Genomic DNA, 71,722 nt, shown 5'->3' with positions numbered 1-71,722 from the left:
TTGGTGAAAAGACGTGCAGTAGTCATCTGGGTGTGGTAGTGAAGGCCTTTAATTCCAGCGCTCTGGAGACAGAGGCAGGTGGGCCCTCATGAGCTCCCAGCTAGCCAGGACTACTTAGAGACACCCTGTCTCAAAACAAACGAAAAACCAAAACCAAATTTAAAACACGTAGCAGTTATTTACTGATGAATAACAAATTGTCTCAAACACATAACACAACAGGGCAAACATTAATTAATGGCACTGTTTCTGTGACTAGAGAATCCAGACATGGTTTAGTCACAGTGCATCGGGCTTGAGTTGTGTAAGGATGAACTCAAGCGCACTCTCATCTGTGGTTAGCGCTTCCTTGAAGGTTCAGTTGGGTGGGGGGTCCACATGACAACACAGATGTTGTCAGGCCTCAGAAAGTCTAAGTCAACCTCAATGTTGACTGGCAGGTTGTTATTCTTGTGATGTGGATCTGTTCACGGGCTTCTTTCTCTCTCACACGCACGCACACACACACACACACACACACACACACCACCACCACCACCACCACCACCACCCCCCCCCCCCACCACACCAGCAGACAGAGAGAGAGAGAGAGAGAGAGAGAGAGAGAGAAGATAGTAGATACAGTCTCTTTTTATAACTTACTCTCGGGAGTGACATCTCGTCATTTTTTTTCTATGTCCCGTTTAATAAAAAGCAAGCCACAGAATCTGCCCCTTTCCTGTATCAAACTCTAGCCACAGCTGTTCACAGTTTTCCATCATTATCCTCTACTGTCCATGAGATCAATAATGATACCTCTCCTTTCATTCCTGATACATGTGATTCTGTTTATTCTCTTATTGAGAGGCTTAGTAGTCTTGAGGATATTTCCGAAGACTCGGGTTTGGACTTGTTTTCTTTGCTGTTTATTTACATTCAATTTCATTGCTTTATGTTCTACTTTTTATTATATATTTTCTTCTGTTTACCTTGGATTTGATTTGTTTTTTTTTTTCCCAACAGTACAGACCTAGGTTTTAGATGTTTCTTACTTTCTAATATGTATATTCAATGCTACAAATTTCCCTCGAAGCTCTGTTTTTGCTGCAACCTATGTATTTTGGTAAATTGTAATCTTTTATTTTCACTTTTCTTAAAATATCTCTTGCAGTGCCGAGGACTCTGCCATTGAGCGACCCCCCCATCCTAGTCTTTTTGTGTTGAGACTTTTTCTTTGACCCCTATGTTATTTAGAAGTTTATTGTTTAATCTCCAAATATTTGGGGATTTTCCAGCTATCATTCTGTTATTGATTGCTAATTTAATTTCACTGTGGTCTGAGAGCATACTTTGTATGATGTCTATTCTTTTAAATTTGTTACGGCATGTTTTATGGCCCAAGATGTGGTCTATCTTGGTGAATGTTCCACATGAGCTTGGAAAGAATGTGTATTCTGTTTTGTTGGATGGAGTAGTCTATAAATGTCAATTAGATACAGTTGATTGATGGTGCTATTCAGTTCAACTATATTCTTACTGATTTTCTGGCTGGATCTGTCAATTGTTGATAGAAAGGCATAAACTATAATAGTGGCTTCATCTATTTCTCCTCTTTGTCCTATAATTTTTTGCCTCATGTATTTTGATGCTGTGTTGTTAGGCAAATATATATGAAGGAGTTTTTTTTTTATCTTCCAGAAGACTGGATCTTTTTATCATTAATTCTCAATTTATCCCCAATAATTTTATTTGTTCTGAAATTTGCTATGCCTTAAATTAACAAAGCTATTCTGGCTGCCTTTTTGATGGGGATTAGCATGGTTCTCTCTTTCTCCATCTATTTACTTTTTAAAATATTTATTTTTATTATTTTTAATTATATATATATATATATATATATATATATATATGTGCGTGTGTGTGTAGGTATGTTCACAGGAGTGTAGGTGCCCATTGAGGCCAGAGCAGTTGGGTTCCCTGGAGCTAGAGTAACAGGCAGTTGTGAGCCCTCTGACACTGGTGCTGGGCATTGAATTCCAGTCCTCTGGAGAGCAGCGCATGCGCTTGACCACTGCTGAGTCATCTCGCCAACTCCTTCCATCTATCTACTTTTAATCTGTTTGTTTATCTTTATAATAGAAATCATTATGGCAATGTATTGTTGGGTCATGTTATTGTTTTTCCGTAGTTGGTTGGTTGGTTTGTTTTGCAAATTAGGGCTTTGCATATGCTAGGCGGGTGTTCTATCTATCACAGGGCTACATCCTCAGCCATGCATGGGTCTTGTGATTCAGTCCATTCTAATAGTCTCTATTAATCTATTAATTGGTGCAATCAGACTCTATTCAAATGATTATTGATGTACTATAGTTACATTAATATCACCATATTTGTGACTATTTATTAATTGCTATTGGTACTTGCTTTCTTTGAGGGGAAAGTGTTTGGTTTTTGTAAAGCCCAGTCTGGCTTTGAACTTGTCATCCTCCTGCCTCATTAGCTCCCTGAGTGCTAGGATTACAAGTGAGTTCTGTGCCACTAGATTTTTGTCCTTTGTTCCATCAGGACAGTTTGCTTTTGCTTTGGAGTCCCACTCTTTGCTGGTCTTCTCTGATTTAATTAAGTGCTTTGTATGATTTCATTTTCTCTCCTCTCTTAGCATATCAGTTATACTTATTTTACTTTCTTCAGAGTTTAGCTTGCAATAAACATTTACTTCCTACTAACTTTCAAATAAAAGCACAGCACTACATGAAGAGTGTAGGCACCTTAGAGGAGAATACTTTCACTTCCTTCCTCCCGTGCCTATCATCTAGTTCTAGAGCATTCAACATTGTTATTACCATTTTTGAATGAACTGTTGTTTCTTATATAAGTTATGAGTAAGAAGAGTAAATAAAATAGTAAATAAAATAGAAAGCTATTTTATTTATACCTTCATCTTCTCCAGTGTTCTCCTTTTCTTTATGTAAATCCAACTTTCTAACTGTATCTCATTTTTCTTCATTCTGAAGAACTTATTTCGCCATCTCTTACAACTCAACTGTTGGAGGTGACACCCTAACACTTGTGTCAGGATCTACTAATTGGAAGGGAGGGCTGGGTCTAGCTTATACTCTAGGGGAGAGGATTACACGAGATAGTAACTTTCAGAATATGCTGATGTGGATGAGGGGCAGAACATAGAGTTGAACAGATATTGCCAATTTCCTTCTCAACATGGTTGTAACAATTTGCATTGCCAGCCGCATTCGTCCACATCGCTCTCCTCACTCCTGTCCCCCAGGACTTACTTGCCGCCTGTCTGGAGAGCATGGGACACTGACTATGCCTCAGATGTTTTCTCGGATGTGTTGACTTGTTAGATACTTTTCTCAATGGTGTGCTCTCATCTTTTATTCATTTCTCTCTTGGTGTCTTTTTTTGTTCTTCTGGATGTCTAAGACTTCTTTGCATATTCAGAACACCAACTATTAGTTATATTGGTACCACAAAAGTATCATCTGCTCAGTGTTTCCTTTAAATGTAAATAGGCACTTAAAATACACCTTAGGTGGGTGTTTCTCATAATCCAGAAGTATACAGACTTTTGTAAGCTTGGCAAAATGTACAGAAACAAAACCCAAAAAGGTTTAATCATAGAGAGTAGGATCAACTGGCAGGCAAGGAATAAGCAAAAAAAGTAAAAAAAATTCTAAGCAGATGACAGCCTGCAGTAATTATTTGTCTGTAATTATACAGATGGAAGGTCAATTTCCCAATCATACAAAGAGCTCTATAAATCAATACAAACTAACATCAATTGTAAAATGATCAAAGGATGCTGGCATGGATTGTATTGGAAAGAAATGATAGATGGCACTTAAACACACGAGAAGATGCTTAAGCTCGCAGATAATAGCAGCCTCACTAATAAGACAGATCAGTGACAAGTGACATAGCATGTTGCTGAAAGCGTGGAAGCCCAAGGACCCTTTGACAGAGCTGGTGGAGGAGGGAGAGCCTTTGCAGCAGGCAACTTTGCAATATCTTCAAAGGAGCTGGATTGTGTCCCCTCAAGGTTCACATTTTAGAAATTTAATCTTCAAACACAAATGTTAATATTTGGAGATCCTTCGAGGAGTAATTGGGTTATATGAGGTCAACAGAGTTGGGGTCCTATGGTGGCATTTGTGGATTTATAATAAAGGAAGAGAGATCCAAGGCAGCAGGCCTGTTGCCTCTCTCGGTGTTATGCCTTCTGCCATGCTGTGATGCTAAGAAGAGCCCTAGCAGACATGGATCGCATGCCTCTTCCATGCCTTTGGACTTCTTAGCCTCCAGAACCATAAGCCAAATCCACTTCTTCATAAAGTGCCCAGACTCAGAAAGAGAAAACTGAGAAAAAGCTATCTAATTACTAACATATGTTCTTTTGAACAACAAATATACTTCCAGAAATTAACTTACAGGTATATTTATACAGAATTGGAATGTGTGGTATTACACCCACTGCAGTACTGTTGCTAATAGCAGAACGTTAGAGTGAATCTAAAGGCTTACCAAAAAAGGAATTAATAAATGTATTGGTCGAGTAATTACCACGGCACAGCTGAGATACACAGTCTAAATCTACCTGCACCACAAGGGATAAACATGAAAAAATATATTGAATGAAAAAAGGTAGATAACAGGAAGATCAATGCATTACAATAGTATGTTGCATATAGTTTTGTTTGCTTTGTTTTGTTTTCTTGAGATAGGGTCCTTTGACATCACCCTGGCTTTCCTGGATCTCACCATGTAGACCAGCCTGGCAAGGAACTCACAGAGATCCTCTTGCTTCTGCTGCTCACTACTGGACTTGAAGGTGTGAAGCACCATACTTAGCTTGGCTTGTATGATTTTTGAACAGTATTATTCTACCTCCCCCAAAGAATTTTAGCCATTTGATTCCTATGATGGTTAATTTTAGGTGTCAGTTGACTGAATTAAAATATAGCTAGCATGAGGAGTAATTCTACCCTCAGTGACGTCTTTAGAGTTATACACAAATTTCTATATAATTTTAAACATATTTGTAAAAAATATTCTAAGTTCATACTTTTAAAAATTGTATGCTTTTATTTCAATTTTTACTTGCTTCCCTCTTTTGAATACATTAGAACTCCCTACAACCTTTGATAATAACCAAATATTCATTTCATATTTACCTTCCTATTTACATAATTATGTTGTTTGTATATATGTATGTATATATATGTAATATGTGTGTGGGCCTCTATTTGTCATTTTTAAAATTAAAACCAATTTCTAGGCTGGGCGGTGGTGGCGCACACCTCTAATCCCAGCACTCAGGATGCAGAGGCAGGCGGATATCTGAGTTCGAGACCAGCCTGGTCTACAAGATCTAGTTCCAGGAGAAGTTCCAAAGCTACAGAGAAACCCTGTCTCAAAAAACAGAAAGAAAACAACAAAACAAAATAAACACATAAAAAACAGCTTGTAAAGTCACTTCTCATATCTTAGGGTTTCACGTATTCAAATTCAATTAAACTACACATAATAATATTTGGAGTTACAGGTGACTGTGAGCCATCATGCAGATACTGGGAACTGAATCCCGGTCTTCTGTAAGGGCAATGAGTGCTCTTAACCGTTGAGCCTTCTCTCCAGTCCCTCATCAGAATATTTGGGGAAAACTGTTTCCATGCCAAACATATATTTTATTTTTTTTCTTGTCATTTTTTCCTGAACAATCCAGTATAACACTCAGTTACATGGTGATTATAGTGTATTGGGTATTCCAAGTAATCTACAGAAGATTTAATGTTTATAGGATGACGTGTGTCAGTTACGTGTAAATAGCACATCACTTTTATGAGGAACTTGAGTACCTGAGACTTTTCATATCTGTAGAGCACTCTTACAACCGATCCCTTTGCCAGTCTCATTCAATGACAATCTCTAGAAATCGAGTACTATTAGTAATTATTATCCTTCAATGGTTGCCCAGTCTTTCCTGATGTGGACATGTCCTAATCTAGCCAGACACTAACTAAAGAGAGACAATTAAGTCTTTCAGTGCTTGGGCTGGGCGGTGATGGTACACCTTTAATGCCAGCACTTGGAAGGCAGAGGCAGGTAGATCTCAAGGTCAGCCTGGTCTATAAACAAGAGTTCCAGGACAGCCAATTGTTACACAGAAAAATCCTGTCTCAAACAAAACAAAACAAAACAGAAACAAAAAAGAAAGAACCCTTTCAGTGCCCTCCCACACACGAATGCATGTTATTGCTTTTTAAGCACTGTGAATACTGAGAACAATACTTCAGAAGGCAGTTTTGTACTTAAAGGTTTTTAGGTGTGATTGGGGATTTTCATTTCTGTGGGGTGATATCACAGAGGAGGAATTCTACCATTTAGGTTGGATAATGTGTATCTTTTTTTCCCCCTGCTGTGTTAGAGACTAAACTCAGGGCCTCCAGCTTGCCTGGCGAGTGTTCTGGCAACTGAGTTATATCCCTGGTCCTAATCTTTTACATTTTAATAAATTCTGCCAGGTTGTTTTTCTGCAAGGCTAGAGTGCCCCCCCTTTTTTTCACGTGTGGCCCTGTTCTTGACTTGACTGATCCTAGACAGATCTTCTCCTTGGATTTGCAGCTCCAAAAGAAACAGCCGAAGTTTGAAGGGCTGTTGTTGAGTCCCGCATCAATGGCTTTGGGAAACCAAGGTCATGTTTTGAAAATGCATCCTTATATCTGCCTGAGTTTGCCAGAGTTGAATTCTAGCAACCAGCAGAAATTTACAAATTCTTTCACAGACAGAGCCTTGAGCCTGGTCATAAGCCAAACACCAATCCCAGCTACAAACTCAACTTTAATCCAGGCCACAGACTTGGTTTGAATCCAAGTTTGAAACTGACGGCCAGTCCTAAGCCCACAACTCGCCAAGCCCTATCTGGCATCTCTCCAGTGGGTTGCAAGGGGCTTCAGGTGATCCATCCAGTGACTATGTTTTAGCCAAGTGTCTCTAGAGCCTAGGGTCCAAATTCAAATCTTGGTGACAATTGAACTGGGGGCTTCTGGAGTAGACGAGAATTCCTCTTAAAGCAAAGCTGCAGAAGCTCAAGCTTCACATGGTTCATGAAGGATGTGTGAGTTCCAGAAAACATAACCTGTTGGGCTAAGATCAGGTTTGGTTTGTGGAGGCAGAGGATGATGGCAGAGAGCTCTTAGTCTGGCTCCACAGAATGGGGCAGGGGAGGGATCTGAGAAAGTCAGAAATCTGTATCCAAACGGGGACAAATGGGGCTGAATTGAATTCAATGCTGGGGTCTGGATGGGTCCTTATGAGACAGAGGACCTGCACCCAAAAGATCAGCTCACAGTGAGTTGCCATGGAGAATCCAGGCAGTCTGAGGCCCAAAGGCCTCCTTTGTCTCTCAGCTTCCTGGCACTGCCTTGACTGGCCTATTGGCCTCATGCTGCCCAGCCCTCTCCAAGCTGTTTTGACTTCCCATAGGCCCAAAGCCACCTGCCACCACCCTCCCATCCCCACCCCCTGCCTTCACTCCAGTCTCCCTCCCTTCCCTTCCCTGACATGGCCTTCCCTGGCATGGCTTCCCAATGCGTGCCTCCTGTTGAGTTTCAGGGATTAGAACTTCTTTTTTTCCCCTGGGGGACAGAGCTTCTTTCTTTTTTCCCTAGAGCCAGTAGGACCTTGCCAATTCTGGTCCCAGTCTTACCTCAAGGAACTGAACAGGACTTTCTGGGTTTGGGGCTGAAGGGGCCAGCCAAGATAAGAAGACAGCTAACATCGTCAAATACCTCTTAGCTGCCTGGGGAGTCCTTGACTTACAGTCTTGTTTACTCCTCCCAGGAGGCCAAGTCTCCATCCCATTCAGACGAGGAGCTAAGTATGGCCTAGATATGTTCAAGGCTACTCAGCTAGATGAAGCAGAGCTGGATTTTGGACCTGAACTATCTGTTCCACCCCTAGCTAAGACCTAAGGTGGAGGCCTAAAAGGGATGCCTTCCAGGTGGGGAGATCCCTGGTGGAGGCTGAGAGTAGCATCCTGGGACCAGCTGAGGAAGCAGCAGGTTAGAAGTAGACTAGGGAGGCCTGGAGAGGCCAGACTGGGCTGACAGAGAAGCAGATTATAAACCTGCTCTCTCTGTATTCCCTTCTTAGAAGTTCTCCCTTCTTCCCTCAGTGCTTCCTTTCAGAGGGCCCAAAGAGAACTCACTGATAGTGTTGGAGTAATAGTGGTATGGGGTTAGGCAGAGTTCAAAGGTCACATCACAGCCATTTACAGGCAAGAACTCCAAGATGCCCCGAGGCCTTGCATTTCCATCTTGGCAATGGAGAGATTGTATAAGCTAATGGCTGAGACCCAGTGCTGCCAGTGTGTGTGTGTGTGTGTGTGTGTGTGTGTGTGTGTGTGTGTATGGGGGGTGGTGGGCAGCCTGGGCAGGGAAGAAGCATTGTGGCCACATCAGTAAGAGAGCTTTGCCCACAGAACATGACTTGGGGTAAGAGCAAGAGCAAATATATGCTTGGAAGGTGGATCAATTGCTGGCACAAAAATAGCTCCATTGGGCTGGCCTGGGATCTGAGCCCTGCCTCTGGCTGCCTCATTCACAAAAGAAGCGTCGAGGAGAAGCAAGCTGGAGGCTGGGATTGTGGGAAATGGCCCTTTGAAAATAGGAACAGCACTCAGGGAGGTACAAGGAGGCAAGAAAGAGCTGGAAACATAACACTGTCAGTTGCCCTGAGAAAGAGAGACGCAAAGAGGGAAAAAATTGCCCCTCCTAGCAAAAGACTATGTTCAGAATTCCACAGAGGCACGAGGTGCTAGGGTTTCTTCACAATACTGCTAAGCCAGGTGTATACATGCCTCTAATTCCTAGCAGTCAGGAGACAGGAGCAGAAGGATCATCACAAGTTCAAGACCAGCCTGGGTTATATGTGCATGGTGAATTCTAAGACAGCCAGGGTTAGCAAAACCCCGTGTAAACAGCAAAAACTCCAGGCTATGCCACCCTGAACCAATCTTTTTTAACATCCTCTGGCCGCAGTGTTCCTATCAGCACAGTAAGATTGGTTCTAAATGCCCTCTAAAGAAATCTGGCAGCTCCTGTATTACAGAATCTTCTATAAGAAGGCTCTTTGATTGTGTCTCTGACACTGACTTTTTTTTTTTAACTGAAGTGCTTATGGGAGTCAGAGTAATCTTAGAGGTGGGAACTGAAGGCACCCCATAAGCCAAGCAAACCCCTCACCATGGCCTAGAGCTAGGGTTAATTGGTACCGTCCTTATTTTCTCCCCTTCCTCTCTCCCTACCTCTATTGTGTCTCCCCACCTGGTTTCAAGAGACCTCCTTCCTCTGCCTGGAACAGAGCCACCCCCCTCCTTTTCTGAGCACCTTCATGAAAGTGGCTCAGCACTCACTAACAGCTCCCTCCCTCTTTGCTGGCCAGTTCCTTTGTTTTTCTTCTCAGTACTGGCGATGAACCCAGGGCCTCAGAAATGCTAAACAAGTACTCTACCACGGAGCTCTCTCTTTTTTTCTCATTTTGAGTTTTATTTGGAGACAGGGTTTTGTTAAGTTGCGGAGGCTGGCCTTGGATTCATTCTGTCGTCAGACAGACTCTTCTAGCCTCAGTCTCCCCAGCAGCTGGGATTACAGGCCTGTGCCATTAGGCCCAGCTTTTCCTTTTGATTTTAGCTGACATAACATCCCCTTCCAAACCGTCTCCCTGGCTGTTAGTCTAGGCCTGGCTGCCCTCACACACTCTGGGGTTCTCGAACACTTAGCACAATGGTAAAAATGCACGCCATGTAAAACTCGCTTAGCTGTCTCCCTTCCAGATTAGCTCCAGGGCAGAGCCTTTGTTTTAGTTGTTCACAGCTGGTGACCAGCAATCAGGACGTTTTCAACCCACCAAGATTTCTTAAAAAGAGAATCCTTCTAGTTGTTTGGTAGTGTAGACCTACTTGGGGACAAGGTAAGAGACGGACAGCATGCTCCTGGGAGCGTGGTCTCCATTTCGGGTTTCGTAGGTATAGAGACGGAGAGGCAGAGAGGTGCCGGGTTTTGTCCTGCGAAGAGAGCTTTGTCCCGAGCTAGCGTGGAGTCAGGCCTAACAGCAGGTCTGCCTGCTTTGCGTTGCAGCCTCCTTTTTTGCCTGCCGCCAGCCACCCTTCCGAGGGAGAGGAGCAGCAGCAGCTGTGGCCTCTCCTCTTGTTTCCATAGCAACCAGTGCTTACCTCCCGCTCACACTGGTCCCTAATTGCCTGATTACGTATCTTCTCCCCCCCAACCACCCCAAACCTCAGCTTCAGAGCTTCTTGAGAGCAGGGTCCATGGCGAGCTTTGCTTCTCATCACATGGCTCTGGACTCACTGAGTATTACTTAAATGAACAAAAATGAATGCATGACCATCAGCGCACATGGGCTTTTAAAAGCTTTCATTGCAAACAAGGCACCTGGCTGCCTGTAGTGGCTGAGTGGGGGGGGGGGAGACCTTGAGGATGCAGTGCTCCTAAGCTCACCTCTGCTGAGTGGCGTGGGTGGCCACCCCCACCCTTCTCCTTCCCCTGCTGCCTAGAGAAGCTCTTTAGAAAACAGGCGAAGGCCTATGTGGCCATGGCTGCTGGCGGGAGGGAGATGCCAGCGAGCGAGAGGGGGGGCTCCCTCCACACATCCATTTGCTACCCTTTCCTGATAGAAGCCATGTCAAAATGACCAGCTTTTGCTCTCAGAATTACTCGAAGCAACTAGCTTTCCTCCCATTTTGAATGTTCAGTTGACCATCTTGAAACCTGGCCTCTTCCCCTCTCCATTCCCACTGCAGCAATTTAGCTCCTGAGCAGCTTCCACCTGAGAGGCTGCAACAGTAGCCTCCCTGCCCCCACTCCTGCCCATTTCCCTCCCTGCTCCTCTTGCTGCATTTTTTCCATGGTACAGGCAAAACAATGGTGCCACCCAGAAATCCTCCTATGTTAGCCCCAGTCAGAGACACGGGGAAGTAGGAACTCACATGATTTCTGGGGCATAGAGTGGAAGTTACCAAGGCCCCAGAGAGGGAGCAGGCTGACTCCTGACGCATGCTCTTAGTCCTTAATGTTGTTTGCCATACGTGTTTAACTCTGAACTGGACACTGAGCTCCTGAGCCTCTCAAGCTTACAAAAATGGGGCCATGATGAGTTCCAACCTTAGCAGGCGGGACCAGAGAAAAGACCTAGCACTATGAGCTCCACTTTCCAGGGCACTGTAGGAATGTACAGACCAGTATGCTGGTGCGGAACACGGAAGATTACTGGAGCTAAACATTCTATGAGAAGTCTATGGTAGGCCTGGTGATGAATGCCTGTAATCCCAACACCTGGGAACCAGGAGGTAGAAGCAGGAGACTCTCAACTCCAAGGCTAGCCTGGGCTATACATCCAGACACCGTTTCAAAAAAAAAATGGTTGCAAGCAACAGACATATTTTGCAGAAGAAGGAAATCTGCGGTGCCGTGGGATTAAAGTATAGTTCATAGGAACCTCGCAGTGTAGGGAAGAAGGCCAGAGGACAGATTGGAAGGAGGCCCAAGTCGGCTGTCGGGGAGGGCTTGGGAAGATCAGGAAGCAGAAGTTCCATGAGGATGCTGGTGAAGAAATGGACATGTGTGTTTCCTCTATTCTTCCATGACTTGCTCCGGATTTAAAGTCCAAGGGGAGTGTCTGGTAACTACCCAAGCTTGCCTTTTGGCTAGACTGGGCTGGGGACAGGAAGGCCATGTCCTTTCAGCTTTGTGCTGGGAGACACACACGGAATTACTGTGTCACCAACCTTATTCCCAACGAGGCAGAGGCCATTCACTGAAATGAAACAGAAACCTAAGGAAGGGTGAGTAATGAGAGCAGCACGTCCATGAACTAGCCAAGCAGCTGTCCCTGCTAGACTGCAGGGGGAAAGAGGAGGAGGGCATTTCAGTGCCGGGAACTGCTCAAGGCAGTGCTCAGTCTGCTGGACCCGATGCTGGGCTGCACTGTGTGGCCGGAGAGTAAGGACAGAAGGGATTGTGGCAAGGGGGAAACAAAGTGTGCTTGTGCTGCAGCACTGGAGACTGACTGGCGGGGGGTGGGGGGGGGTGGGGGGGGTTGGGGGGGAGGTGGTCGGGAGGGGCCAATAGCAGGGCTGAGAGATGTCACAGAAGTGTCTTAGGGAACCAGTGAGGTGGCTGGGCTGGTGAAATACCTCTACCAGTATGCTATGGCACACAACTACTCTCATAAATAGACAGATAAATAAAGGCAATAACTTTTTTTTTTTTAAAGACTGAATCAAAGCTGGGTCAGCCTGCACTGTACAGCAAATTCTAGTTTGGCTGTGTAATGAGACCTTATCTCCAAAACAAAAGTGAATCAAAAAGTTTAGTGTTAGGCCTGGTGGGATAGGCCTGTAATAGCACCTACTCAAGAGGCTGAATCAGGAGATCACAAGTCCAGAGCCTGCCTGTATAACTTAACGAGATACTCGCTGAAAATAAGCAAATGCAGGAGGAGGCTGGGGGCATAGCTCAGGCTTACGATGCTCGCCGTGTGTATAGGCTCAACAAGGAATGACTTCCAACACCATTCCCAGAGAGACCCACTCAAGAGCAATTTGGGACCCAGAATCCTTGGCCCTGTGAGGGCAAGCAAGACCTAACAGGGAGGGAACAGCTTCTCAACATTCACACATTCAATGGCAAACAGCAGTGTAGGCCTAGGTAGGAGGCAGGACCAGCAACCCTCCATCACGCTGCTAGGGGAACATAAACCAAAACTCTGGCGACCCATCTGAATATTCGAGTCATGGCAAATTGATCTCTGGGAATTTAATCCCAGAGAAGGGATTTGACAACTGTGTAAAGGCAGATACATGTACAAGGACGTAAGCACTGGCAAGAAGAGAGAACTCCGGAAATGGCCTCAACATCAGGGAACCAGCGCCAGAGCCTGGCCTGCGTGTTGGACTTGCCCTGCAACCAATAGGGCAGGACAAGAGGGGACCTTAGTTACCAGGGAGAGGACAACTCTCCTTTCTTTCTCTCTGTCTCTCAAGTGTGGAGTTTTGCTCATCGCACTACACATTAATTCCTCAAGATAAATTGACTTTTCGGGGTCTCCGAGAGTACGTCTGCAAAGGTCCTAGCTCTTCCTGAAGATTTTTTCTGAGACTGTAGAGGAGAGAACTGTAACAGAGGAGGGAGGGTGGGAAGAATTCAGAGGGAGGCAAGTTGTTTTCTGCTTATAGAGTTCAACCTGTTCCCTGAAAGTTACAAAAACAGCCGTGAGTGAGCTCCGGGGGAGTCGTGCAGAGCAGGGGGTGGGTCTTCGCTTAATACTTTAAAGACTTTTGCTTTGTCTGAATGTTTCACAAAGTGTCTGATAGCAGAAGTCAAAAGTCACTCCAAACAATGAAGGTACTTGCTTTTGCAAAGAGGGTAGAGACCCAACTGGATAAGCCGCCTGACCAGGGAGTCTTCCCAGCAGGGGCTTCCAGAGCTTGGCCTCGGCATGTTGGTGCCAAGTATCTAACTGCTGACTTGTTTGTTGCTGACTCAGCGAGAGCTCTGGCTTCTATCTACCGGGTGATACCACCCTCCTGTTCTAAGTTGCAACAACCTGTCATGTCTCTAGACACCACCAGATATCCTTTAGGGGTCACAGTAGAGAACAAGTACCTCAATATGCACGTGGCTTTGCTAAACCCCTCTCGTCTATGGTTCTCTGTCAACAGCCCCCTGCAGCTCCATTGGTCTGGGAGTCGAGAGATGGGGCTGCCCCAACCAATCCTTCTGCCACCATCTAGTTTAGTGACCATGGGCCCTTGGAACCTCATTTTCCTCGGCTCAAAAATAGAATTAATAAGATTCATGGCTCAAGGATAGCCAGGCTCCCCTCCTCAGCTGTGTATTTCCCAAAGACTTTCCAAAGTCTTCCTGAAGCCAACGCAGCAGCCACCTCCCTGGACCTCAGTTCCTGCCCCGGCTGCTGCCCTCTCTCATTTTTCCACTTAAGTGGTCCTGGGCTAGGTACATGGTTCCCTCCCCAAACCCATGAAATTCTTCTGTCCCTGTTCATAGCAAAGGGCCCCTGTCACTTTCCAACACCCAAATTACATACAACCCTGAGAGATGTCGGTGTCTCCTACATTCCCAACACCATAGGCAGGCCCATTCATTTAGTGACTTTGGCTTTAAAAAGTATTTCTTTAGGCAACAAAGGCAGGCAGATCTCTGTGAATTCTAGGGTAGTCTGGTCTTCATAGTGAGTTCCAGGCTAGCAAGGAATTCATAGTAAGACTGTCTTAAAAACCACCACCACCCCACCACCACCAGAAAATGCTGTTTCTGGGTTGGAGGTGCAGCTTGTTGGTAAGCATTTGTCTAGCATGCGCAAAACTCTGGGCCCCATCCCCAGCACACACAAGATCTGTGTAGGTGTTTTTAACGAGGTAACACATGGTTTATGTGTAACTAGGCAATGTACTTGCAACTCAGAAATCCACAGCAGGAGTTAGCGAGGAATCTCGCTGCAATTCTCTCAGCTTCCACACCTGCCCCCTGTATGCACAGGAATACGGCTGCCGTGGCTTGAGACCGACTACCCCTCAGTGCCTTCTGTGTGGGAGATGTGCGTGTTATGTTCTCACTTCGCCCATCCTCCCATGAAACGAACACTAGTGAGCACACTGCTGTGCCTTCCTCTCCCCCTAACAGTGCATCTTGTCACTCTCCCTGCTCAGAACACAGAAAGCTTCATCAGTCTGTTTTTGTCCATAGTATTCTCTTGGGGACAGCTCGCCTTGCTTGTTTTGCTGGAGTATTTACCAGCACCAGCTACATGCAGGCTTTTGTGATTATAAACAATGCAGAAACACTGTTTTTTTTTTTCTTCTTACTTTCTTATGATGGTGGAGATGGAACCCAGAGCCTCACACATGCGAGGCTAGTGTTCTTACTGTTACCTACTGACAGACATCCCCAGCCTGGTCTAAACATATTTTAAGTCTATTTCTTTTGGTTTCTCTTGTGTCTACTCCAAAACAAACTAGCACCATCCTCTTCTGGACTTGGCTGAATAGCCTCCTAAATTTGCTGTTCAAATCTCCACTTTTTGGAAACACACCTGGAAATCACAGATGTGGTGGTACAAACCTGCCGTCCCAGCACTTGAGAGGCTAAAGTGGGATTGAAGTTTGGGGCCAGCCTGGACTGCATAGCACGGAGATTTCTATTAAAAACTGTTATTGCCAGGCTGTGGTGGTGCATGCCTTTAATCCCAGAACTCAGGAGGCAGAGGCAGAGGCAGGTGGATCTTTGTGAGTTCGAGGCCAGCCTAGTGTATAGAATGAGTTCCAGGACAATCAGGGCTGTTATACAGAGAAATCCTGTCTAAAAAAAAAAAAAAAAAAAAAACTCTGTGGGAAAAAAAAAAAAAAAAAAAAAAAAAAACCAACAAAACAAAAAAAAAATAAACAAGTAGATAAATAGCTATCAAAACACAGCTGTAAGCATTGTCATTTTGCTGCTGACAACCACTCTCTGGCTCTCCTGTGATCTGGGGTAAGCAGAAAGCCCACTAAAGGCTGTGAAACCTTGTAGAGCTCCCCCCTCCCACCTTCCTCTCCCGGCTCCCTCCTCTCTGCTCCTTCCCCCACCATAGCCGTCTTGCTGACCATCTTGGGGTTCTTCCTTTGGACGTGTTGTTGCTGCCCTGCTCTGTTCAGCGCATCCATCTTCAGATCTCAGCTTCCTTATCAGCTCCCCAGGGGCCTTTCCTGACCTCCTCCTGGGCCAAAGCTCTGCTTCTCCTGAGTCGAGTAGGCCTCTTCATCATAACCCTAGGCTGAGCTACTTCCTGTGGGATGGTTTGATTCGTGTGTTGTTCCTCGCCCCCATGTAGACTGAGGTCGGAGGGCAGGGCCATCCAAGGTCCTGAACGTAAGAAAACTGTTCTCTGATACCCAACTCTGGAAGCACCTACAGGCTCCAGTAGAAGACCCACCACAGCGTAGTTGAGTGCTCTGCGAATGTTGTGTTCCTCCTTCTTGCTTTTACCCCGTTTTTCACTCTGGAGCCCTGTTTGCCTAACATCCACATTCAAGTGGGCTGTTCTGCAGCCACCAGGCCTGCAGCTCCTGCTTGGGGCCTCCTACTCCTTAATGTGAGTCATTTGAAGGTTGCTCATCCCTTCCTGGAATCCCCCTCTTTTGTGATGCCCCTGGAGTCTCTACCCTGAACTGCTTCCTCTGCTTCCTCTCTGCTTTTTCTTCTTCTGCCCACTCCTGAAATTCTGGGGCTGGTATCCTCAGGTCTCTTCCGGGCCCCTTGTCTTGCATGCATAAACCCTGTCTCTGGCCTCATCTATGTTCAAAGCTTCTGCCACAGCATATACGCAAACCCTGAATCTCATTTCCAGGTTTCTATAACTCACTTCAGGTCCCCCTGTTACATTCTAGAATGTAAACAGAACCAGACAGCAAAGATCCTGTCTGGGTTTGCTTATAATGTCCTGTGTCCCCATGTTCTGCTTGCCACCCAATAGGGGTGGAACTTCTGTTGTCAAATGAATGAATGAGAAGGCCAACGATAGAATGGGGACAGCTTCCTCCTGTAGGTAGATTTCCTCTCAGTAGGGCAGTGGGGCAGGGAAAAGGCTGGCACCTGGGTGCAATGGTGGCTTGTCTTTTCTTGTGCGGTCCCAGGCCAGAGTAAGAAGGAAGATGAAGGGGCACAACCTGCTCCCAGGAATCATCAGCCCCAAATCAACATACTGCCCTCCAAGGTTGTGCCAGGTCCTCTGTAAAAGCTGTTAGGCAGCATCCAGGGGGCAAGTGAGCCATGCTCATGAGAACACATGTGAGCGTGCCATGTCCAGCTGTCCTGACCTGTGCTAGCGTTGCTAGAGACAAAGGACATGAGGTAGAGACCATCTGGAGGGGGACCAGACCACCTTGACCCCAGTGCCAGGGCCCTGCCAGCCAAGGCCAGAGTAGAGGAAGGTCTGTTTGCAGAGAGAGAAAGGGAGTCTACTGGTGCCCCTGCTACATTGCTTGAGGCAGAGCCTCATCTTGCAGGTCAATCTAAATGAAGGACGAAGCTCTTTCTCCTGGTTGCTATGAGAGATGACACAAAAGAACAATGGTTTCTAGGTCATAGCTGAGCAGGCCCCAGATCTTCCCATCTTCTGATTCTCAAGGAAAAACTACAGCTCTGATCAAGGCAGAGAATGTCCTGTGCACATTCAGCCTTGCACTTTGCATATCAGGACCTCAGGTTTACTTCTTTTTGTTGTCTTTTTTAATTTTTTGACAATTTCATTCATATATACAATGTATTGTGATTATATTTACCTCCACCGCCCTCTGGAACTCCCCCTTATTTTTCCTCTGAATTGTTTCCCATCAAGTCCCTCCAGTGGTTATACCATTAAGGGAAATGACAGTCACACCTCTAGGAATCATTAACAGCCATTAGCTCCTCAGGAATGGGCTGATCCTTATGGGTACCTCCTATAACCATGGTGGAAAGTCGCAGGGTCCACTCTTGTGCTGGTGTCCGTAGCTGCTATGTGTTCAAGGCTAAAGCAGCAATGTCATAAATGGCTGACAGTGTTTCATGACACTTCCCTATTCCTATGTTTGAACTAACATGACATAACACAAATTGATAGAGAAATTTAGAACTTAGAAAGAGGCAGGGTCTTTTCTGTATATCCCCACCACAGTTTCCCCTCCTTCCTCTCCTCCCAGGCTGCCCTCCTCATTCTCCCTCTGTCCCTACCCCCAGTCCACTCCTCTTTGGTTTCTGTTTAGAAAATGGCAGTTGTCCCATGAGTATCAACAAAACATGGCATATCAAGTTGCGGTAAGACTGAGCACCCCCCCATGTAGCAATACTGGGCAAGGTGGCCCAGTATAGGGAGTAGGGTCCCAAAAGCCAGTAAAAGAGACAGCTCCTGTTCCCACTGTTAGTAGTATTTCCACAAGAGAATCAAGCTAGACTACTGTTGTATACACACAGAGTGCCTAGGTCAGTCCCATGCAGGCTCCCTGATTGTCGGTTAAGTCTCTATGAGCCCCTATGAGTTCAGGTTAATTGATTCTGTGGGAGTCCTTGACCCATGTGGCTTCTACAACCCTTCTTGCTCTCTTCAGCATGATTCCCCGAGTGTGGCCTAATGTTTGGCTGTGGCTTTCTGCATCTGTTAAAAAAATGTCAATTTCATGATGCCTAATGATCTTCTGCTATACTCATAGATCAGTGTCTAGCCCAGTTGTCATCAGAGAGGCCTCATCCAGAAACAGACACAGAGACCCAGGCTTATTTCTTGACCGGTGACCTCAGGGCTGTTTGGCCTTCCAGAGTTCACAGTTCCTTTCCTCATTGTGTTTTAGAGGCCAAAGGGAGCCCATGGTTTTAGAGAAAGACACACAAGTAAGAAATACAGTGTGAAGTGTGGTGGTAAGCATTAGGGAGCTAAAGAAAGCAGTGGAGAAGAAGTAGGCAGGCTGTGTGGGATCTTCAAGGTGTGGCCAGGGATGTCCTCCTTACTGAGGGCCGGTTAGAGCAAAATATGAAGGCAGCGAAGGAGGGAGGCAGTGCTTTAAGTTACACTGTGAGGATGTCCCAGTGTGCACCTTGCCTGTTCATTGACTTCCCCAGGGGACCACAGCAGCAAGGCATCATGGGAGGCTGACTTTTGGATTTTGGCCTGACCACAGGGACAGAAAAAAATACATCTTCTGCAACTCAGGCTGGGCAAAGAAGTGAAAGTCCATGACAGCCTGGGTCAGGTAATAATGACGATGACCTCAATAATAATAACATTTAATCTGCCTACATTTATAAGGTATGGCAGTCCAATCTCAGGATGAGCCTGAGAGGTGGGTGCTATTCTTGCTTTCTTTTAAAAATTATTTTATTTTCATTATTTCTGTGTGGATGCATGCACGCATGCACACACACACACACACACACACACACACACACACACGGAAGCTGGAAGAGAGTATCAGATCCTCTTTAGCTGGAGTTACAGGTGGTTGTGGGCCACCTGACATGGTGCTTGGAACCTCTAGAAGCACAGCAAGTGTTCTTCATCTCTGAGCCATCTCTCCAGCCTGAAGATTTGTTTTATTATTTTTTAACTGTGCATATGTATGTGTGGGTCTGTGTGTGGATGTGTGTAAATGAGTCCTGCTCCCCAAGTAGGCTCGGGGGTGTCAGATCCCCTAGAGCTGTAGTTACAGGTGGTTGTGAGCCACCGGCCACAGCTACTCAGGTCCTCTGGGGGTGCAGCTCTTCACTGCTGAGCTAGCTCTCCGACGGCCATGTGCTGTTCTTATGCCCATCTCACACATGAGAAAATGGAAGCCCAGAGCAGTTACAGAACTTGCCCAAGGTCCACAAGCAGCAGCTAGGCTTGGATCCTTTTAGGAACAGAAGCAGTCTGGACTAATGTGGGCAGAACAGTGGGCTGGAGGTGGCGGGAGGGAGGTTGGTGGTGGTACACAAACTCACTTGGGTTTGCAGGGAAGTTCAGATGCAGTTGAAAGTAAAGCATACTCAGACGTGGAGGCACAAGCCTATATCGTCTCAATGCTCACGAGGCAGAGGCAAGAGATTTAGACCAGCCTGGGCTACATTAGCTGCATCTATTTCAAAGTAAAGTCATATATAGCATGGCACCTGAGTCAAGAGGAAGATTTGATTTGCTGTCTCCATAGGAGAGGAAGGAAACTGGCTGTCAGTTCCAGCTCAGATCCCTGTCCAGTTGAGCTAATCGCTCTATCCCCAGTGCCCAGCACATAGTAAGTGACCGAAAACCACTGAAACAAATGGGCAAATAAAGAAGCGATGTTCTTTCTGCTCTCATTTACCAAAACTGGCCCTGATCTGGACATTGCGATCTTTCCAAGGCGCCAGAGAGTCTGAACTTCTTCATTAAGAAGGCGAGGCATGAAGTTCAAGGAGCATTTCCAAAGTAGAGCTTGGCGTTTCCACCTGGGGCTCTAACGACAGAGACGGTAGAGCTTCTGCCTGAGGGCAGTGATGGCAGGGGCCCAGAGCAGTCATCCTGGTGGAATGCACGGAGAAGTGCTGGACATCTGCTTCCTTGTCTCAGCTTTTCCCCAGGAAGGTAGGGATCATTCATCTCTACCCTAGATAGCTGACGAACCTAAGGTCAGGCGGCTCCCACAGGGTCATGAAGTTAGAGTTCACTTTAAATTCTGAAGCTTGCAGGACTTGGCGAGGTGGATCAGCTACTTAGTGTGGTCTCTGGCTAGGACGAAGTCAGAAGTTCCTTCCTGTTATAGTGGCACACTCCTGGTAACTCCCCAAGAGTTCAGAAGCTGAGGCAGGAAGATCACAGGTTGCAGGTCAGCAGTAGCTAAAACCACACACACATACACCAAAGAGAGAGAGAGAGAGAGAGAGAGAGAGAGAGAGAGAGAGAGAGAGAGAGAGAGAGAAGATCCTTCCCTGTTGATTCCTGCCTACCCAGTCATTCCCTAGGAAATCCCCCACCCCATGCTCCTCTCCTCCATGACAGCTCCCAAAGCTGGGTGTGCCAGGTGAGCTGCGGTTTCGGCTTCTCTGAAAGTAAAGACTCCGGAGCAGTTCCTACCTTCCTCCACCCGGAGTTGGAGGGCTGAGCAGGCGAGATAGGAAAGAGGAGAAACAGGTCCTTGCTCCTGTGTTTGCTACCTCACTCAGGAAGTAAGAGTGTACTAAACTGGGTGTTAGCTGTCCCATAGAGTGGTTGTGAGGACCAGCTAAAATCACTGCGATGTCTGATGTTAGGGAGGGTTTTATCCCAGACCAGCCAGGAGCCCCGAGAGAAGTCAGAAGGCTCGTCTCACACATTGCCATGCCCTTCTGACTCCCTTCTATCTAGTCTACCTTTAGCTTGTTAGGTCGCGTTATTGTCCTGTCAGACTTGGAAGTCATATGGCAACCAAAGGCAGGTAGCCTGCAAGTCACAAGGGTAGACATTGCAGCATGGAAGAGTGTCATCTCCAAGGCTGTGGAGAGTCTCCTGACTTCCCAAGATTATACTCCTCTGCCTTTGTGGTCAGATCTTGGGGTGACAGTCACAGCCTTACAATGGGCCGCTTCTGCTGACCACTTCTCCAAAGCAAGGCTCAGTACACACCAAGGCTGTCCTCACAGGCACAGCTATATTATGAGCCTCTCCCTGGTCTCCTCACTCTGCGGTGACGGCAACGAAGAAGGGGAAATGGTTGTTGCGTCTTGGGAGAAGGAAAGTGAAATACAGTCACAGCCAGGGTTGGGACATGAGCAAGGTCTGCAGGAATGCAGAGATGGTGCAGCTCTGACCTATGCAAGCTGTGCCTTCAACCACCTTTAGAAACTACTTACTGAACATGCCACAACACAATTCTTTGTCACCTTGTCACATCATTTCCTCTTCCATTGGGGACATGGCTCTTGCTCACACTGTCCGCTTGTTGCTTTGAACAAAACCAGTCTCTTCTCTGCGTTGTCTATAAGGCCTGTTCTTTTCTACAAAGTGTCTAGGTATAGACACCTTTTATTTTTACTGCCCGGTCCTTGGAGTGCTCTTTCTTGGAAGTCATATATTTCTGCTCTGGAAAGTCTGCAGCTCTTATCTTGCAGTGGTTGCCATTTTTCAGTTGTATGTTTAGAACTTTGCTTACACTGGTAGCTCTCAATGGCAGCCTTCATGCTTCTTAATTCTTCTTCAGAGTTTGTCTCTATGCTATTGTGAATTCATTCAGTGCTATCTTCTACTTCATATATATATATATATATATATATATATATATATATAGTACCTTTCTGAGTCTCTCTCTCTCTCTCTCTCTCTCTGTATATATATAGTGGGCACGATATTTTAGAGAGACATCGTTAAGGTAAAAGAAAGTGTATTTAGCTGGACAGTGGTGGCATGTGCCTTTAGTACTAGCACTTGGGAGGCAGAGGCAGGCGGATCTCTGTGAGTTTGAGGCCAGCCAGCCTGGTCTACAGAGCAAGTTCTAGGACAGCCAGGCCTGTTACACAGAGAACCTCTGTCTCAAAAAAATCAAGAAAGGAAGAAAGACAGACAGAAAGAAAGGAAGACAGACAGACAGAAAGAAAGAAGAGAAAAGTGTGCTTGGCATGTAAAAAAGATCTAGATATAGTCTGTTTCCAACCACAAGGGTGAAAGGTCACTCATCGGAACCTGCCTAGCCAATCAGGCAAAGTGTCACGGTGTTATTTTGGCATTCAACGTTATTAAAGCAAGGAACCCCATATTGGTCAGTTGTTTCACTCACCTCGTACTTCCCAGTTACCTTTCACCCCACACCCAGAGCCAGGAGCTCTGGCTTCTGTGCCTGCCCCTTCAGTCTCCCCTGTCTCTGAAGGATCTCCGCGGAGCAGGGCTGGCCGGCTGGGCTGTCTGTCCGAGCATGAGCCTGGCATCCTCCCCATGTATTCCTGGAGCCCTTTGCAAATGTGATCCTGGCACCTGGTTCTGGAATATGCCACACCCTAAGAGGACTGGAAGGATGAGTTCAAGAGGGAGGTTGCTGTTGGGGGTCGCTAGGTGCCCCCTGGCTAGGCCTGCAGTCTGCACACAGACCTCCTCTGCTCCCCCAGGGCTGCTGTGGAGGCTTGTGGGGCGATCGTGAGGAGCAAGAAGGGGCTTTTCCTCTGCAGACACAGCTGTCCACCTTGATTCTGGGGGGTTCTTCACAGTTTGGACTTACCTTGGGAAGTGTCCCAAACACTTCAAGGTCATGAGCTCAGTTATCGTCTCTGTCCTATAGGGACATACAATCACCCCCTCTAGACACAAGGAGCTGAGGAGACTAATCATAGTTCCACATCACCTAGGATGGAAGCTGGGCCCAGTAGGGTCTCATGGTACCTAGGAGATTTTATGTGAATTTACCATGAGGGTCTGGGTGTTAGTTGCAGAGACACAGATGGAGTCCCAAAGTCCCACAGTAGTCCCCAGGAAAGGAAGGCCTGGTAGGAAAGGGAGGCTTCTTTCTGGGGACCCTCATCCCTGGGACCTGGCACAAGCCTCTATCCATTGCTGGCTGGGGTATCACATGATGTAATTTTCTCCCCATACTAGGATTCTTAACATGAGTGGTCCTGGGTTCAAGGAGCAAGGGTTGGGCTCTGGACATGAAAACCCTGTCTAGAGGAAATTTGGATACCTTGGGCCTAGAATTCCTGGATACTGGGCTTCTCAGCTTTGTCTCCTAGGCCACGGGGCCAAGGGCAGTTGGGGCATGTCTGACTCTACACATGCAACCTGGTCTTCCTTCTGTTCTCTTCTAGCTCAATTCTAGATCACCTCTGGATCTCACTTTCCCTCACTTTCACCAGGATTCAGAAGCCATTGCTAGAGCACTGAGCTCAGTGGGACAGGGATCGGCATCTTTAGCTATGAGCTGGTTATGATCTATCACAAACCACCCCTCCCATGGAGAATTTCACCAAGTACCAGTGCTGGGACACTTCCATCTACCTCTGTCTCTTTGTATGGTAGCTGGGTAGAGGTTCAGAGAGGGTAAGCAATCCTTTCAAGATCACACAGCATCTTTTTTCCCCAACACAGGGGCCTATCTTTAGTGATTGTGGCTGGTGGCAGAAGCTGGAATGAAAGCTACAGGAGGAACAGGAAGCTGGAAAGAGGCCGGAAAGTTGGGATGTACTGAATGATAGCCCACCCTGGAGTCGTTAGCCCAGCTATCATGCTTCTTCCCTTGGTGAGGATTAGCACAAACATCCCCCACTGCAGCCCTCCCTGCTGGACAGCTGTGCAGGCTTTGGGTGGCGTGGCCCAGATGTGGGAGGCCCCAGGGTGGAGGCTGGACTTTCTCTTTAGTGACGTGGTGTGCTCTCCCAGCATCCTGAGGGCACGAGCCAGCTTCTGGCTCGTCTCTGCTGTCAGGCCTGGTGAAGGACCGTCAGCATGCCTGGCTGATCAAAGGCACTCCCACCCTCTGGCTGAAGAGGAGTACAGAGAGCCCAGATGCCATTTTGCCTTGCTTTGAAGTCCTACTGCATTCAGAACGGGGTCTGGAGGTATACCTATCAAATACAAACCTAGGGAAGATTCTTTGACACATGGTATGGTGAGGCAGGAGAACCGAGTCCTGTCATCGTTGACCAATCCTTTAACCTTGCTAGGCCTTGGCCTCCCTGACTAGACCAGGAAGCCATTGAACTTGACCAAGTAAAGGCCTGGCTGACTCTGCCATCTTATGACTATGATTTTTGTTCCTTCTTTTGGAGCCCAGAGCAGGCCCAGGTCAGCAGTAGTCTGGCACTGAAGACAGGGTGGCTGCCATTGCTGAGAGTAGGGGCAATTCATTGCTTCATTCATTCATTCCTTCATCCGTCCATCCATTCGCAAAGTCCCACTGCTTTCCTTAGCCTTGGAAGTAGGGTACCCTCACATGCTGCTCTACCGTCTAAGAGACCTGGATTTGGAACTAGCCTGCTCCTTAGGGTACCTCGGCTCTGCTGTAAACCGAGGATGACCGTGTTGGTTTTTAACTTCCACTCAGCAGTGGCCATAGCTAGCAGGGGTTCGGATGGAGTCTGACTCCAGCCAAGTTAAGCAGCAAAAGCAGCTACAAAAACATTTTCTCGTGCTCACAATCTTGTTGGTATGTCTTAAGAGAACGGGCAGACATACAGCAAGGCAGGTTGTAGAGCCAAGGTACAGACAGCCTATCCACTGCGTCTAGTACTTGACCCTCTCGGTGGATTCTAATGTTGGGAATTATTTCTTCCCTTGTGTGTGTATGCACTGGGAATGGAACCTGGAGCTTTGCACATGCTAGTAGGCAAGTACTCTACTGCTGTGCTACACCCTCGCCCCGGAAACTTTCCTCACTCTGTCTCCTCCTTTCTCACCTGTCAGGTTGTATGAGATAGCATCCCCATGTATACCTCAGGCTGGCCCCAAGCTTTGTGATTCTTGCCTGAGCCCCTGAGTGCTGGAATTATAGGCATATCTGATTTGGGAAGCATATTTGTTAAATGTTTCTTTACAGGAGAAGCAACTGGCTGGCTGTCAGAGGCAAGGAGAGGGAACTCTGGGAGTCTCTGGTCTCCCCCTCTGGAAGATGCATCCCTCTCTGCCCCTTTTTTAGCCATTATAGTCTAGGCCTAGACTGGTTTTATTAAGCCCTTTGACCTCTAATAACTCAACAACGATGTCCATGGGCATTTTGAACTTGCTGGTCTTGAAACAATAAAAAACCCTTGATTTTATTATTTATTTGTATGTGTGTGTGTGTGTGTGTGTGTGTGTGTGTGTGTGTGTGTGTGTACATGCACACATGTGTCTGTGGAGGCCAGAACTGGCTATTGGATTCCCTGGAGCTGGAGTAACAAACAGTTGAGAGCCAGCTATGTGGGTGTTGGGAACTGAACTTGGGTCCTCTGGAAGAGCTGCTGAACCATTTTTAAACAACTCCTTTGTTTAAAGGAGTTGTTTTTTGGTGTTACACAAGGAGAGGCCCGTGATAGGCGGTGGTGGCACACGCCTTTAATCCCAGCACTCGGGAGGCAGAAACCGGCGATCTCTGTGAGTTCGAAGCCAGCCTGGTCTACAGTGCAAGTTCTAGGCCAGTTAGGGCTAAGACAGTGAGGCCCTGTCTTAAAAAAGAAAAAAACGAGAGAGAGAGAGAGAGAGAGAGAGAGAGAGAGAGAGAGAGAGAGAGANAGAGAGAGAGAGAGAGAGAGAGAGAGAGAGAGAGAGAGAGAGAAAGAGAAAGAGAGAGAGAGAGAGAGAGATGCTTGCATGTTTGCACAGCCATTTCCCTTACTGAAGTCAATGTCTTTTGCTTGGTTCTGGCCTACTTCACAGCCTTATGTTACCTTGGGGTCAGGGATGAAAGCAGGCTGCTCAAACTCTCAGCCGTCTGCTAAGGAGTAGTACATCCAAATCTTTGCTTGCCACAGAGGAGTCAGTAGGGGTGAGCCAATCTGCTCATGGTCCCCAAGGCCAATAGTCCTTGTCACAGCCTCTAAAGAGCCAAGCTATGCAGAGAGGGTGGCCAGGCTGGACTTGGGAAGTACATTAGGGACCACCTACTGCTGACCTCACAACCACATTCCCATAGAGAGGACCTCCGGGCCTCCCCAGGGCCCACTGTGTGACAGCATCCTACAAAGGTGAAAGGTGAGGTAGCATGAGAAAAGCAAGGCTGCCCCTGTGACTTTAGAGATAGTACAGGACTAACTCAGGGTTCCGCTAACGGCAGTGGACAGAGATGCAGCGCCCAAGCACTCCAGGTGAAGAGCATTCAGTACCAGCTAGCCCTCTTCCTAACCACCAGCCTTGGGTCTCAAATCACCCAGAACCAGGGCATCAGACGTCAGTAGTCTGGCATCCTCTGCATAGCATGCACACATTCCCAGACATGCATGAACACTCGTGAATGTGCACATGCCTATGCTTGTATGTATAGAGTACAGATGAGAAATCAGGCCTTGTGGAGGGGAAGGAGAAGGCCAAGTTTAGGCTGGCAAGTCAGTGGGTCTAGACAGCAGATCTTTGGGCCCTCTGGCTGGCTGTGGATGCAGGGTTCGTGCCTGTCTTTCTTCCCTTGGAAGGTCCACAGTAGCTGTCACTACATACGTGGACTTCTGAGTTCTCAAGCCTTGAATGTAGGGTCTGGCCTGTTACTGGAGGAGTCTCCATTCAATGTTCAAACGCAGACCAGCTACCCCCTCTTGGCCCAATTCCCCCTCCCTCAACAGAAGAAGCTGTCGTACCAGAAAGATTCTATGGAAAGAATTGGACCCAAACAGGGCAGCTCAGGCTGCTGGGGGGGGGGGGTGGCGGTGCAGCTAGCCCTTCCATCAAAGCCCTGGAATCCAGAACTACAAAGACCCTGAGGGTGGTGGGGAGGAAGTCAAATGAAGCTGACTAGCTAAGCAGCTTGTCCTCCCCCCCACCCCCTCAGCTGCCTGGCTGGCTAAGGAGGCAAGACCTGGAGGAATGATAATAAGCGTCCCTCCCATCTGGACGGCCCTTTCACACCCCACTGACTACCTCCCCACCCAGCCTCTTCTGGCCTCCCACACACAAGCACGAGTGGTAGGGAATGATCCTCTGGGCCAGATAGTGGCTCCGAGAGCACAGGGAAACCTGCTGGAGGCTGCGTAGCATTCATGGTGACATCAGCCTGAGACCCAGGGTACTGCATTGCATGCCCCGAGACCCAGGGCACCGCATCGCATTGCCCGTATGCTGTTTAGATTCCTGTGATGCTTAAAGACCCAAGTCTAGGCTCTGGATTTCAGCTCCAGCTAGGAGAGCAAACTGCTTAGGGCCTCTTGTCTGGAGGAAACCCTAGTGGGAAATGGCGGCAGATGGAGAGAGGGCACCAAGAACAGATAGAACTTAAAAGACCAAATCCGTGCTTAGCCCAGGTTTCCTTCACTTTGAAGAATTTCGTCCAGCTTTTCTCGAAAGCAGCACTACCGGCAGACATTTTCTTAGTTGTCCCTCACGTAAGAACATCTTCCATTTAATTCTTTAAGAATGTTTTCAATGGATATTGAAATCTGAGTTGGCAGTTCTTTTCTTCTGGGATTAAAAAAAAAACCTATGGCCTTTCTTGTGACCTCCATGGTGTAACATCCCCCTCCTTTTGTACTGAGGTCTCTTGACTCAGGAGGAGGCAGGAGCTCTTGTGGGTGTTCAGTCCGGTCCTTCCTGGCTCTGTGTCCTGGGAGGAGCCTTACATGCTACTTGGGCCTAGACTTCGCATCACTGTCCTGAGACAGCAAGGCTGGGTGGCCAAACTGTGGCCTCTCCTGGGACTCTGACATTCTCTGAGTTTTCGGGTTATCTGGCTCCCCAGGCCTGAGCAGATCCCAGTGTAGGAGAAAGAGGTCCTCTGCTGGCCTAGTTCCCTCTTGAGGCCCTTTCACTTCTCCTCACCTTAGCCCCTGGCAGCCTACTGAGGCAGGGATGGCTCTTACCAGCCCAGCCCTAAATCTTTTATTTTCCTCTCACTTAGACCTTTGGTGGGGAGGAGGTGGCAATCTGAAGGGCTGCCATGCGTCTCCTGCACCAGGATCCCTATGTTGCACGCTGGTGGCTGGCTTGCCATAGCCCACTCATGAGTTTCAATGTTTTCTCTGCTTGGGAGAGCCCTTCTTCTCTGCTTGCATGCTCATGCAGAGGCAAGGCTGGTTCTTCCCCTCACCGCACTGTGCTGCAGTTTTTGCATCCATAAATTGGGGGTGATGATATTACATAATAAAGTCGACACAAACCATTTTGAACAGTGGTTGGCCTGTAACAAATACAGTCAGTCTTCTATAGGAGGCTTTTGTATCTGAGGACTCAACCAATCAGATTGAAATCATTCAGGGACCCGCCTGTGGCCTCACTAAACAGCACAACATCACAATTGTTTACATCCTATTTACATTGTATTGGGTCTTGTAAGTCTTTTCGAGATGAGTGAAAGTATATGAGAGAATGTGTGGGTTCTATGCAAATCCTTTGCCATTTTGCATAAGGGACTTGAGTATCTGTAGAGCTGAGCATTCCCTGGGGAGCCAGAGCCCTGCCCTGAGGCCCCGGAGGGGCTGACTCTACTCAAGAGATTAGTTCATCGTTATAGAGATCAGCGACACTATTATAGCATAGCAGCACACAGACCAGAATCCAACTCCCTATGTTCAAATCCCCCGTGTCACCCCAATCAAGTCATTTAACCTCTGTGTGCTTCCACGTTCTCATCTTTAAAAGGCATCTAATCAGAGGCCCTCGTCTCCAGGCTGTCAGGCAGCTCACAGGAGACAGTACAGCAAACCCATAGAGGGGAGCTGGGAGCTGAGCTACTGATGCCCATGAGCTAGGACGAGGATTACTCTGGCCGCAGAGAAAGAAGGGCAATGAGAACTATGCGGGGTGGTAGGTGTTGACTGTAGCTTGTGCTAGGGAGGGACTCCTGTGTCCCCATCGGGTTTCTGGCTAGCTGGTGCCATTCTTACCTCTGCCACCTTTCCTGACTTCCTCTCCTGGCTTCCGTTGCCCTGCCCCATGCCCGACTTCAAGACCCCCTTCGAGAGGCCTCCCCAAGCTTCTGCACACTAACCAAGCAGCACACGGGCCACCAGATGTTCTCCCAGACCGGCCTGAGGTGCAACTGTTATCCCTGGCTGCGTGGGCCTGGCTGTGAGTCGGTCTGAGTCAGCCTGCTTAGCCACATGGAGAGAAAAAGCACATAAAATGGACACGTCTACAGTTTTTTTAAAAATATTTATTTATTATGTATACAATATTCTGGTGTGGAGAGATGGCTCAGAGGTTAAGAGCATTGCCTGCTCTACCAAAGGTCCTGAGTTCAATTCCCAGCAACCACATGGTGGCTCACACATTTACAGTTTTGACCAGGACTGGAGAGGAAGCCACTCTCAGCCCGCTTCCCTCAAGCAGATTGTCACGGCCTTGGCCGTGGAGCTCAGCGAACTGAGCTGGGGGAGGTCGCAAAGGTGGGGCCAGTCCTTGTTGCCACTGCCCGCTGACTCTCCACTCGTTAGATTTCCTGGAGGGAGTGGAACCGAAAAAGACGACATTTTTTTTTCCAAAAGAAAATCCTAATTTTGAGGGACCCAGCTCGGCACTAGAGCCCTAGATGGTTACCTTGATGTGACCCTGAGTGCTTTTTCCTCTCAGGACTCAGTTGATTGGTTCATCACCTATCACGTGAGCAGTTTAGCCCAGATGGGTCTGAGGCACCTGTCTCCCTGGCGAGCACATCTTAGTAGCCCTTGCCACTGCCATTCCAGGGTGGAGCTGGTCCAGGGCCTGCCACCAAACATGTGGAGAGAATACAGAAGAAGCACTGAAGTAGACTGATAAAAGTCCAGGCAGACGCCCAAGCCAGACCCCGCAAGCCTCCAGCATGGCCCGTGGCCCAGCCTTGAGCCGTCCTACCTAGTGTCCCCACCTTGGCAGCTGGGGCCTTGAAGGTAAAGCCTGACTTCTGCCTAGACGATGGAGCGCCGGGGCCCCAGCAGGAATGTGGCTGGGTTTATTTTGGTCCTCTAAATTGGAAGGCTGGAGGCTCTCATTTAGCATTCCCCGCTCGTAGCTGGAGCCCAGGCTGGGGTGGCCTACCTCAGCTGCCAAGCACAAGCCCCACACCAGACCACAAGCCAACCTCAGAGCTGCCTGTGGCTGGCCCTGCATAGCAACACCGCAGACAACAAGGCCCCTTAACTCTCCTAGCAGTGTCGTGGGGGGCTTGATTGCTATGGGGGATCAGCAGGATGGGGCCTGGATTAGGGTGGGCTCAGCTAGTCCCTGTGCCCGGTTTGGGCACCTGTCTTCTAAGTGCCTTTGCAGGGCCATGGGTTTTTTTCATAGAACAAGGGCTGAGCAAGAAGTGAGGCAGTAGAAATGAAGGCCTAGGGCCCAGAGGGCCATTGGGCTTTGAGGGAAGGGCCAGCTGTTTTCCATCTTCACTGAGGGCTAAGGGAAAGGAAACAGGCTGGAAAAACAAGGAGAGGGGCTGAAGTCTCCAAAGACCAGCCGTCCAGCCTTGGCCTACTGTGGAGAAGCGACCAGCCCTCCAGCCGTCCCCCTCCAACCTACCTTCCATGCTGCTACCAAAGGCACCTTGCCAGCAAAGGCTTGATCGGATTATCTCTTTAATTAAAACATTTCAATGGCTCCCTATCATCTACAAGGGAAATCCGCCTCCCATTCAAGGACCGAAGGCCCCTCACAATGTGGCCCCTACCCACCTTTTCTGCACAACTCCCAAGGCCTCTCCACCCCCACACTCCACAATAACCTGCCAGCTGGCTTGGGCTTTTCCCCAGACCTCCCATGTTGTGTCCGGCCTCCATTTCATCCCCCTGCCTGGGAAATCCTTTCTTGTCTGCAATGGCAAATACTTCCTTCTTGCTAATATTCCAGCTCAAATCTTTCTAATTCCAGGCCAGGTGTGGTGGTAGAGGCCCGCAGTCCCAGCTCTTGGGAGGCAGAGGCAGGAGAGTTGTGAGTTCAAGGCTAGACTATTCTTCATAGTAAGCCTTTGTCCCAAAGCAGAAACTCCCAAATCTTGTGTAATGGGAGTGGTTCAGTGGCAGAGCACTTGCGTAGGAGTTGAGGTCCTGGTTCCATCCCTGAACTGTAAGGGGAAAATGTTTCTGATTCTGGGAGAAAATTACCTGTGCCCTATCTTGTGCTAGCACAGTACTGTGGTCAGGCTTTTAGCCACTCCACCAGTATTTACCAAACACTTGCCTTATGCCAAGCACTCTTCTAGGCACCAGGGACATACTGGTAAATTCCATAGGCCTCTGCCCCCGTCCTCATGGAGCTTCACATAGGTGAGAAACAGCAAAGAAGCAAGTATATAACATAAGCTCAGCGATGCATGCTAAGTGTGTTGGCACTGGACCATCAGCTCCGGAGGAGGTGCTCTGTGGCCGCTCCTGCTTCCTGTGGAAGGATATTTCCATTATGGTGGCATTGCAGAATATAGGATTGGGACAAGGAAGTGACAGCTAGCTCTAGTCCAAACTCGCCATTCTCTGAGTGCCTGTGAGCATGTGACTGGACATAGTGACTGTGTGGCTGTGGTGGTGCACAAAAAGCTTGCTCAGATTACTTTTGGGGTGGCTTGGGTGAGGGAAGGTTTTGAGAGGCCAGAGACACTTGTGTGGTGGAGACAGCCAGCATTTGAGCTGCTAACCAAAGGTCTTTCATATCCCCCTTCCAAAGAAAGAAGTAAGGCACTTATGATCCCTGCCACCACCCAGCGGAAGGCAGGAGCCAAGGGCATTCCTGGTGGGTCTCTGCCTGAAAGTCCAGATGGGACCTGAGAAATACGTTTTCTAAGATTACACAGCTTAGTGGGTACTAGAGCAGAGAGACTCAAACAGAGTGGGCGTGGCTCAAAGTCAGCGGCGTGAGGGCTTTTTGGAGAGCCTGAAGCCATGTGACTGGGAAAGCACACTGTATTCTGGCCTGGAGGACCTTGGGCCTGGTGTCACCCACCATAGAAGTGGGTACCAGAGGTACTCCTGCAAGCACGTGCTCTTACAATGGGCTCATCTACACATTATAGCCTTTCTTCCCTCTCTGTTTCCTGAGGGGAGGCAGTGGAGGAGGAGCGCCTAATGGGAAACTTGGGTTCTCAGCATTCCATCTGGAATTTCCCATGCCCCTCAGCTCCTGCCCACAAGGGACCTTGTCCTTAGTGTTGCCATTTCTGAGCCTCTCCCCAGTCCGGCCTCAGCGCGTAATAAGCCCTTCTCTGTTCAGTTGTTATCTGTGTCAAAGCCTGGCGTTGGAGCACTCCAAACAGACAAGGGGACTGATGGCCACAAAGCACACAGCTATCCGTCCTGGCTTCGCTCTCCCCGTGTGTCGTTGGGCCACTCCCGGCTTCCTTTGGCTACTTTTCTGTTCTTCAGATAGCTGATGTGCAAGGGCTTTGTCAGCAGGTAGCAAAGGCTAAGGAGGGAGCAGAGCTGAGTCAGCTGAAGGTCAGATGCCGAGAGCTAGAGGGAGAGGAACAGACTAGGTTCTGTTTAGGACTGAGGCCTGCACAAAGTATCGGGTTATAAGGTTGGGACCTAGTGAATCTGGACCATGTTGAGGATGGTCACTCAACTGTCTAACAAACCACTACAGAACAGCAGTTGGGCGTCAGGCCACAGGCTCAGATCCTGAGACACAGCCATGTAGAAGATGGACGCTCCCTGCCATACAGAAATTGCAACAAGCCCTTTGTTCTTTAGTGGGGCCTGAAACCTCCATCCACAACACTTACCATCTTTCTTATAGACGTGGAGAAACTTGGGACTGTATTATTGAAAGCTACAAGGAGAGTTAAAACCCCAGATGAGGCCCACCGTTAGATCTGACTGCTGTTCTTCCCAACTCTTTTACCCAGAAGCCCACACTCACTATCTAATCTGGAAGATACTTTACTCGTAGCTTGGAAACCCTACCTGGAAAGATTGCCTTGCAGGAAAGCTCCTTCCTCAAGGGTCCAGACTCCCAGCCCCCTCCCCTGCACCCTTCCACTGTTTGTTTGGCCAGGCAGACAGAGCAGGGGGTGCAGGCTGTTTCCTCCCTTTCTTCTGTTTCTGCCTGTCTCTGGAACTGGACTACCGGTTCCTGCAGGACAGAGCCTGCCACCGTTGCAACTCTAGCTCCTAAGTCTGCCTGTGGTAGACGTGGAGAAACGGCTCAATGGACACCCGAGGCATGCTCTCGGCCCTGTCCTTCACTAAAAGGTGTTTTCTAACACATCCTCAATACTTGAGCTCTCGGGACAGGTCACTTGAGTTTACATTGTAGTTCTGCGTCTGACAAATGTTTGGACCCTGTGGCTTCATCTTTTGGTGTCTTGTCTCTGTATTGGAAAAATAGCAATAAATAAAATACTGACCCCCTGAGGTTGCGGGGACACCCCAGAATGGTGCCTGGGGTCCCAGTAAATACTCAGTAAGCAGTTGTTCTTCCACTTCGCTACCACTGCCACTCTTCCCAGGCAACAACTACGGTCACCATCTCACACGAATGATAGAGAAAACTACTTCCTGAGCAGGCAATGCAGACTTTCCAAAATGGCTGTTCCTCATACACTTGGCCCTACCGTTCTGCAGGTTCATTTCTCATATATGGATGCCACATCTGGGGATCAAAAACATTAGAAAAAATTACACCTGCGATGAATATGTAAAGACTTTTATTTCTTGTCATTATCTCTTAAGCAGTGCAGTTTGATGATTTCCACAGTATTTACATCGTATTAGTGTTTAGCTTTGTATTGCTGGGGAATGAAGCCAGGGTCTCATGCACATCAGCCAAGGCTTCTATCACTGACTCACCCCTTTGCCTGCTGTATTAAGTATTAGAAGTCAGTAAAGGTTTATTTAACTGGATGTAGTAGTGTGTCTGAAATCCCAGTACTCTGGAGGCTGAGGCAGGGGGATAATAGTTCCAGGCCAGCCTAGGTTATAGACTGAGATCCTGTTTCCATAAAACAAAACCTCCGAAAGTAAATAAATAAAAGTTATTTCTAGGGGAGAATGTATGTAGGTTATATGCAAATATCAAGGACTTAAGGACTGGCAGATTTAGTGTCAGAATGGGGAAAGACTGTTACAAAGGAGCAGGCTTACTATGCCATGGGAAGACCGAGTCTTGACCAAGCTCCTTTCCAACTTATTCGTACATAGGACTTGTCTGTTGACAAACACGGCTGGTGTGCAGCTGGAGACTGAATTTCCTGCTTTAGTTTATTTTGTTAGTTTGGAGCTTTGTTTTTGTTTTTTTGAGTTAAGGTCTCACACCATAGCCTTGGCTGATTTCAAACTCGCTATGTAGCCCTGGCTGGCCTGGAACTCACAATTCTCCTGTCTCAGCTTCTAGAGTGCTAGGATTACATGTCCAGCTGAGATTCTACATTTTAAATGTTTTACATTTACTTCTTGTGTAAATATGCTTGGCACATGTCATGCACACGTGTGAGCCACAGTGAAAATGCTCTCATATGTCGTGCACACGTGTGAGCCACAGTGAAAATGCTCTCATATGTCGTGCACACGTGTGAGCCACAGTGAAAATGCTCACATATGTCGTGCGTACATGCGAGCCACAGTGGGCATATGTGAGAGTCAGAAGACAAGGTTCTGGGGATTGAACTCAGGTCCGTAAGTCTTGATGGCAAGTACCTTAACTGACTGAGTAAATTATCCCTCTGCATTTCTTTTGTTTGTTGTGTCGTTTTGAAAAAATATCATTAGGTAGCCCAGGCTTGTCTGAAACTTACAGCAATCCCCCTGCCTCTGTTTCTCGAGTGCTGAAATCCAGCAGATACCACTAACACCAAGTAAGACTGTATTTCTGACAACCACCCAGTTCATGTTACTGGCTCAGGGCTCTGCACTTTGAGCAGCTCTTGCTGGTATTTAACCCCAAGGGCAGCTCTATAGATAGTAATCTATAGTGTGTTTAAAGAGCATTAGGGCCCACGAAGGATGCTTCCTGAAACCTTGCAACATCCTGAAGGACAGGTTGCCATTCCTGTTCTATAGATAAGAAAACTGAGGCTCAGGAAAATCAAATGACTACCCCAAGGTTACAAAGATTACAGGTAACCCAGAAAGGATTTGAGCTCATCTAGATGACTCCAGTTCTTATCTTTCCCCCATTCTGACAAGCAGCCACCCCGTGGCCTGGTCCCCACCAGGATAGTTGTCCCACTGAGAAGACTGTAACACAGTAATGAAAACAACAGCAAAAGTCATCCCCGAGTGACATCCTTGTGCAAGTCCAAAGCACTTGCTTAGCCAGTGCTTGCCCAATGGGGATCATTATTGAAATAGATGTGAGGGTAGCTAGAAGGTGCAGGAAGACCCTTGGCTTTCCAAGGAATAGCCCCTTAGTGGGGCTTTATGACTCTCAGGATTTCACAAAGGTAGTCAGGCCCAGTACTACTGAGTGTCACCGACCCAAATCCAAGATGATGAGGTCTCAACCAGAAGACCCATTTATGCATTTAGTGTCAAACTATCAAGGGCATCCTGTATGCCCAAGGCTTCTTGCCGTGAGGTAACCCATAGTCTAAGTAGGTAGATCTTGGTGTTTCTGGTAATTTCATGATTAAGAGCCACTCAGTCCCAGTCAACCTAAAAACAATCCCCATATGTAAGGCTGGAGAGATGTCTCCGTGGTTAAGAGCACTGGCTGCTCTTTCATAGAACTCGGGGTTCAATTTCCAGCTCCCACATCTCACAGACATCTGCAACTCTAATCCTAGGGGGATCTGACACCTTCTTATGGTCTCTGCAAGGGGCATACGTATGGTACATAGACATAAAACACTCATACTCATAAAATAAAGATAAATAAATTTTTAAAATGTATTTTGAAAAGAAAGGGGAAATCCTCACATCTTCTAGGTCTCAGCATATCCCATCTCATAGCAGTTCGGGACAATGAACTCAAATTCTTAGGTCTTTCCTAGGTCTCCTCATCCTATGAATCTTGAGAATTGGGTTTCTGGAGTCTGAGAACCCCTTAGAATTAGAAGTCAAAGGATGTATGGATACGGTGTTTTCTGGGGTGACCATCAATAGCTTTTCCTGTTGACTCCTGTAACAAATGATGGAATGTCAACTCAGTACATGTCCAGTTGGGCACTAGGAATGTAGTGATGGCTGAAAGAGATCTCTGCCTCCAGGGAGCATCTGGTATGGGAGCGGTGAGGAAGCCAACACCTCCATTTAGACACAGTCTTCATCCCGGAGCCTAGCTTCTATCTAGCCCCACTGCGTCGCCACTGTCAGCAGGCACCGTTAGCATTTTTTAAAGATTTATTTACTTTGATTTTATTTTTTAACATATGACTGTTTTGCCCACATATATGTGTGTATACCATGTTCATTCCCAGTGCCTGCAGAGGCTAGAAGAGGGTGGTGAACCCCCTGGAACTGAAGTTACAGACATTATGAGCTGCCATATAGGTGTTGGGAACAGAAACTGGGTTTTCCGCAAGGACATGGAGTACTCTTAACTGCTGAGCCATCTCTCCAGCCCAGCCGCTAACATGTTTGAAGGGAGGCCTGAGTGAGGGCCAGAGTAAAGTGGGGCAGGGTCACAAAGAAATCAGTAGTAGACCCCAAACAAAGCTCCAGGTTTAGAGCTCCCAGTATGGGGCACTGGCCAGCCGATGTAGGACGTGTTTAAGAGGGCATGGAGCCAATCCACAGAGCTGCAAAGAATGACCGCTTCCTAGCTGGAACCCCTGGGCCTGGCGTGCTTTTGTAGCTAACGAAGCTACCCCTACCTCCACCACCATTCATAGCTAATCCATTTCTAACATAGATTGCCTATGGGGAACCTCCCCCCCCCCCCCCCGCCCAGCTCCCTCACCCCCACAGGCAGCTGTTCTCCTTCTAGCCTGCTGGGTGGGCTCCGAACCTTCCTGGGGCCTCTCTCCCTGAGATGGCCCAGCTGGCGGGTCCAGCTGGGGGTTTCAAGGAGGATGGGGCCCATCTGGAGGGGCCTTGGAGTGAGCCAGAGGGGCCAGGAGGGTGGAAGAGCCCCTTGGGATCCAAAGCCTGGGCTTGGGGAGATCTCACAATGGTGCACGAACAGCTCTCTGGGTTGGTGTCTGAGAGCACTGTCCAAGGCCTGGAAGGAGTCCAGGAGGTCACTGTCACTGCTTTCCCAGTCTCCCTCTGGCACGCACTTCGGCAGGCTATAAGTCAGAGTTTTGAAAGGCTTTAAGCTGGCCAGTGAGTGCCCTTCCTGTCCACCAGTCCTTGGCACGCTTTTCTTTCTTTCCTGGTGAACTACTGGTGCCCGGGTGCAGGTGATGTGTTGGGAGAAGGTGAAGAGTGATTACCAACTGGAGATCTCTTCTTCCATGCTGAGGGCTCTCTGTCTCATGGGGGAGACAAACCACAGTCGTCTGCTCCCACAGGATGCCCAGTGCTTTGCATCTTCGGAGGAAGGAGGAAGTAACACTGAGGAAGGCTGGGAGGGAGAGAAAATGCCTCCCAGGAAAGGCATGGGAGAGAGCCAGGAAGGGTGCCCGCAGATGGCTCAGCTCACTTCCTGTGAAAGCCTGGCTACTTGAGTTCAAGCCACCAGCGCCCAAATAAATATAGAAGGAGAGAAATGACTTCACAGAGCTGTCCTTTGACCTTCATGTGCTGTGCAGTGTGTACCCCCACCATATTAATAAGATGAAATAAATTTTTTTTAAAACAGGAAAAGAAATCAAAGAAGTCTAGAAGGCCTGCTCTGGCCTCCAGAGGGCTGTGTCAGCTGGTTAGATTCCCAAGATAGTTCACCTGGATGGTTGAGGAGCCTCTGTTGCTTACTTCCTACTTCCTGGGGCAAGAGGTTCATGAGAGAGAGAGAGAGAGAGAGAGAGAGAGAGAGAGAGAGAGAGAGAGAGAGAGAGAATTTGGATAACTCTAGCTCCTCCAGAGTATTCCTTTGTCTCTGTGGTTTTCATCTGCAGGAGGCAGCGCTGACTTCTTTGTGTTGGGTTTTTTTTTTTTTTCCATCTGAAGCATCGTCATAGTTGCTGCAATCTCACTAAGTCCCTCCAAACCACACTCCCCATCTCCTTCCACTGTTTCCCACCAGACCAGGGCTCCCCATTCCTCTCTAGCCTGTTTTGCCTCCATGGTCGTGCTACGCTGTGGCTGTAGCACCCTAATTTATGTTGCTCACAGGTGATGCTGAATTCCAGGGTGGTCTGTTACAGAGGTTCGAGAAACCTGACTTCTCTACTCCATGTGGCTTCAGTCCAAGGCCTGGTGGACTTGGTTGGTAAACAACTCTGTCTATCATGGGTGCCTGCTTGGCTCTATTCCCTTGGCTCACCTCTTTTCCCTTTCCAGCCTACGTTGCAGGCTGTGATAAATTCAAGGGTTGCAATCTCCTAGTCTCAAGACCCTTCTTTAGTCACATCTGCCAAGACTCTTTTCCCAAATCAGGTACCAGTGGCAAGATCTCGGGACTTGAATATGATGTCTTCGGAAGCCATTGCTTCACTGTACTCTGGCAGGATCTCAGGACTTGAATATGATGTCTTCAGAAGCCACTGCTTCACCCTACTCTGCCACCTTAGGAACCTGCCTGGGTGTAAAGATGCAAGAATAAGACCTCAAATCTCTCCCTGTCGTGTTTGTTTTGTAAGCTTCAGCTCTTTGAAGTCTTTCAGGAATATTTTGGAAAATAGTTAGAAAGCCAGTGAGATTAGTTCCTTCAACCTCGCATTGGACCTGTGCTCCCAATTTGGTCAGCAAGCAGCTGTGTCTGCGCTTGTACTAGAAGAAAAGGGGCTCTGCCCAGCCATCGCGCAAGGCTTTGTTTGTCAGGATGCCTGGAGGTCAGAAGCCAGCTCCCAACTTGTGTCCTCAAGAGCCTGAAGGAAACACCAAGTACATGTAGGAGCAATGGTTAGTCATGAGGAAGAGCAAGGTGCCAAGCCTGTAGCCAGCAGCCTTTCCTGAACCAAGCCAGAGGTTTCAGGTGTGAGGGATGCTGCTGAGAACAATAAGAGCCTCTGGCCATGGCTTCTACCTCATAGGAAGCGTCAGGTCTCTCAGAGAGAAGAGCAAAGTTTTAAGGTCACAGAGTAGGTTGAAAAAAAGGGCCCCTAGAGACATCAGTTTCCAGTCCCGGCAACCACCCTCAATGGTACATGATTTGGGAAAAGAATCCTGGCAGATGAGACCAAAAGGGGACTTTGCAATAAAGAGATAGTTATCTTACATTTTATCCCTCACTGATGTTACATAAGAGGTAGGTATCCTTTTATGGGGGAAGAGAGGGAAAACAGCTTAGAGAGAAACAAATGAAGGCCATGTAACTGTGGAGGAAGAGAACACAGTGAATCAGCCACAAACAAAGGAATTCTAGTAGTCACCAGAAGCTGAAAGAGCCAAGGACAGAATCTGCCCTGAGCGCTGTTGGAGGGGACATGACCAGCAGACACTTTGAGTTCAGATCTGTGATATTTGACTCAGATTTGGGAAAGACTCAACATCTGTTGTTTTTCAGTGATAGACTTGGAAGTCAAGGCCTTGTGCATGCTAAGTCAGTGCTCTGCTCCTTGACCCTCTCAAGGACCGAGCCTATGTCATCATCTGCCGGAAACTGGCTCAAGTAATCAGAAGACAGGAGAAGGGCCCAGGCCAAAGGAAGACAGGAGAGTGACGGCAAATGCAGGAAAAGGCAGGTCTGGGATTGGCGTAGCATGAGAGTAGGAGGAAGAGGCTGGGCAGAAGGCCGAGGTAGAGCTCTCGATGCTATGGCAGATGGATACCCTAGGGCTCACCACCAGACCACTCTCAGGCTCCAGAGGCAGTTTGTGGGTGAGCGGCACCCTCTGCCAAGTTATGCCTTTTCCTCTATCCTGGGAGACACACACAGCTCTGTCACCATGCTTCAGAAGATGGACATGGAGGTCAGATAGATCCAGGTCCAAGCTTAGCGTGGCCACACCCCAGTGCTCACTGCCTCTCGAGCCTCAGCTGGGGAAATGAAGAAGCTGATATTGGCATTGCTTCTTCTCGGTGATGGGAATTGAAGAGAGTAGGAAGCTAAGACCCTGCCTCTCCAGTATTCGGACCAGGGTAGCTCTGACTCTGTGCTTGTGCAAGGCCATTGCCCCTCTGCCCTCCAAGTTGTTCCATCAGAACAGTGCCTCCTCCTCCTCCTTGGTTCTGTCCACCCGATCCCAGCCTGGCCCAGCTCCTCCTCAGCACAGTTAAGAGAAGACAGAGAACTGAGATTGGCTATCTGTAATATGGAATACGATAAACAGGTCCCCAGAGATAGTCCCTGGCAGACTAAATCTGACAGAGATTACAGAAGCAATTAGATCTTTGGAGCACTCTGCTACCTTCTTGCACTGAGGCCCCCCTAAAGTGTGTGAGGGGTGTTTTTGTCTTATAGTCAATCACACGTTTCTTTACATTGTATGAGGACACAAGTGAAATGTAGTGGGTGGGCAAACCACACCCCTCCCGCTCTCCTGGCCCTCTACAGCGCACTGGCTACCTCTCTACTGCTTGTCTGGGGTAGACAGCCTGGGGACCTCTTCTCAGTCCGTCTTGTGTTCCTAACGAGGTTTCCAACTTCCTGTTCAAACACAGGACTAAATAAGAGCCAATGTCGAAAAGATAATAGGAGATGATACATCTTCCATGGCGAAAACCAAGGCCTGGACCTTGAAGCTCCTGGGAGGGCAGCCCCTCCCAGGAGTGAGCTCGGGTAAGTTTCTTGGATTTCTTTGTTTTCCCCTTCTGTAAAATGGGATGTGGAAGAGGTCGCCATCCTCTGGCATTCTGAGGAGAAGTCAATGAGGAAGTACGCAAAAGGATCTCTGACACACATGCCCACCCACGCAGGACAGTATAGCGCTCAGTCTCCTTTCTGATGAAGGTCTCCAGTGGGCAGCAGTAAGGAGTGTGACTCCTGGCTTATCCAAGGCCTACCTTTAGCGAGCCTGCCTCCCACACCGTTCATGAGTCAGGCTATGGGAGGCAGGGCTTCTGTGCTTTCTTTCCACTACCCACGGGGCCTCTCCAAGAGAGGCCGTTGCTTGGCTGCTAATGGACGTCATGGGGTGATGTCTCCAGGCAAAAGTGAGGCTTTCTGTGCTCCATCCCTTCCTGATCCCTGTGTTGGCCCTTTCAGAGGCGGAGGTCTGTAGTCTGTCAGAATGGGCCTCCAGAGCCTTAGCACACAGCCGCCCAGCAGGCTTCCTGTAGTCCTGAGGTAATAGGCACAACAGGTGGCTGGCAGCAACCTGGGACACAGGCACTGAGGTGAGGCAGAACCCCCGGTCACTGTCCTCCTCCGCTCTAGCTGGCTCGCATTCCTTCGGTTGCCATGGGCAGTGGATTGCCCTGTTTCCATTCCAGGCCTCTGCCTGTTCCACACCTTCGCTTGCTTTATATCTGTGGAAGAAGTCTTCTCATACCATCAGGAGCCAAGCCACCAAGATCCCACTCTTTAAAGGATGCTGTCTCTAAAGCCTGCCCTCCCAGGAGCTTCATATGCCGTGCCGGCTGGAGAAGAAAGTACTGTGTGTGATTGGTCCCCTGTGATTCCACGGAGCCTTGGGGCTTATATGTGGTTGAATGGTGGCATCAGGGCAGTCAGTACAGGAAACATGGAAGAAAAGGGCATGGTCTTCCCTGGCCAGGCAGAACCTGCCATAGAAAGGGGCTCCTCGCGGGGGTAAATAGAGCAAGCTGTGGGTAGCACACAGAAAAGAGGGGGAGGCGGTGATTATAAGGGTAACCAGAGAATTCGCGGGCTAGCTTGATAAGTGATTCCTCTGGGTGGTGTTTAGGAGAGGTGTGGTTTGTGGGTAGTCCACCCTTAGGCTCGACGCCCCTCAGATGGTGTCTTCAGAGTGAATGGGTCATGGTGAGCACTACCTGAGATAAAGTCTGTCTCTGCCTCTTTTGTGCATAGCCGCTTGCCCTTCTGCTTCTCATTGTGTGCTACCAGGCACTCACCAGAAATCCATGAGCCCAAATAAACTACTCTTCTTCACAAATAATCCAATCTCGAATACTGTGCCATAGCAACAGGAAATGGACCAGAACGAAACTCACTCAGCCAGCACTGACAAATGCATCTGCATCCTTTGAGAGCCCTGCCAGGGATTTGTTCTGATGCAGCAGGCTCAGAAAGAGGCTCTGGAATCAAAAGAGCACTGGGTTTACAAGCTGTGTGTTCTCGGCCAGGTTGCTGGGCCTCTCTGAGCTGCGGCATCTTCACCTATACAATGGGGGCAGGAATCCCCACCTCGTGGGGCTGTATGAGAAACAGTGGATCGAGTGCGAAGGCCAGGCAGGAATGCGCTCGCATGCGAATGCGTGGCAGTGTTTAGGCCCTTAAATACACTACTTTCCTCTCCTCCCAGGCCCACCAAGGAGCTCATATTTTGGAGCCTCATCCAGGAGAGTCCAAATCTATTTCTGAATATTTAGGAGGTCTCATGAGAAGGACGAGGCTCCAAGGAGCAAGGTCAAAGGAGTTCAGCTGAGCTGTAGGTTAGATGTTGTGAAGAACTGAGGGGAAAAGGCCTTAGACACAAGCAAACGTGACTAGAAAGGACGTTCTAAGGAATCAACATCCGTGCTGAGACATGTACGGCATGAAGGAAGTGGCCAGGAGAACTGGAAACTGTACTCCAGCTCGAGAAAACAGCGAATGCAAGGGTCCTGAGGTAGAACGCGGTTTGTGGCTTCTTAGCACAGATGTCTGTAATTGGGATAGCGCAAGGGGAAAGTGATCACAGATGAAGTCAGAGAACTTGGCAGGGCCCAAGACTGTAGAGGATTTTATAGGCCATGGGTAAGAACTTCACATTTTATTCCGAGGGACATGGGAAACCCTGGGGGTGGGGCAGGGGACTAACAGGATTGACTTAGGTTTATACCCAGAGAACCTAGCTTTTGCTGGAATAGCTGTTGGGAGGAGACCATCTTAGAAGCAGGAAGGCCAAGGAGAGGCTGCTGAGTCAGGGTGGAGGTGAGAGAGCCCATTCAGGCCTAGCAGCCTTTGAGCTGTGTAGGGAGGGAGGTAGCTGGGCTGGGCCACATGGAGAAGTGAACATGGCGAGACTCGGTCACGAACTGGGCTAAATGCGTCCAATCTTCCCGACTCTCCTCTGCAATTGAATGCATATACTTGCAATGGGTAAAGGAAGAAATTTAAGTTGTAAGGGGCAAGTGGTTTGCCCAAGATCACAAAGCCAGAAAGTGGCCAGCTGAACTAAGAACTGGGCTTGTGATAGGCAGAGTTGTCTCTATTTTCCTGTGGAAGGTAGAGTGTCTCTGTTTTCCTTTCATTGCACACTGAACTGGAGCTAGGTCCCGCCTTTGGGTCCTGCATTCTAAGAGGCCATCTCCATAGAGACATTGTAAGAGCAACTCCGAGCCTGCCTGGCCAGCCTTGGTTTTTCTCCTGTAGCCTTGGTCTGTCCATCTACGAATTGTAGCGTAGGCCCATTGTCTCCATAGCAACTTGAGGACTAAATGTAATAAGGAGGTATGGAAAACTCCTTCCTCTCTCCCCTCCTAGCTTGGATCGAGCTGGGCCCACATGCCCAGCGGGATGTCAAATGCCCACTTAGATGATAGCAGTGCAGGGCTGAGCTTTGCTCACGGCTGCTAGCTGGCTCCCTTGTAGCCATACCTTCCAGGCTCAGGCAGATGGGAGGTGTGCTGTTATACCAGAAGGAAACAGCAGAGAGAAGCAAAGCTCACCGCCTTACCCCCGCCCCCAAAGACAGAAAACACACTGTTCTGGTGATGCCGAGAAAGCCCCTCTGAGAACCAGAAGGGGCCTCTCCCACGAAGGCTCAGGACCATTCCAAGATGTGAGGAAGCCCGGACTCTCTCCTGGTACATGTAGAGAACTGTGACTCAGACATCAGAGCCTTGCTAGATAGGCTTGGGCTGGAGATGAAATCCTGGTCTCCTCCCCCAAAGTGCACTGTGTTACTGGTCATGACTACAGGGCAGCCTGCTGTGCATGGCCTGGGAGTGCGCATGCCCGGCATTAGGCACCAAGCTTTAGGCTGGAGCGCCTGGGAAAATGTTCAGAATCACTAATAAGCCCCCTGACCCATGCTCTCTGTCTCCAGGACACGAGACTCCATCCTGATCATCCCCAAAGAGGGGCTTATTCCCTACCCTACCCTACCCAGCACCCAATGCCCAGGAGTGCATACCACCCCTGCCTTCTTCCATAGCCCACTCACCTCCCTCCCTGGAGACCGGCTTCACCCAAGAAAACTGGGCACCCATTCTGCCCCTCCTGGCAGCCTCATCACTGACCCCAACCCTGACCCCCTTCAACTGTGGCAGGCAAGACCATGAGGGCACACAGAGGCCATGCAGAAACTGGTGCTGAGCTGGCCCTGAGGGACCTCACATTGGTGAGCAAGAAAGAGGCCATGGCCTCTGGGGGTGAGGGAGCTAGCAAGGGATTATGGGCTCCTCGCTTGGAAATGATTGGTCGTGACAAGCTCACTGCAGGAACAAAGCCATGTGAAATTGACCTCATCACCAGCGATCAGATCATATTGTTTAGTGTGGGGGGAATGTGAGGGGATGTTCAGCTGGGCGATGACCTAGTTAGGGCCTTAAAGAGGCAGAGCAGCTGCCCCTCTCTGGGGAGGAGGCGGCAAGGGACTCCAGGGCAGGCCCCTGTGGAGCTGCAGGTGGAAGATGGCCATTCCCATGCAGCTCTCAGCTGCCCCACAGGGTATCTGAGAACTTCCAACTGACTTCCAGCCTCGCAGGACTGAGGAACAGGGATAACAAGGGTGAGGCCTGGAGCCAAGGGCCAAGTTCCCACACCTGTCCAGCTAGAACAATGGGACCTAGTAAATACTAGGGATTTCTAGGGGGCTGGATTGGAGGGAGACCTTGGAAAACATCGACAGAATTTTCTTAATGATAAACTGTTGGCCATGCCTTTGGCACTGTTCTGAACACTTCCCACATTTAAATCAAAGTGACCAAGGAGGCAGATACTCTGCTCATCTTCATGGCTGAGACACAGAGCTGTTCTGGAGCCATACTCAAGGGATCTGGTTCTAGGGACTACTGTGCTGGTCTCCTCCCATAGTGACAGGGTTGAGCAAATGTGACAGGCCAAATAAAGATACCACTAGGAGGTGGCCAGTTCCTCTGAGGCCTCTTCCCATCAGGCCCAGGGGCACCAAGGGTCTGAGGACTGGGTCAGGAAGGAGCGGGTATCAGGAACTCCAAGAACAGGTGTCTGCTTTGGAGGTGCCCCTTGGAGCCTGTTTCCTGACACTTGCATGAGGGGAGGAAGGGACATGTGGCCAGCTGGGCAGAGCAGTCCCCTTTCTGCCAAGTGCTGTCTTAGGGAATATGATTCCTGCAGCCTGGGGGTGCAGGGGCAATTCAAGATGGGGGCAGGGCTTCTGGTGGGACACATGATATTAACTCTTTCATTGGTGATATTATATGGAGAAAGCCAAGCCCAGGGCCTTGTAGAGAAGAGAAAGACACTCCCAAAATATGCAGCAAATAGCAATCCTCAGGAGGTGAGGGCCAGAGCAACAGCTGCAGCGTGAAGCATCCTGGTCAGCTTCCGGGAACCATTCCAGGGAGGCCTGAAATTTCTCCCTTGAGGGCTGGAAGCATACACAAGATGCCTGTCACCTCCCCCCACCCCCAAGACTTGAGGAGCGCCTGAGGCCAGTGCCTGGGGTCTCTAGCAGAAGCTGAGGGGCCATACTGAATGGCTCAGGCTCAGAGAGATCAGCCCCCATCCATGTTTGCTGCAGGCCTAGGAGGTTGACAGAATCGAATGACCTCAGTCCCACTCTGCTGGGGGTGACTAACAGAAACTACAGCTGCTCCTAGCCTGCTGGGATTGTTCTGTGCTCTCTCTAGAAGGTAGCCAGTCCTAAAAGTGCCCCCAGGATAGGCCTCTCTGTCCTCCTGCTCCCTTGTGCCCTGTCCCCTGAGTACCTGGGAACCCAGTCTTAAGGGCTTGGCAGAGATGAGCCAGTCCACGTCACAGCTTTATTCCCACCGTCTCTGTACCCTGGGTTTCCGTCCCCCACTGTGTGAAACTGAGCCACTAGGACATCCCTTCTCAACCGGTTCTCAACTCCAATGACCCTACACAGGCGTCACCTAAGACCATCGGAAAAGACAGATATTTTGCGTTATGAATCATGACTGTAGCAAAATTGCAGTTGTGAAGTAGCAGCTAAAATGATGGGGGTCAGCACAACATGAGAAACTGCATTAAAGGGTCGCAGCCTTAGGAAGGTTGAGGACCACTGCACTAGGACAAGGCCTACCCTAGCAGTGGTGGCGGGGATAGAGAGAGGATGTAGGCAGGGAGAGAGCTTACTCCTGCAGGAAGACTTTGGGAGGGAGGACGATCAAAGAGCAGATAGAGCTGGGTGATCTGGGTGACCTCAAGGGACACAGCTGCTGGGAAGCAGAGCTCACGACAGGTCTTCGGTTAGGCTGGGCTGTTATGCAAGAGGAGAGCTGTGTCCAGGAAGAGTGAGAGCCTGAAACCTGTGTGCTGAGAGACGTGGAAATGGAGGCCGTGTGGACAGCCACGAGAGACAATGGAAGAGAGCTGTAAGAGAGGACGAGGCCCTCGCCGTCATGATCCCCTTTGTGGTAATTAATACAGGCCCAGGGGATATTTGTCTTCTTGTCAACTCTCCTCACTGGAATATTTGTGCAAGTACTTAAAGCTAAAAACAAAACAAAAAGGTCACGAGCAAGTCCAAAGTATAATATGAGGAGGGGAAAGAGAGGAGGCCGGGGTGAGGATCTTAAAAATGGGGAGCATGCAAGGAACAGAGTCACAAGCAAAAAAGGAGGCACAAACGCAGGGGGTGGAGGGCACAGAAAAAGAGGAAAGAGAAACAGTTCCACAGGCATCCAGGCCAGGAAGGAAACTAGCAACAGAGAACATCCCCCTGACTTCTTTTGTCCCTGTCTCTCTTTTGCCCCCATCCCAACAGTTCAGAGGCTTTGGAGAGACCTCTTTCTCCAGTTAATCACAACCTTGCAATTCCCTTCAAAGATGGGGCAGTGGTCCACTGCGCCTCCAGTGTGGTCAGAGACAGCTAGTGCCATGGCAGAGGGTGAGGGGTGGGCACGGGTAGGAGGTGGCAGAAAGAGCTGATGCCCTTCCTAGAAGGAAAGCAGAAGCCAGGGGGGCAGAAGAAGCTTGGGGTCCACATGAGTAGGTGAGGGGGACGTGCTCCTCGGGGTAGCTTCCGGGCTGAGAGGGACTGCTGCTGCCATCCCCTGATCCTGAGGAACACAGCCTCCTGAGCGAAAGAGAAAACCCTGCTGGGGCGCTTTAAATAGCCAGGCGTTCTGACAAGGCTTATTCACACCTTCGCTTCAGACTCTTGTGAAGAGTTGTTTTTTTTTTTTTTTTTTTCTTTCACATCCATGCGGCAATCTCTATGGTTCTGCAACCAAATACCTAGGCATCTGTGCCTTCCATGAGCATGTACGGCCACATCTCCGAATGGTTGCATACCTGTAACTGCGCTCTATGCTGCTCCTATATAGTCTATAGGGAACTATCCCTGGCCATTGCTCACTATTTAGAGACGCTCGGGATCCAAAGGTTGGAGCCCCTGCTTTTTCAGCTGCCTGGTCCCATAGCCGTTGCCTGGTTTCAAGGCAGTTGTACAGAGCCCGCCTTCCCACTTTCCCTTTCCCACCGCTGAGCGGCCATCTTAGGTTTGGGCTAAAGGGTTACATCCTGGCTTAGCTCGAGAAGGCTACCCTTGCAAGGAAGAAGCAGCTGCCTTTGCCTGCATCTGTGCTGAGGAGCAAGGCAGGAGAGCAGAGGTGTAGCAGGAAGAGAAGAGGGATCCAAGGGATATAAGAGCAATCACGTAGTCGTGAACTTTTATTATGGGTGGCCCAGCACTGTCACTGACCTGCCTGTGACCTAGTGCAGTCGTTCTGAACATACATGCGTCTCTGATGTTGGGCACATGCCACCTATCTGCACCTTCGCTGTCCCTTAGAGAAAGTGAGGACAGTAACAGTGCCATGAGGTACTGTCCACCCCTGTGCATTGCTGTGTGCCGTATCCAGGTGGAGTGAGCGCAGCTGCTACTAGCCACATGTTCCCATACTCACCGATTCCGTGTTCTTCAGCATCATTAGAGGATGAAGAAAGAAGTAAAACATCCTCTGGCGTCCCATTTGTTTTCTTCTCTAATTTTTCTTTATACTTTTTGGAGATAGTCTTGCTATGTGGTTCGGGCTGGACTGGAATTCTCTACAGGCAAACAGATAGCCCAACTGGCTCAGAGGACTTTTTTTTAGTGCACTTGAGTTGGGAGTGACTGCCCTTGCCCCCCCCCCCCCCCCCACCGACTGCTATCGTTTTTGTGAGGATCCCTTCTCTGGCCTTCTGCCTCTGTCTACCAAAGACCCAACTTTAGGGCTGGGCCCTCTTGCTGATCAGGACGTAAATCCTTGCCACGCAACCACTCCCTCAGGTGCCCTTCCAGGATTCTCTCCCACTCAAGGCCCTCATCCACAGGGTGGCCCACTCCCCAGACCCGGAGAACCAGTGCTCTTTGGGAGCCATGGAGTTGGCAGGCTCTTCCTTCAAGGCAGAGTCCTCTCTCGGAACCACAGAGCCAACAAGCGGACACCAGGGCTCGCAGGTGCCATGCATCACTGTGGATCAAAGGGATGACAAGTGGTAAGAACGACAAGTAGCTGGCCCTGAACTTGTGATCATCCTGCCCCAGTCTCCCCAGAGCTAGTGTTTCTCTGGCTTACTGCAGAGCGCATGTGACGTAGGTAAGCGTTGCTCTGTGCTGTTTCTGTGTTTGTTTCTGTCCCGCTGGGAATGGAACCCAGGACCTCAAGCATGCTAAGCAAGTGCCCTACCACCAGCAGCATTCCAAATCCCTGGAACTGTTTCTGCTCTTCCCCAGGGTCCGAAGGGGCAGGTGCTCGCATTCCAGCTGGATTTATACTCCAAAGCACATTGCTAAGGAGTGAGGGGGCCCGATAACACACCGTCCCAAGGTACTTTGTGTGCCCTTGTTAATTTTGGGTGTTGCCTCCTTAATTCTGGGCTTGCACTGACCACTAGTCACACTTCAGGGTCCCCATGGGTTCTCTATGTCTTCAGGTCAGCTAGTCTAGACCTGGGGCCCCAAACCCAAGGGTGCTCTCCTCAACATCACTCGCTCTCCTCCTCCCTGCCCCAAAGATAACCAAGGAGGCAGTCCCTTCCACCTTCCTTATTGCTGACAGCTCCCGTACCTTCCAGTCAGCCAGGTCTGGGATGTCCAACCAGCCAACTGGTGTCTCTCTGGCTGCCCCTCTCCCAGCCCAGGCTCCCACGTGGGGAAGGCCAGCTCCCATGCCTGGGCTGCGCCATTCACAGAGCTTTCTCTCATTGTCCAGGCCTGTCACTCACGCCTGGATTTGCATTTCTAAAGCCATCTCTTAGACCTAGTGGAGAAAGGAGATCACTTTGAAACCCTCGCTTTGGGCAAGGTGTTTGCTAGACACGAAAGCTGAACTTTCGGCTCAGTGTTTCAGGACTCCGTGTGTTCTCTGTTGACGTGGGGGAGAACCTCTCTTTCCTCTCTAGATTTAAAAAGCCAAAGCTTCCGAAATCCAGAAAGGTGGAAAAGTGGAGTGGCGCCCGAGGCCCCAGCACAACTACCTGTAACTTCTCCTAGGTTCCTTGAACTCAAGCAGTCTGGAGCCTCCATTCTCCACCCACATGCCAGGGAAGACGTGGAGTTTTGTCAAAACTGGTTTTCCCTGCCCTAACCCAAGCGGCCTTTGTTAGGGCCCTGGCAGGATGGGGCATGAATGGGTGACTTCTTTGCCCTGGCATCTGCAACCCGCCTAAACCACTTGGGTGGAGAGACAGCGCCACCCAGTGGTTGTATGGGAAGTAAGCCAATCTTTCTTGGGGTGGGTCCTTAAAGCCCTGGCTTCAGGGCGTTCTGCAGAAAAACCCTTTCGAAACTTGAGGAACTTCACCAGCATTGGTTTAGTTACTTCAGAACCAACGCTGTAAAAGCAGCTCAGCTCAGCTCAGCTTTTGCCCTCACCCTTCCACTCCTCATCCCACACCCACTCCTTATCCCTACCAGCAAGGCTCTTGCTTCCACTGCAGGTTCCGTGGCAGTTAACCAGGCTCTCCCCCCCCCCACTCCCCTCGAAATGCCTCCCTTTCCTGCATCTGGAAACTGGTGAGCCGGATACTCCGTAGTAACCCTCTGCCCTTCCTGGTGGGCTGGGAAAATAGGAACTGGGTTTTTGTGGGCTGGAAGGAGGTGTACACTTGTGGTATAGGCAATCCTCCAAGCCAATAGAATACCACCACCATGGGTAGAGGCGCCAGTCCTATCCCGCCAGGCCTTAGCAAAGGGAAAACAGTTCTGAGAAAACTCCGTGTCTCCCCTGTCTGGAGGCTCACAAGCTGCTGACCAGCCTGACTGAACAACAGGGAAACGGAGCCGTCCCTTCACACACCTTCTGTCTGTGCTTCAAACCCAGTTCCGTGTCCTTTCTGCCTCCCGCCTTCCCCGTTTGCTTGCTTGACTGTAAGATACAAACCACCTGCTTTTCTCTTCAAGACTGATAGGGAGCAAAAAGTGGCAATGGTGACCCCAGTCTCCAATTAAAGTCGTCCCCCCACCCCATTCCCCTCCGCAGGGAGGGAGATTTCTATAGCAGGAAGCAACAGAAAGCCTCGAAGGGAGAGGGAAGCTAACTGTCAGGCCTAGCCATCTGAAGAACTCAGCAGACATCCCTCCCCAGGGGCCTCCCACTCAGCAGACATCCCTCGGGGCCTCCTGGCATGCTCCCCTGAGATCCTGCCTCTGTGCTGAAGGGGGTCAAAGGGACTCCAGGCTCCCTAGGCTTGGGTGAGGGGAGGCATTTGAGCTTAGACGGTTTTTTTTTTCTTGTCTGGAGTTGTCGTAAGAGTCCAGAAATATGGAGCTAATGGATAGAACTGAGGCCACAAGAGCCTGGGGCTGGGGGTGGGGCCGGGCGCTTAGTGAGGAAGCTGCCTACCTAAGAGCTGAGAACAGCTGGTACCCAAGATCCGCAGCACCAAGGTCAGGGCTCTGAGTTCCCACAGCGTAGGAGGATTGGCTTGTGGGTGGGGGTGCTATGTTCAATAGGAGCCCCCACTCAGAACAGCTCTCCTCAGTCTGTTATTGTTATTAGAATGATAAATGAGGTTCTGCCCAGAGAAAGTACTGTGCAACTAAAAACACAAGGCTTGGGGCCGCGGCGTAGCTTAGTGTGCACGAAACCCTGGATTCACGCACAGTATAGGTTCAACCCCGGTATAGGGCTGTACGCCCACAAAGTCCAAACTGAATACTTAGGAGGAGAGCAGTCGATGACCTGGGAGGTGACTTCGTCATAAGGCACTTGCTGTCTAGTCTGGGGACTGATAGGTTCGCTGCTCCGGCCTCAGCACGTGGAGAGAGAGAGGCGGCTCCGCAGGGTGTCCTCTGATGCAAATCTGCTGACTCTCAAATGCATGCACATACATAAATACAGACATGAATAGGAAAAAAAAAGAGCGATTGAGGCCGAGTGGTAGTGGCACATGCCTGTAATCCCAGCACTTAGGAGGCAGAGGCAGGCGGATCTCTGTGAGTTCGAGACCAGCCTGGGCTACAGGAAAGGCTCCAAAGCTACAGAGAGACCGTCTCAACTCCCCCCCCCTCCAAAAATAAAGGGCAATTGAATACCATCCAATTTTCAAATAACATTATGAATATATGAATTAAATTCCTCTTCAATTTATATACTACCATGCATGCCATGAGACCTACCACCTTCTTTGGGTTGAGCGGGTAGTAATTTGTGACAAGTTTGGAATCCATAATCCTGCTGGTCTGATATTTGCTGTGTAGCCCGGGCTGGCCTGGAAAACATAACAATTCTCCTGCCTCAACCCCCCAAATGACCCCACCTAACAAGACGTGTCATCATCTTAACCTGTCTGATAAGTTGTCACCTAGGCAACAAAAAAGAAATTTGCTGAAATGGGGGCAGCTATCTAAAAAGCACAGTGAACTCCAAGTATAAACGAAGGGGTTGTTGAAATGGACAAAAGCGTCCTTTGCTGCTTTCCAAGCCAGGGTGTGTGTGTGCCCGTGTTGTTGTTGTTGTTGGTGGTGGTGTGTGTGTGTGTTGTTGTTGTTAGTGGTGGTGGTGGTGTGTATGTTGTTGTTGTTGTTATGAATGTCTGAGTTATTTTACATCATGGGTTTTACATTAGCTTCACTAATATTTGACATGCAGAGGAAAAAGGAAAAGCCTTCTGTTGTTTTGAGATTGAAACATGCAAGATGCAGCCATAAACACAAAGCGACATTCCCACTTGAACCAGCTCCTGACTGCCCCCAAATTCCTGGCAGATGCTAGGGAGCGCCTGGCCTTCCCTTAGGTCTCCTTGGACTGGCATGCATTACAAAGCAGCATCAGATACACCGGAGCATAGATTCCTGCTTTTCCTTGTGGAAGCTGTCTCTAGGGATGTTTTAATACTGGGCTGCTTTCTCTCTAGCATCATGAGCAGACTATCAGAAAGAAAAAAATCTGGCATGCCGTGGTGGCACATGCATGTCATTCTAACACTTAGGCTGCTGAGGCAAGAGAATCAGCATGAGTTCAAAAGTCGCCTGGCCTACATAGGAAATTCCAGGCCAGCCTGAGCTACAGATGAAAACCTGTCTCTAGAAACGAGTAAACAGAATCTAACGGCCGAAGCAGCTTGAGTAAGGCATAGTGATACGAAGAAGCCATCGGCAGGACAGTGTGCTCCAAAGGCGAACTGAGGAACGGGTGGACTAGGTGCTGGTTTGGATTATCCCTGCTGCTGCTTTGCCTACCCTCCTGCATACCTCCTTGTGCCCCTAGGGTGTGGACTAGGTGGCTGTTTGCTACTGGCTTCACTGAATGTGGTGCCAGCAAGTCTCTTTGCTCTCTGAGCCTCAGTTTGTCCATCTGTAAAAAGGGAGATTAAGGAAGTCAAGACAGCAATCAGCAACCGAATGGGGGAAACATTTAGTGATCACATTATCAGCTAAGAGTCAAGTGTTTGGAATCTACAGAACACTCTGACAATTCAAGAATAAAAAGATAATCCAACCTTTCAAAACAAGTAAGAATAATTTGGAGAGATACTTTCCAAAGAAGAGGTATAAATTCCCATTAACACAGAAAGATGCATACGTTCCTTAAGGAAATGCAAATCAAAACTACAGTGAGGGGGTCAGTGAGATGGGTTTGTGGGTACACTGGCTGTCAATCTGACAACCTGAGGTCCCTCCCTGGAGTCCATATGAACACACACACACACACACGCACACACACACGCACAACAATAGCAACAGCAACAACAAAAACTATTGCTGAGATCCCAGCTCACATCCACTGCCACACTAGAATAAAATAAAAATCAAAACCCAGAAAGTAATAACTTATTGAGGATGCAGAAAAAAATGAATGTTTGTGCATAGTTAGTCGAAATACAGGGTGGTACAGTCAGTGTGGAAGCAGTTCAAAATATGAAACCTAGGGCTAGGCATGTTGCCACCCACCTGCAATTCCCGAACTGTGCAAGCACTATCAGGATGACTGCAGGCTTGAGACCAGCATTGGCTACACCGTACAAACCTGTCTCCCAAAACTAAGAGCGACTAGATGCTCTGTCACATACCTTTAATCTGCCTCTGGTGAGGCAGAGGTGTGTGGGTCTTCATGAGTTCAAGGCCACTTTCCTGGTCTACAAATTGAATTCTGTACCAGTCAGTACACAGCGAGACCCTGTCTCAAACAAAACCAAAGAGAAACAAACAACACAACAGCCCCCCCCCCGCAAAAAAAAAAAAAAAACAAAACAAGAGGAGCTGGAGAGACAACTGAGCATTAAGAGCACTGACTACTCTTTCAGAGGCCTCGGGTTGATTCCCAGCCCCTACATGGTGACTAACAACAGTCTGTAACTCCAGTTCCGGGCAATCTGATGTCCTTTTCTGGCCTCTGCGGAAACTGCACACACGCAGTGCACAGACATATGTGCAGGAAAGATACTTATACAGATGAACTTTTTAAAATTAAAAACAAAACAAATTGTAAAACCTGGAATTCCCATATTGCCATTGGTTTAATTTCTGTTTCTGTGGAAGGAAAAAAAAAAAAAAAACAGCCTGCCAAGACAAAACAAAACAACTTAGAGGAGAAAGGGTCGACCTTAATTCCAGATTCCTGTCCATCACTGTGGGGAGTGTCATTGTGGCAGGAGCTTGAGCCAGCTGCTCCTATCACATCCACAGTCAAGAGTAGAGAGAAATGAACACATGCCTGCTCACTTGCTTGCTGTGTTCAGCTTGACTTCTGCACTCTTACACAGTTCAGGGACCCCCGCCTAGGGGATGGTGCTGCCCGCAGTGGGCTGAGTCTTCCCACATCAGTTAACTTCATTAGGACAAGCTCTCACACATTTTCCCTCAGGCCAACTGAGAGTGGACAGTCCCTCATTGGAACTTTGTTCCCAAGTGATGCCGCGTTTGGTCAAGTTGACAAGTGCAGCTAACCATGACACACGTGATATAGCAATTCTAATCCTAAGTGTGTATAAGAGCCCAGCTCTACCATGTACAGGCTTACACATGAAGCCTCATAGCAACATTATTTAGAATAACCCAAAGATAGAAGTGAACCCAAAATCTTGTCAACTGATGGATGGACAGGCAAAATACTGTATTTTCACACAGTAGAATATTATTTATAATTAGAAAGGAATGAAGCACCACTAATCCAGGCTACAGTATGCATGAACCTTGAAAACATTATACTAACATACAAACGGGCATATATGTGTGTATCTATATGTATATAAGATACATATATATAATATATACATATATAATTCCATTTATATGAAGTGTTCAGAACAACAAATGTATAACAATAGCAAATAGGCCAATGGTTAATAGGGTCTATGGGCAAAGGGAATGGAATTTAGTTCCTAGAAGCAATGCAAACACTCTGAAATTCAGCAGTCGTGAGAGTTGCCTATAGTTAAACTGCAACACAACACAACAAAACAAAACAGATTAGGTATTATTTTTGCTCCCGGACTTGAACCTAGGACCTTGCGTGATTTAGGCGAGTGCTCTGCAACTGAACTCTGTCTCTAGTCTTTTTTCAATTGTATACTTTAAAGGGGGAAATTTGATGATATGCGAATTATATCTCATTTAAACAGTCTGAATTCTAGCAGTGGTTTACCAGTTTGGCAGAATCACAAGCAGCCTCTCGCCACGAAAGCCTGTATGTTTAACACGTCCCTGGGGGGGTTCAGATGTAGCCAGGTTTGGGGACCTCTGAACTAGCTCTCCCATTCTCGACCCTGCTCGCATCTGTAATGAGGGGGACCTGTTAACAGTTGCTGCACACAGCCCCTTTCTCTATGGGAGCTGGCCCCTCTCGGGTTCTGCATGCCCTGAAACAGCCAGACCTCACACCCCAAGAAGGACCTGTTGCATTAACTACAGAAACAGACCCCTCTTGTGCTCCTGGGGCTGCAGGAGGTGTCTCTACGCCCCCCCCCCTGCAGCCTCTGCAGCCTCTGCAGCGGTCCGCTGGTGTTGGCTTCCCCAAATGAGGGCTCTGCGCCCCTCCCCCACCTCCCTCCTTCAGAGCTTCTTTCTATAGAGCCTGGGATGGCCTATCCTTTGCTCTGGTCACACCAGTGCCAGCCCTGTAATGTGGTAGGAGAAGCTGAATCCCACTAGGGAATCTGACAGAGGAGCAAGTCACAGGGATGAACCTCAGGTGTCTGTGAAACTGCCTGCAACTGGCAGCCTGCCTCTGGGGCCTACCTCAGACTTTTGAAAAGGGAGATCTCAGAGAGACAAGGCAGGCCTGGACTTCAGCCTGATACCCAAGTGCTTCTGGCCCTGGTAGTATGAACAAGGGTACAGGTATGTGTGCAGGCCTAGAAGGCCCTGGGCCTTGCTGTTTAGCTGCAAGCTGGAGGGTTGGTACCTTGGGAGGCCTCTTGATGTGCCTTGCTGTCTCCTTACTCCTTCCAAGGACTACAGCAACAACAGTGCCACTCAATGACTCAGAGTCAGCTGTATGCCCAGCCCAAAGTGAGATGCTTCATATAATCTTCACAGTGACATCTGCCAATGGGAATTATGCTTCTCACTGGGCCTCCAAAACTCATGCTCATGTATTCATATAACCAGTATTTATCAAGCAGTTATTATGCAGCCAGCACTTCGCTAAGTGATGAAGATATATATATATATCAACAAGTGAAGTCCTTCTTCTCTTGGGGATTCCATTCTAATCCTGACCACAGAAGGAACTTTCTTGAATGTGATTGGGCTGGTCTATCACCCCCTGTCCACTGAAGTTTCTAAGTTCTCCTGCCTCAGTTTCTCCCTGCAGTTGCAGATCCCCTACAATGGATGTTTCCGCATTGCCCTATGGCTGGTAGTTTCAGGACACTGGGGAAAGCTTTGTTCATATCCCATCATTATGACCCTTGCTAATCTTTCTATCCTTGTTTAATTGACTGGCAGCTATTTTTCTTTGAATGGGTTTGCTTTGGGAGAACACATACCTGTAAGGCTTGCCTCTGTGTCAAACTGCGCAGCACGGTCTATTACATAATTTCTGCTGGTTCTGTTGTGTTCCTAATAAACCTTTAAGTTTATTATGTCCAGCTGAGGCTGTGGCTCACTTGCAGAATGTCTGCCTAGTGTACGCAAGACCCTGGGCTCCAGTCCCAGCACACAAAACCTGAGTCAGTCACTTGTGCCATAAGAAAGTTTATTTGTGTGCTACGTATAATCTGCTAGGACCAACCCCATGGGCACGCTCTGGGGAAAGATGGCACTAGAAAATATGAGTCCCTCTGCTTCATGGAGGAGAACGTGGGTATAGAGCACCTTCTTACTTAGGTCAAGAAGCAGCTTTGGTGACCAGCCTTTGGTTGGATCCTGAACATCCACGGCCCAGAAATATCCTCCCCCCCCCCCCGAAAGCTCTGTGGTATACAAGAGAAGCCAGAAGAGACATGAGGAAGGGCAGTGGCCAGTGGTGAGACAGCCGGTCTAATGACCTCCCCAGTTCCAGATCAATAACAGATTCACCGAAGACCTGAAGAAAATGGGACTGGAAGATCATTGAGGAAGCCTGGTACACTGCGTGCATTATGCAAATTCCGTGAGCCCTTGGTGTTGTCTCTCAGTTCAGCCCAAGTCCACCCACGTTTGGTAAGCTCATGGTGGCCACCTGGCCCTGTTCAAATACTTCAGTCTTTTGAACAGCTCAAGTACCTCAGTTTCCCCATTTCACAAATGAGGAGAGAAGAGGATTCTCCTTACACTGTGCTCCTGAGCAGGAGCTGAAACAAAAATGTGTGAATGGAACTCCACCCAGATATTATCCTGCCCAGTCAAAGAATTCAATACACACATGCTGGCTCCTTTAGTTTGTAAGGCAATGTTCCAGGGAGGCGATGGGTGTGGAGGGTTGTAGAGGGGTGTGGAGGGGTGTGGAGGGGCGTGGAGATTAGCCCAGTACCGTCCTTACAGCTGAGGAGCCGAAACAGACCAACTGTTTGGCTGAACCATATGAAATTGGCAGCTTTCAACCATTTTTTGGCCCACAACCCAATACTACGCTGTCATCCAGATCAGAAAGCAAAGTAAGCACAAAACGGGATGGGGGAGGAGAGAGGTTTTTTTGGGAAGAGTCAGGGCTGGCTCCTCTGAGGACTCTGCTTCCAGGGTCCTGAAGGCCTGGAAGGGGCGGGCTGTGGTGGGATGAGAGCCAGCCAGCCAAGCCTGCCAGGCCGGAAGTAGTGAAGGGAGTTGAGCCCAGGGAGCTGGGTGGGACCCATTGTGGAGAGTCTGAGCTGTGACTTTGAAAGTGACCCTTAGGATTTGGCAAATGGAAGCTGCTATCATACCTTTCTGCTTGGTGAGCTGAGTGGCCCAAAGTGACCCAGCAGCTTTGTAACTCTGCCATAGAGAGCTGAGGTGGCAGCAGGGGCAACTAGCCAAAACATAAAAATAAAAAAGGAAGGTTCTGGTAGGGAGCTGGGAAAGGGAATTCTTGAATGACCAAGGAAAGCTGAGGAATTCCTTTCCCTGGAGACCTTGTAGGGAAGTCTTTACGCGTCTGCTTCTAGAACAGTTCTGCCCAGAGGCCCTGGACCAGATGACCTATTTGGGCTCTTTCCAGTCTGCAGCCTAGGTGATGTCATTGTTCCCTATTCCTCTGGATAGGGCAACCTCACCCCGTCACACTCATTGGGGTTATTCCTGTCTTAGAGATCCCAGGTTCCCAAAGCCACAGCTCTTCCGGTTGATGATTCACGACCTTGTCTAGCCGCCATCCTCCTTGCTGTCAGCCTGAGTCAGTCCAGCTGCTCTCTCCTTACTGTCCCTTGGAGGTGACAAAGCATAGGCTGGCTCTTCATACAGCCAAGGCCCGGGTGTTTGGCTTTCCCTCCACTGTGAATTTTTAACCCAGAGTCTGGATTTGAGTCTTGGCAAGTTGTATGAGCTAGAGAAAGTCATTTGTGGGCAGGGAGTAAGTAAATTAACATTTGTGGGTTGTAACTAGACGCTCTATACTGATTCGTTGAGTGAACCTGATAGAGGCCTGATCCTTATTTCATGGGAAGGGGAGTTGGTGGAGGCTCCATGAGGCTGGGCCTCTTGTTCAGGATCCACCTAGGAAGTCAGACAGCTACAGTGGAAGGAAGGTACATACTTTAGCCCGTGGCACTAGCTGTCGCTCTACTGTGCAGTCTTGGTTTCTGCTATCTGTAAACTAGCGCTAATACTCTCTGCTCCACAGAGTTACTGGGAGGAGTCAAAACATACACATTTGCAGGGCATGATGGCATATGCCTTCAGCCTTAGCGCTCCAGGGGTAGAGGCAAGAAAATCAAGAGTTCAAGGCTAGTTTGGGCTGCATACTGAAACCCTGTCTCAAAAGTAAAAACAAAACTCTTTACACATTGCATGGAAGTGATAAATAAACCAAAAAGCGCAGACACTAAAAATCATAAAAAACTCAACCCTAGTCACATCTCTGGGCCTCTTTCCTTTAGTCAGGAATTCTTATTCATCCCAGTTATTACTACATTGGATGGCCATACATCATAATTATACACGGCGGTGCTAGGGATGGAACCCTAGGGCCTTGTGCACGCTAGGCAAGTATTGTACCATTGACTCATGCCAGCCCCGGCAAGCCTTTCTCTAGCATGTTTGCTTGCCTAATTCACTTGGGAGCATCTCAAGGACATGTTGCCTGCCCTGGCTCGTGCTAGTGTGCACGGAGGCTGGCTTAAGTGGCTGGTGGGGGTACAGTTTTCCCCGGCCTTGTAATGCCTTTGGCATTACCTTCCCTGCTCTGGGCTCTAGATCCATACGCTCCCAACACGGAAGCTAGCATCCTCCCCGCTACCTGCTGCTAGCCATCTTCCTTCCTACCTGTGGTCATAGGCTGACCGTGGCCAGCTGAATCTCAGCCTTTCAGCATGCAGTTCTAGCCTCTTGGAGATCTTTGGACAATTCTAGAGTTTTATCACTGTCAGGATACTCATCAAATAAAGGACAGGCTTCAGTTACCCAAATCTGCCATGTACTTCCCTACTTCTGTAGCTTGGCTCCAGTGCTTTGGCAGAATGTCCTTCCACATGCAATGTCTCCGGTTGTGAGGTCCCTCCTGACCACTCGCCTTCAACATCCCATGCGTCCTCACTAGAGAGCAACAACCCTTGCAGGACTCCTTATGTCTCCTGCCATCTCAGGAGTCACGTGCATCCCATGGTGAGACCCCAGGCAAGCTGGTCTGGGCCCCGGTCTCCAGTCTCTCCCCATGCCCAGTGATTCTCCCCAGACTTGCCATCCCATGATCTGGCTTTTGGAAAAGTTATGGGGTAACAAGACACAAAAGAGTCCCAAGTAGAACCTTCGAGTCTTGACAGCACGTGCTCTCCTCCCAGGCCTACAGATCAGCTTAGGAGATCGGAGATCATACATGCTAATTGGCTTGCTTAATAAAGGGATAAATAAATATCTGCTTAACATGATTGCTGTCAGAGTCCTGAGCTACAGAGCCTTCCCTGCCTTAGAGTTTGACTGCAGGAGAAGCTAATTAGCTGTAATTAGGCAACTCCCAGGTGTTTTAGACCGAGAAGATGGTGTGGGGGCGGGGAGAGTGGAAGGCAGGTGGGGAAGGGGCAGGAAAGGGACCCATTCGCCCCTCCCTCCTTATGCAGGCTCCTTGGCTCTTAACTTTGCATCTACCTGATAGCCTGGAAGGAATCTCCTGGAGAAGCTACTGGGTGCAAGGGGCTGCCTCAGCCATGTTCTCTGCACCGTCTCATTTGTTCCTCGTTGTGAGGTAAGAACTCGTCATGGTCCCAATTCGTAGATGGGGAAAGTGAGATCTATTAAAGGCAAGCACAGGGAGGCAGAAGTGCTGAGATAGATTCAGTGCTAAGGCCATGGGCAGGCATTGTTTGGCTACGACTATTTCTCTGGAAGCCGAGTGTACAGATGCTGTGGGGGCAGCTTAGGGGCAATCCACCAAGAGAGGTTTTCCGGAGTGAAGCAAACTGGCCACAGCCAACGCTGATACAGTATCTAGAAGAGTTGGTCATCCTTTGGATCCCCATCTCCACCACACCCCAAGACTCCTTCCCACATGACTCCGACCCCTGCCCTCAAGGAGTTGCCTGGAAGTCTATAGACACCTGCGTGGCCCATCATTTAAGGACAAGAAGTAGATAGAGTAGACAGGGATTTCAGGAGAGGCAAGGCAAAGGAAGATGTGTTCCAGGCCAGCCAAGGCTGTATGTTGCTATGCCGTGCCTTAAAAGTGATGTCTATAGAGAGCGGCGTCCCTCTTCTTCTGTCTGTCACATCTCTAAGAAAGGCTTGAGATTCCCATGAGACTGTTAGGGGCAAGCAAAGGAGTTTAGGCTTGGATCTGAATTTGGTTCTGTCCTGACATTTTTTTAATGTGTGCTCTTAGACACGACTCCTTTTGCTTCCGTAGGTCTTTACTGCCCCCATTCTGAGCCTGGCACCCCAGTTCTTACCTGGCCACACCCTCTTCGCTGGCTTCCTTGTGTGTTTCCTTGCTCCTCTGTCGTCCATTCTTCATCCTGTGGTTAAACAGATCTTGTAATATTCCTCTGACCATGCCCTTGCAGTTCTCTCCACAAAGCAGACATGATTAGGCCCCTGTCTACTACTCGGAACTCATTGTAGGCTACGCTACTCTACTTGCTGAGATCTACCGCTTCTGTCTCCTTAGCGTACCTTGAAAGATACTCAACTTGTTTCCACACCAGAACCTTCATACTTGCTGTTCCCGCCCTTTCACTGCCCTGGCTCTAACCATTGCTATGGCTGACTCCTCATTTTTCGGCATCGTACTAGAGGTGAAATACAAGGCATTGAGTGAGTAGTAAGAGTAGAATCACCAAGCCTCAGCTTTTTCCTGTGCTACCTAGGCTGGCCTTGTGCTCACTCTGTAACCCAGGCAGGCCTCAAACTTTCCATCCTCCTGTTTCAGCTCCCCAAGTCACTGGGATTACAGGCCTATACCACCAGGCCTAGATTCCTTTTGCTTCTTCAGTATTACCTCCTCAGAGACATATTTCCTTAAAGAGCAGTACGATTTTTTTTTTTTTGTTTTCAACTCAGTACTCTTTTGGGTGCCTTCCAAATACCACAGTTGGCAATTATTTTTCATTCCATTTTAAAATGTGTTTATTGACTATTTCCTTTCTCTTAAGCTGAAGATCTGTGAAGTTGATGACTGTTTTCGTCATAAGTGTACCTCAGACAGTGTTTGGCACATAGTAGGGCCTCAGTGTAGACTTGTTATGCAGGCAGATGGCGGATGTTCGCATCAATGAGTGAGCGACCAGGTCTTGAAACTGCTGTAAGGATTAAATGAGCTAATGCTTGTTAAATGTCTGGCTGAGAGCCCAGTCAAAAGCACAGCTCAATAGCTAACCTTGGAATGCGCGCGTGACCTGCGGGCTGGCACCCAGCTGCTTGCTGAGCTAGCCTCACCCTAGTCACCTAGCTTTCCATCCTCATAGCCTGTTGCCCACAAGGCCCAGCTCCAGCTGCCATGGAAACAACCTCTTCTCATCTGTAGGTTCCATTGTGCTGGGATGGAGAGCCTGCTGTTGGTGTTACGCCATTGGTAGAGCAAGATGGCCCAAATGTGGGAAATTAGCAAGCAGGACAAGTGAGGACTCTCTGCTTCCTCTGGCTTCCGGAAAAAGCTCTTTTACCAGTACACTGCCAACAACCTCCACCACGACTGCATGACTGGCCAAATGTTCCATCCTGTGTTCTCGGGATGCATTGAGCTCCCTGCCGTGACAGCCCAGCTCAAGAATTGATTCCCCCAGTGCTGATGACAGTCTCTGTGCAACCAAGCAGGAACCCCCAAGCCAGCATTTCTGTATATTCATTTTTTGTCCTTTTTCTCTGAGTACATATGAGAAGCACACTTTAAAGCCTGAAAGCAGAGGCAGTGTGTGTGTGTGTGTGTGTGTGTGTGCATGTGTGCATGTTTCTGTTTCCCTCTTGCACCTGGCACACACTTGGCAACAATGAAAGCCCTCCTCAAGACTCCCAGCTGCAGCTTGGTAGAGCAGCAGGAAGGTGGGCCAAGAAAATGGGGGCTCTGCATTTGGCTCAGCCACTGGTTTGCAGAGGAAGCGCTAGGCATCCTCTTCGCCTTTCTAGGATGATGTTGATGGTTTCGAAGCTTCCTGGAGATGCAGGCTTGCAAGGGAACACTCACTAATTTATCTACTAAAGGGTATTATGATTTTATGCAAACCCCCTTAGGTATTTTTAAAGCAAGGAGCATCCCTTTGGTCCATCAACTGTAACGGAGGACTCAAAAGGGCCGTTAGGAATCCTGAACTTGAAACCTCTGCCCTGCAGGTATTTCCAGCTAGGGTTTACCTGAGCACTTACTATGTACCAGGTACAATTCTAAACACTTCTGTTTGTGGATGAACTCACTTAACCCTCACAACAATGAGGCGGGAAGATCTGTACTGTTATCAATGTCCATCTTATGCATTATTCAAAGATGTCAAACAACATACTCAAGTCACTCAGTGGCAAAGTGGAACCGACACTTGAATCTGATGGCAGTCTGTTCCCGAAGGCCACTGCTACCCCCTCTGCAGCACTGCCTTTTCATCTCTTGGAGGAATTGACCTCCTCTCTGGGGCTCTGAGGCCACAAGGTAGACAGTGAGCTCCTTTCTCACTGAAGCTCAAACAGTTCCACTGAGGCCCAAGCTTTGCTAATAGGCATAGAGCCCTAGAGGAAACATGGCTTCTTGGTCCCTCTGTGTTCTAGTCACATGACCTTGAGCAAGGCCCTCACTCATCTTAGCTTTAGATGATACATCTCTTTCACATGGGGGTCTATGAGTATTTAGAGAGGAAGGAAATTAGCATGAACTGGATAGCTCTCCTTCTCTCTCCGTGTGTGTGTGTGTGTGTGTGTGTGTGTGTGTGTGTGTGTGTGGTTGTGGGGGAGGCACATTGCTTTAAATTGCCTCTGACTCTCCTGGAAGGGTCTAAGGAGAAATTATTCCTCTCATTTTGCATAAGTATGCTCAGAAAGGCTAATGTCTTCCCTAGAGCCTTAGAGTCAGGACAAGTGGAAACAGGATTCAAACCTGAAAATTCATGCTCCTTTTACTTAAATAAACTGCTTTAGAATTACTTATAGAAAAATTGAAAGGAGTATAGTACTCATCCATTAACACTCTCAGTGGATGCCTAGAACCATGGCCACTACTGAACCCAAATGATATGCTCAGAACTTTTCACCTCACTTAAAGAAGCACTTTCAGGGTCTTCTTTGGCATATTTGAAATGCCACCATCACTACGCTTACATGAAATAAGGGTTCCTTTGCCATAAGCATCATGAGAACACAGTAGATCTAATAGCCAAGGCAGCTACCAGGCGGGTAGCATATGCAGTGTGCAGACCCTGGGCTAAAGGGAAGACTCACATCTCCAGCAGAATGGGGCAGGATGGCTCAAGATTTCATCATGCTACTCCAAACAGTAAGCAATATAAAGCTGACAAATTGTTTATTTCTTGAACTTTCCATGGATATATTTGGAGTTGATTAGGAAACTGAAACCTCACACAGCGAAGCCTCTGAGAGAGAACAACTGTACGGAGTTTCCCCCATAATCTGTTGCAAGCTTTCTTTGCTCTTAACATCTTGCACTATTAGGATGATGTGCTTGTCAGAATTAATAAACCAAAATTTACACATTCTTGCTAATTACTGCTCAACATTCTTGGTTTTTACGTATTGCCCTTTATCCTCCCCCACGAGGCTGGTAGAGTTAAAACTAGTAATTATGTCTTCTTAGGCTCCTCTCTGCGTGGGCAATTTCTTGGACTCATCCTGCCAGTCCTGAGGAGTAGTGCTCAGGTATTTGGTACCATGTCCCTCAAGTGGAATGTGTCTGCTCTTTTCCTCAGGGATAGATTGGAGTTAGATGTTTCAGGAAGGAAGACCACACACCGAGGTCAGGTTCCATTCTTGACGCAACACGTCAAGGATATAACCTTGTCAGTGAGACCTTTTGCTCTAGACATTGAACTTGGCCACCTGACAGGGGGAGCGTGTAGTGGATTCTCCACTCTAACGTTACTCTTTCTTTTTCCTTTTTCATGAGCCACTCTTTGGAAGGAAGTCACTCGGCCCTGCCACCACTTAAGGGATGGAGAACGGGATGACGTGCTCCCCTCCTTGTGCGAGGAAGTGCTGCATAAATTATTTGCAATTCTTCTGCTCCGGGGAATTGCCTCTTCTCCTCTGTTTATTTATTTATTTAATTGTTTATTTATATCACTATAGACTCATGGAAATTTTCTGTATACTTTGGGTTAATAGCCAATACTGCATTATTTATTTTGTTGCTCAAACTCTTCTAGTTTGACTGTTGGAAGTTTTTGCAGCTGGCCCCTACTTCCCTTGGCCGTATCCCCATCACGGTGGCTTTCTGGTTTTTTTTTTTTTTTTTTTTTTTTTTTTTTTTTTTTTTTTTTTTTTTTTTTTTTTTTGAGCACTTCCTTCATTTCTGGTACCACAGAACACTTCAGGCTCATTTTGTATAATCCCTGCCTCCACCCTAGGATCGAGCTCTTCTGCATGGAGATTGATTCCTTTTATTGGACGATGGTATTAAGGAGCAAGGCCAGGGCACTGAGCATGTCTGGTTCGACAGGAGCCTACTGACTAACAGAGCACAGAGGTGTATGTGGATATCCTTCCAATGGATGAACGCTCACCTGTAAGTTCTCTGCACAACCGTCTGGAGCTCTGTGAAGCTACCTTAGTTCAAATTTGTGTCTATTCTCCCACTCAAATGCACTGACACGGGGATTAGTCCAGCTCCCCCTTGCTTAACCGTAAGTACATTCCACTCCCAACAGCGAGCAGCCTGGCTCCTGCCATCAACCCCACACTCTTTCTCCCTAACTCCTGCCAGATTCCCAAGGCTTGTATGACAGTTGACAGGGTGAGGAGCTATGTTCATTTTTCCTGGACTCCGAGTAGCTTTTCCGTAGTGGGCTAAGATTCTGTGGCCTGGGAAACCCCCTTGGTTTGGTTTCTATTGGCAATCTTCAAAGGCCTGGGATGCTTTCTCCCAGGACTACTTGTCTGTGGCCGATTAAGCCGTTAGAGAGCTTGAGCATGTTGCAGCCGCCCCTCAAACACTGGCTGGCAGGCTCTGTTTACAGCCTCCTGTGCCATCACCCTCCCCTCTAACCAGTCATGGGGTCTCTTGCTCAATCTTGTATTTCTGGCTAGTGGACTTGACTGACTGTGATGGAGGGCACTCAGGAATCCTGGGTCTAGGCAATCTGCAGCAGGAGGGCCTAAGGCTGCTTTGACAAGAGCTCCTATTACATCAGCTCAAAGGCCATCGCCTTGGGGCGGTATGCTCACTGGCCCCATGTGAGCAGGGTCCTATGACCAGCCCCGAATCTTGAGACGTCTGTGTTTTGGGGGTGCTCTTGCTGTTACAAAGCACTTGCCAGAGCTGGTGGTGCCCCTTCCTGCAGGTGACATTCTCTGGATCATATCAGCCCCAGCCTGTTTCTCCCATTTTGGTACGGGCTGACTGGCAGATTCCCTGAAGATTTCCAGGACTCATGTGTATGGTGTCTTTCTGCAGCCCCAAGGTTAGACCCATTTCCAGGTAGTTGATCTTGCAGGCAGGTTGCTCCCACTGGCTGACATGGTAACTTTGGCTTCTTTCTTTCTTTCTTTCTTTCTTTCTTTCTTTCTCTCTCTCTCTCTCTCTCTCTCTCTCTCTCTCTCTCTCTCTCTCTCTCTCTCTCTCTCTCTCTCTCTCTCTTTCTTTTTTTCCAGGATCCTGGGTGGGCTTAGATTGTAAAAATGTTGTTGACTTATTGGCTGGAATGGCTTCTGTAGAAAGGTTCTCAAGACCCACACGCTCCTGGGACCGTCTTTCTCCGGAACTTATGGAATTAAGAGTACAGAGTGTCCAAACTGCAAGGCACTTTTGAAGATACTTAGCACAAGGCACTCCTGTGTGCATCCGACTCTCCTTCTCCTACTCCCACTCCAGACTCTGCCCTGGTTCCAGGCCCAGTCTGAAACTTCTGAGGGTTGAAAGAGGAATAAATCTCAGCCCCTGCCCTCTAGCATCTCTCAATCGAATAGGGACACAAGCACCCAAACCATCACTGTACATAATATACTAAGAAGAACAGCAGTAATAATAATAGCAGATGCCACATAGTGAGTTCTTACTATGCCCAGGCCTTGGGTGTTTTGCAAGCCTCATTGATTTGTTCTTAGTAAGCTCCTAGGAGTCACTAGTATCCCCACAGAGGAGGCAACCTAGGCTTGGCAATGAGACTCAACCGAAGTGTGAGAGCCATGATCGTACCTCAGTCCTTCCCAGCTCTGCAGTCTGAGTTCTTTTCCACTCTCGCAGACCTTGAACCCGCAGCCAAGTGTGGTAAGTAAGGAAACTTGCCCAGAAAGAAAGGGGCTGAATCAAGTGCCCTCTGCCCTCAGCTCCACCCAGAAGCCATAAAGCTTTGCTAAGAAGACAGTGGCGTGTGTTCCTGACCCTAGCTCCTTCTCCTATCATGGTCTCATCTGGCATGGTCCCAGAGACAGGCAGGCTATGTGGCCAGCATATCTCCCTCTCAGCACTGCCAAGCCACAGCTGGCCCACCTTTGTGCGCCCCCTCCAGTGTCCAGCTCTCTCTCCTCAGCCAACCACACAGCCCTCCTTCCGTTCAGCATTCTTGCCAGCTGGTGTGTGAGCCCTGTGTGAGGAGACGAGGTTGCTATGGCAGCTGTGGAGGGTTAGTGTGGAGGGGGGGGGTACCCTGATGCAAAGCTACTGACCTCTCTGGGAAGGGAGGCTGTGGCCCCAGGCCTGGTAAGTGCTTCAGCAGGTCACCTCAGACAGCCCACCCCCACCCGCTCTGGCCCTCTGCCCACACCGGGTGTGCTTTAAGAGCTCTCACCACCCGGAGAAAGGGATGAGCCAGGGAGGAAAAATGCCCAGGCTCTTCAGAGCTCAAGCCCAATATAGCAGAACTAATTTGAAATGTCACTTAGGGCAGTCTCACTCCCAGCCAGCAAAAAGCTGGTTTATTTACATAGTTGGCTGTGGCAGGAGGCCAGGAACCTTGTCATGCCAAGGCATAGGGGATGGGTGACTAGGAGCCCTGGTTGTGGCCCCTTGGCCTGGAGCCTTGCTCCGACTCACCATCTGGAAGCCCCTACGGGCACAAGGGTCCTCACCAGTGCCTTACCTCTCTCTAAGCAGTATTCACCCGCCCCGCCCCTTTTATAACCTAGGGCACGGCAGGAATGCTTGCCTTGGTGCCAGTTTGTGTTAGGCACAACACTGCATGCCTGGCATGATTTTTCTTGTTGCACCCTTACAAAAAGGGGGGCTCTCAGCCTCATGTCCCAAGTCGGGAAGCTGAAGCTAAGAGAGATTTATGATTTTCTTGTGGCTCTATAGTATAGCCATTAAGAAAGTGACAACTGGGATTCAAATCCAGGTCAATCTGACTCCTGGGGCTATGGCTTTCTCCTGTATTGGTGCTTTGTAGCTTGGCTTCTATCATCCAAGCCACGCACTACCCAGGACATAGCCTACGTAAGACACTAGGCCCACCAACTGATTACCATTGGCCTATGCGTGTGCATGTGTGTTACTGGGGATTAAACCCAGGGCCTTGTGCATGCTAGGCCCATGCATAAACTCCACTGAGCTGCACCCCCAGTTCCTGATTGCCTTTTTAAGCAGAGTGCCCATGGGTCCTCTTGGATTGCCCAATGGACCGATTGGCCTGTGGAAGGCAGAGTTCAAGCCCCCAGGAAGAGGGCAGGATGTTTTTGAAGCTTACTTGTATGTTTTAGTCTCGGACGCACCCAGGTCCCTATCTGAGATGGTTGCCTGCAAGTGGCAGTTCCAGCTGACTATGTTTTTCTCTGGCATGTACTGAGTGTCCTTTCAGTGACTGGATGGTTGTGGCTGGTCAGAGCTCAGAGAGAAAGGTGCGGTCCCTGTCCGCATGGCTCTTTCAACTACCACCTATAATAATATCACAAGATGGGCTAATGTTGAGTGGTCTATGCCAGGAACTGTTTTAAAGTTAAAGACTCTGAGAGAGGTCCTATTGCTCTTCTCAGGTGAAGAAAGAAAGCTTTGAGAGACACAGTATTTTTGCCCAGGGTAACCTAGCTGGCAAGAGATAAACTAACAGTGGGGTGTGAACCCATGCAGCCTGTTGTCAAAGCCCATATTTTTAATTTTTAAAAATTTATGTTTATGGGTGTTTTTATCAGCATGTCTATCTATGTAGCAAGTGTGTGCCTGGTGCAGAGACCAGAATAAGGTATCAGATTCCTCAGAACTAGAGTTACAAATAGTTGTGAACTACCATGGGAGTGAGAGAATCGAACCTGGATCCTCTGGATAAACAGCCAGTGTTCTTTTTTTTAAAATATTTATTTATTTATTATGTATACAATATTCTGTCTGTGTGTATGTCTGTAGGCCAGAAGAGGGCACCAGACCTCATTACAGATGGTTGTGAGCCACCATGTGGTTGCCGGGAATTGAACTCAGAACCTTTGGAAGAACAGGCAATGCTCTTAACCTCTGAGCCATCTCTCCAGCCCACAGCCAGTATTCTTAACCACTGACCCATTTCTCCAACCCCCATACTTCCCATTAATCCACCCTTATCTGATATAAAAGGGGAAGGTTACACACAGTGGTGAGGAGCTTTAACTTGCCAAGGGTTCCACTGTAGGCAAGCAAAGGAGTCATTTGCCAGTTGAACCCTTCCTTGAGCACATTTTCAGAGTGTTGATCCAGAAAAGGGTGCTGGAGGTAGCCCAAGCTCCCCACTGAGAAATTCAACTCCTCTAAAAGGCTATGTCTCATTATCTTTTAGGGCGTTGGCTACTTCTTGGCACTGAAGACTCAGCCAGCCTGCTAGCCAGGGGTTAAAACCCAAGGGAGCCAAATGAAGAAAGGCCTGCCCTCTTGTCATGGCTCTAGGGAGGGATATGACTAGAACCAGCTGGTAATCATTTAAGGATGTTGATACGGCAGCGTTGAGAGGGGGAGGGGTATGGCAAAGGCCCAGAAATAAAGACTGGAATGTGACAGCGAGTTGGCCAGTCCTGGGCTGAAGGGACAAAAACAGAGCCAGGTAGAAGGAGGATCTACTTGACCTAAAGTGCTAACCAAGTGGTTCTCCTTGAGGTTCAAGACCAAGGGATCAACTCTAGAAGGCTCAGCGTGGAAATGGTAACTTGGTCTGGGATAGGGCAAGTAGCTCTGGGTCCTGGAGAACCCAGGCCACTGGAGGCAAAAGACCATGGCCCACACTCTAAGCGGCCATCTGCTTACAAGTGACTCATTTATCTTTCTGGGAATTTTTTTTTTTTTCAAAATAGCTCAGAAGACAATAGAGAGATCTCCAAAGTGGCAAGAGATCTTCCTGTCCCAGTCCTCCCCCCATGCCCACCAGCCATGTGTGCCCCTCAGCAGACAGGAGAACCCAAACCTGCCTTTGCAAGCACCATTAGCTCTGGATGATTTTTTTGATTTTTAATTTTATTATTTTATGTGTATGGGATTTACCTGCTACATCCTATGCACATTTGGTACCCAAAGAGGCCAGAAGAGGGTTCTCAGTTCCCCAGAACTGGAGTTGGAGACAGTTGTGAGTTGCCATGTGGGTTTTGGGAATTGAAGCCCAGGTCCTCTGCAAGAACAGCCGGTGTTTATAACTACTGAGTCATCTCTCCGGCCCCACACTTCCACCCCAGAGAGTTTTACACAAGAAGTATTTCTTGACCTAGAAACCCAGGGAGGCGTAGGCAGGATAGCGGCTGCTGCATGGGCAGACAGCCCTGCCAAGGACCAAGTTGGCGCAGAAGTGGTGCTGAGGCTGATTCGAGGAACGAGGACAGTGCTGGCTGGCTCATCAGTGGCATAGCTACTGACCTCAGGGGCTCAGCTGGGGAGGGGCGGCTGCTTTATGAGAACCTCCTGTGGGAAAAGACACTTGGCCGGGTCCCAATTCCAAGTCAGCTGTAATTGTAGAACCATCCAGGTTTCCCCAACCCTGTGTCTGTCTGGCCCTCCTGATACTCACACAGCACTTCTCTCTCCCTTCCCCCTCCCAACCAAGCAATCACTCGATTTCCTAGCCCCACCCATCTCAACTCCTAAACCCTTCTTTCCTTTCCTGTCTTGTGCCTTTTACTGCTCCCACATCACTAATCGGAGGGACAAGGACAGTACATTTTCATTTACTGAGGGCTTCAGGTAGGCCGGGTTCTGTGCTGAGTGGTTCCATAGATTTGCCTCCTGCTGCCAATCCGCCAAGAGGTGCTCTGCTGTGCTGGCCCTGTTTTACAGAGGAGAGAAACTGCGGGTCAGAGAAGGAAAGGTCTCTTTCTTAAGGGCCTACTCACTCAGGCAATCTGACGTTAGGGCCGCAGGCAACCATAAAGCTCCCGGCCCCTCACTAGATACGGCTCTTCCCCTTCGCTTCTTACTCACTGCCAAAGCCGTTTCTGCAAAACCTGACTCTGACTAGCTCTTCTGCTCCTGGCTTGGTGCCCCATCTGGACCTAGGTAAAGGGTCCACTGATGCCCCCACTGCCACCATCCTAGGCCATGCGGCCATCGTCTCTCATACAACTATTAGCTGTTTGAGGACAGGAGATGTATCTGTCTACTTCCCCAGCAATGTGCTCCTTACACAGCCGGGCTGGTACTCACCCAATATGTAGTCCACTAAGAAGATCTTTCCATGTACACACACAGCTCTGGAGATAACACCTCTTAAACCACAACTTTTATTAAAGCGAGGTGTCCCAATTAACTACACGTCTCACTTGGCTCATGCTGTTCTGCAGCCTAGCTTGCTATTGGTTGCCTTTCCAGCGCTGTTCTCTAAGGACCTCTACCTATGCTGTCTGTTG

This window comes from Alexandromys fortis, unplaced genomic scaffold, assembly GCF_014885135.2.
Source record: "Alexandromys fortis isolate MF-2015 unplaced genomic scaffold, M_Fortis_MF-2015_v1.1 scaffold_155, whole genome shotgun sequence".
Lineage (NCBI taxonomy): Eukaryota > Metazoa > Chordata > Mammalia > Rodentia > Cricetidae > Alexandromys > Alexandromys fortis.
The sequence above is the reverse complement of the archived record's forward strand: the minus strand, read 5'-3'. Positions refer to the sequence as shown.